A 72,089-nucleotide genomic window follows, 5' to 3' on the forward strand; every position below is an offset into this window, starting at 1 on the left:
GGCGGGGTACACCCTGGACTGGTCGCCAGCCAATCACAGGGCACATATAGACAAACAACCATTCACACTCACATTCATACCTATGGACAATTTGGAGTCACCAATTAACTTAGCATGTTTTTGGAATGTGAGAAAACCCACGCATGCACGGGGAGAACATGCAAACTCCACACAGAGATGGCCGAGGGTGGAATTGAACGCTGGTCTCCTAGCTGTGAGGTCTGCACGCTAACCACTAGACCGCCATGCCACCCAAATTCAAATGAATGCATTTTTCAAAATAAATATAACATATTCGCAGATACATGTGTGTGGCTTTACAAAGTATCCAAATATCAGAAAAGTTTGGACTCCATTGGTCTGGAAAAGCACTTCAAATATTAACATTTTTCATTTTGACCACAAATGAGTTTAAAGACATTATATTTGAATTCATGGCACTATTTTTCAACAAAATTCAAATTCAATTCATTATTTTCTGATTGTGAAAATGCTACTTTATTCTATTTTTTATTCTGAATTTGAGTGTCCCAGATGACATTCATGAGTATTAGAAGCAAAACGTCAGGCTTTTGAAGGTGGAGACAAAATATGTATATAGTGGGTTTTTTTACCCTAAAATGAATAGCTATATTTATAATAGCGTTATTTCACTTTATGTGCAGTCGTAAATGCAGCCACTAGAGGGCGGTTTAGACCTCTGAGCTCCACCAGGAGTAAAATATAGTCATGTTGGGCTCAGGGCTCCCATTAGGGACACTTGGTCATCATTCACAGTGTGCAACTCTCTGAAGAACGTTTTTCCATGTCCCAAGTCCCAAGAAGGTCATTGGGTACATTTACACAACAGCAAACTAAAAGAAAAACAGTATCTTATCTTTGGTTGTTCAAGTTTCATGTACAGATAATGTAAGGGTTCGGTTTGGGTTAAGGGTTAAGGGTTAGGGTTAGGATAACAATTCACATTCACACACCGCTGCAAAAAGGGCGGAAAAGATTGAAATGTCGATGCCAGGCCACAATCTGGCAATGTCACTTTGTAAAGACACTTCACACATGGAGCAATAACTGCTTGTGCCTGCGTGTCTTAACCAAAATCGTATATTTTAAATGCAATTAGTGGGGGAAAGGCATTTTTTGTCTGTGTCATACTTGCGTAATAAGGCTCCAAAACGTTGTCATCATGTAGCCAAATGGTCAAAAGAACACTGCTTTTATCGGTTTTTGGTTAAAAATGTGCTGTGGTTCAGTCACCTTTCATAACAACTTCTAACGAATCACATGCTTGTCCCGATAGTGTTTTTTTTTTAAGTGTTGCTGCTGGCTTCCGAATAGGCAGGAGACAAGAGAAGTTCTTTGAGAATAAGGGGGCAGTACAATTGAATAAAATATGCATGTTAAGGGATAAATCAATGCAAGCAGACAGAAAGAAAAGTCTAACTTCTATGGAAAGAGATGTCGCTAGAGCAGGGGTCTCAAACTCAATTTACTTGGGGGCCACTGGAGCTCGGGTCTGGGTGAGACTGGGCCGCATCAGGTTTCCCCCCAAAAAAAAGCATTTATTAAAAACAAAAAACTTTAAAAAACTTCGCTTTGGTTCCAATTTTCTACAAGAAAAGCTCTGATAAAACATTCCACTGTTCTCAAATATCTTACTTTTTATTTTTCTACACAAAATAAGATGAAAAATAAATAAACAAATCAAGAATAAAGAAAATCAATCAATCAGTAATAAATAAATAAATATAATAATAATAATAAAACGGCAAATAATAAAAACTTAAGAAACCACATATAGTTGGTGGGTAGACAAATTATTTTTTTCAGATTAGAATGAACAAAGCATTATTAGAGCCCTGTAGACATGACAAAACAAGACTATAGTCACATTTATACTCTTTTTATTTACAACATATTGCGCAACTGCAGGGTCTTGAGACACATGCTAACTCGCAAACTAGAGAGCTAGCGACCTAAACGGTAGCCTTCAAGTTATTTCCTTTAAACTTAAATAGCCAAAACCTTACCACTTCCACACGGATAGGGAGGATAACTATTAACAGTTATTTAACCTTTAACATGAACATTAATCAAAAGTAATATTTTTTTCTCTGTACATGATACCATACAGCATCCATATCAAACTTGCACGGGCCGCACTAACATTAAACTTTCATATCAAGGCGGGGGCCTCAAACTAGTGTCCTGCGGGCCACATTTGGCCCGCGGGCCGCGTATTTGAGACCCCTGCGCTAGAGTATACAGAAGGGGGGTCCAAACATTTTAACACAAGTTATATATACAGGGTCAGGCAAAATGATCTGACACATTTGTAGGTTAAATAAAAGGCAAATAAAGTAAAGAAACGAAAAAGTGTTTTTATTTTTGAAAAAGTACATATAATGCCATTTTTTTCAGATAATGCCATTTTGCTTTGTTTCTTTATAATGCCATTGTTTTTCGTTTCTTTTCTTTTTGCTGCCATGAATTGGACTGGTGAGCATCGCGCTTTCATTGTGGAAACGTTTATCAAAGCAAATGAATCTGTAACTGCAACACAACGAACGTTCCGTTTGCACTTCAATGTTGGTGGACATGATCCCGTACCAGCTCCAAACACCCTAACCCTAACACCATCTTGTTATGGGTTACCAACTTCAGAGCTACTGGATCTGCATTGAAACGGAAATCAACCGGCCGACCTGGCACCGCCAGAACTGATTTAATTGTTATAACATAATGAAACAGAATGGCATCATATGTACTTTTCTAAAATTAAAACACTTTTTGTTTTTTTTACTTTATTTGCCTTTTATTTAACCTACAAATGTATGCCTGACCTTTCATCTCAGCTTTCTAATATACAGATTAAAGAGTCTATTATTCGTATCAACTTGGTGGCACAGTGACCGTCGGGAGATCTGGGTTTGAATCTGGGTTCTCTGTGCATGTTCAGCTGGGATAGGTTTCAGCAACTTACTGAATCAAGTGCAAATACAGTAATCCCTCACCACTTTGCGCTTTGAATTTAGTTGGTTTAAAAATATATATATATTAATAAATGATTCTGCTGAGGGTGAATACAGCCTATTATCTGTCCAAAAATATGCATATTTAAGCAAATATGAAAGCAAATTTTACATATTCCCTTGCCTAAATTAAGCATTTCCATAATGACTAAATCAAGTAAAATATAAATATAAGACTTTGTGATGATATGTAGTATTCTACCTTGATCACTAGTGTCACTGCAATGTTGGTTGAAACACACAAGCACCAGACTTGATAGTCAGAACAATCGGGTTGTATTGCAGGTTTGAAGGTAGAATAATCCCTACTGTTGCAGCCTTAACCCATGCCAAGCCAAAAGTCAACTCGGAAGCCCCGAGGGGACTTCCTGCCCCCCACCACTGAAGCACATTTTACAGCAACACACACATGCATGAGTGTTAAACAGCTTGCTTTCTGTTATGCAATACAAGTGTAAAGGTGAGTAAGAGGTGTTATTTCATGTCTAGAGGGCTCTAATAATGTTAAAAAAAACATGTTTAGAAGGTCGTAAATAGGTTTTCTATGTTCAACCTATTAAAATTCACTTAACATGTTTAAATCTGGAGCCAATTAACCGTGATAAATGAGGGAACTGTGGAACACATTTTGCTAACACTGTGATAGCAACACATCATATTCTCCCCCTTGTCCATTCACGTCTACAGACAAGACAATGTCACCCCGCTCCAGCACACTTATCATTTATCCATCCAATCTGCTGCCAGCTCCAATGACACGGGACGTGAGGCCTTTTGTCCAAGCACTGGAGCGGGGTGACCGGGTTGAGGGGGATGGTGGTCCGTGAGAGCGAGGAGGGACAACACAAGCAAACACACAGGGTCGGGGTTTTGGTTTAGTTCCAGGGGTTACATTTTAGCCACCGGATTTCCATGACAAAGCCTCCTGTGCACGACCTTGAGGCCCGACCTTGAGGCCCCGTGCATGGATGAGATGAGGAAGTGGAGGCGCTCAAGCGGCGCACTTCTTCACATGCAGTACTAATAGGTTGCTGTCGATGAGGGCGGGCCCCCTCAGCGAGGCCCGAGCCGCTTTATCACGCTGATCTAATGACAACGGAGGCTAATCCACAAGACCTCCATTTGAATGAGGACGCTACGCTAACAACCAGCACTGGATGCAGCAGATGATCTCTTCATTTGGGAATTCATTACATAATCCTGTTACACGTTTGACACTATTGATCTCTCAGTGGGCGATCGCTCACAAACACAAAAGGCACAGTCAATAATAACAAAGTGCAGCTCAGGAAACCTGCCGCACAAAGATAGCATGTAAACAACCTCCTCAAGGGGCAACGTGTCTGCCTTTTAAGAGCAAATCAAACTTATGACAGCAGTGTTTGCCAACCTTAAAGCCCCGGTTGAACTAAGCACTAATCAAACAGAATCAGCTGGAATTAAGAGGTTTGAAAATTCTCAACACATTCAGGCGAGGATTTGAAATTAGCAAGCTTGGCTCCTTTTGTCATTGCTGGCATGGCGGGATGTGCCGACAGCCTGCGGTGGAGCTTGGCTCCTTTTTTCCTTGGCGGCATGAATTGGTGACTTGTCGATGGTGAGTGACCTCTCAGTGGGCTTCTTGGATTTCAGCACCACTACGCTGTCCACCCGGGTGGCTGCTGGTGGCTCCTTTTTTTCCTTGGTGTATGAAGTAATATTTTTGCATTCAGACTGTTTGGAATGCTGTTGGAATACTGTAAGAATGTTTAGAAGTGCTGTTAGAGTACCTTTTGATTGCCATTCGATATGTTTCCATTCCAAACAACCTCAAACGTTTTTTGCATGCTCATTCAGGCCACCCACAAGAATGGGCCCCAATAAATTGAATGCATTCAAAATGCAGTCATAATTTTTAGAGAGGAATAACCTACAATTTTTTATTCCAACGGTATTCTGGCTCATTATAGGTTATTATGGACGGCATGACACGTCACATATTTTACAAAATCTCTAAATCAGTGATTTCCAAAGTGGGGTACGTCGATTGCCATAGGGGGAATATGAATAACAATTAGCACCCAACACACAAAATTCCAAGTGGACCTGAACGCCTCACAGTATGAGGAGACCGCAGCTGGAAGGAGACAGCGCAGCAAGTTGTTCCTCGCTCTGTGTGCATCATATCAACAAATAAGCAAGCCTGAATGATTCTGCGTTCCAATTAATCCCCGCACGGCCCCAGCGGTGAAAACCTGTTACTGTGAGTGGGGATTCACCCAAAAATGTGGTTTTATTGATGGCTGTATGTATTTTTGTATTTCGGATACTATGAAGAAGGGGGTAGCGGTTCTTTTAGAGTTGGGACATCATGGCTAGATTCCAGTCATATTATGGACACTTCATAAAAGCCGGATAGAAACTAGCAAACTGCTGTCTTTCTACAAAAGGTGCATTCATGTGCATCACGTAACTCCTGGTGCTCAAGTTGCCGCTGCATTCAGAGACATTTGTAAATCACAGCGTTACTGAATCACACACCCACACATGCCACTTGTTGCTCATACAACAAGACAATGTTACAAAATAAAATGAATGAACCATTGAATTATGTTCAATATTTCAAGTCAATTGATATAATAAGGTTAATATTTTTTAAGTGTGCAGGAGTGTGGGGTACACGACTTCATGTTGAAAGTCTGAACGGGTACGTGACTGTAAAAAGTTTGGGAACTTGGGAACTGCGCTAAACATAAAACGCATATACAGTGGATCCCCGTACATTCACCATTCAATGCAAAATCTGCAAATTGTGGTCCTGTTTTCCTATAGAAATAGGCCTTTTTCTCTCAAAGAACACACATGTCATTCACTCAGTTGGTAATAATTTACCAATATGTGATAATACAGGTAAAATGTACAACTTGTACCTAACTTTTCTTTTTCTTATATATACTGTATATATAGTCACACAGTAACTTTTGCAGTACAATACTGTTCATCTGTTGCTCCCAAGGGTATAGTACCACAGTGTGCTCCAAACACTACTTTCATGCAGAACTCCATAAAAGTTGTAACATATGTAGGAATTAGTAGCACCAACTGTCACATGGTGACATTAAAGAGTTAACTGCTCTGACAGTTGCTACTCAAAACCGCAGTGTCTACTGAGGTGTAAATATAACCTTACGGACATGTCACCCCATTTTAATCTGTCAATGGCATTTCACACTGGACTGTTTTGTGAACATAGGCCAGTATGCAACTGGACTAGCCGACAAACTCGCTGAAACCTTACGCCTTTCCAACGTTACTTGGTTGTGTCAAAGAGTCAGAAGAGCAAGCAGTAAGTAACAATTGATCAGTGTCCTAACTGTGTTTATTTTGTGTAAGTCATGGAGCAAAAGGACTTGTCTGTGTAGAATTATAGAGTGTGCATACAGGAAGCGGGGTTGCCATTTCCCACCACAACTAGTAGTCCCGGAAAAACTATATGACTACTTACTATTGAGAGACATCTTGAAGTAACCTCTTTTCTTGAAAAACTTTGGACTGTCCAGTCTGTACTGAACAAATTCAGGATCCAATACATATGGCTGTATGTTAAAAGCGGAATCGCTGTTTATTATCAACTCCTATATCATTTATAGGAGTTGGGTTCCCCAGCTAGCGGCACAACAAGTCCTTCCAAGCACTGGGAAGTGTGACCAACCACAGCGGAGTGGGCCTGCCAGGTGGCGGGCTGTGGGTGGAATTAATTAAAACAGACCGTTTTCGAGGGAAGCTCTAAATCCCAAAAATCCAAAGACGTTCTAGAAGAACTAGAAAGTTTTCTTTGCTGGTTATTGTGTGTAGCTGCTCTGTAGGAGTCCACAACTCAATACAAAAGGCTGAAAAATTAGCATAATAGGTCCCTTTTAACATACTGGTAGCATTGTTATTATAAATCTGACTTTGTACAGAAAAGGGCCTCTGCACATAACACATAACACATTTTTTTTGAAACCATACTGGCTCATTGTAACAATAAGCGAGATTATGACAGACCTTAGTTCAGTGTGAGGATATATTGAGTATTGATTTCTTTGTCCGCTGCCCTGTGCAATGCAAGACATTGTATTTAGGATCATGGTCCTACAGCGCCCTCCATCACCACTAGTGTGACAGAATTTATCTCCCCAATGCCATCCAACATCCTGGAGGGAAATAAGACTTGGAGAGCATCTACGCCAAGGTGCTTGTAAAAATATGAATAAAGGCACATTTCATGAAAGCATCACATCACTTTTTCCAAGTGATTTCACTTCTGTGCACAAGCTCTCTGCTGGTATCTTATCTTTGCCAGCAAAACACACAGACAAGCTTTTATTCCCGGCAATAGTGGCAATAATATGCGGGTGCATGCTATGAATATTTGTCTTATCAGATGAGAGCTTTTCACTTGAAATCATTACGGGCACGGACATTTATTGGCCCCGGTCGTCATTCACTGAGACACAAATGTTATTAGTTTCCACATGTCACTTAAACACCCTTTACCGTGGTATGCAGGAATACAGTGGGGAAAGATAACTATTTGATCCCCTAACTACTGTATTTAGCCCCTTGCAAAGATATGGAAGTCCATCATTTTATGGTAGGTTTATAGCAACAGAGACAGAATGTAAAAAAAGTATTGTATTGTATTGGATTGTATTGGTAAAGTATTGGATCCCCTCTGCAAAACTGTGAGTGAGCCCGGGCCCTTGGCTGATAAGCAACTCCACTGAAGGATTTCAGCATGCTTTACTCTCGGCAAGACACCGTTTTTTTCTGGTTTAGAAAAGGGATCTGTAAGAGAAAATGGTTCTATTGAGGTTCTACTGTATGTGGATGAAAGACACCTGTCACAGACGCAGTTTCTTGAATTCAAATGTCTCCATCACCATGGGCAAGACCAAAGAGCTGTCAAAGGACCTAGGCAACGCAAATCTAAACCTGCATGGTTTTGGAATGTGTGAGGACGATGGAGTACCCAGAAAAAACCCACAGGGAGAACATTCACACTCTACACATCCCCCTTTTCCACTTAGTGAACATTGGTGTTGGTGCTGGATTCAGTTTGCAGCCGAGTGGAACCTGAACTGACTCCGACACCAATTTAATTTTCCATTGTCATGGAGAGGCGTGTCGTTACAGCAGGCTAGTACTTTCACCCAAAACTGTGCTGTGGACATTAAATTAAACAAATCCAAATTATGGAGAGTCCACGCAGGTCTCACTTGTGACTGGGTCTTCCTTTCTAATAGCCTCCTGGATGTCAGTGGAGTTGGGAGAACTACAGCATTGTGTTATTATACACATCAAGGCAAACTGACACGGTGGTGTCAGTAGCATAAAACTTTGTCGAGCTCCGCAATTAAGGCATTACTCTCCTCCGATCACTGCCACTCTTGCCTGAGTCATTCTATTGGTATCTGTAATCTTTCTTTAATTGCTAAGCTTTGTTATTTAAACACCGCTGCACCCATCTTGCCTCTTGATGCATCATAGCATCGGCAGCGTCCTTCCCCGTTACAAATTTCAAATGGACAAGAGACAGCGGGTTTCCTCCATGTTTTTATAGCGTTATCCATTGTTTCCTATTTATTGGTTGTATTGCAATGCGATATCATAACAATGGAGGTAATTTGCCTGAGCCTGAGTTAAACAAAAAAAGACCACGAAATTCAAACTGATTGTGGAGCCATGACAATGGAAAAGCAAAGCACAAAAGAAACAGCTCCAAAAATGTGAACCAATAACAGTGGAAAAAGGGGCAACAGAGATGCCCGAAAGCAGATTCAAACCCTGGAACTTGCACGGCGGTCGAGTGGTTAGCGCGCAGGCCACACAGCTAGGAGACCCGAGTTTGATTCCACCCTTGGACATCTCTGTGAGGAGTTTGCATGTTTTCCCTGTGCATGCGTGGGTTTTCTCCAGGGACTCCGGTTTCCTCCCACATTCCAAAAACATGCTAGGTTAATTGGTGACTCCAAATTGTCCATAGGTATGAATGTGAGTGTGAATGGTTGTTTGTCTATATGTGCCCTGTGATTGGCTGACGACCAGTCCAGGGTGTACCCCGCCTCTCGACTGAAGACGTCTGGGATAGGCTCCAGCACACCCGCGTCCCTCGTGAGAATAAGAGGTAGAAAATGAATGACTGAATGAATGACCCTGGATCTTCTGACTGTGCGGCCAACATGCTAACCACTTGACACCAAGGGAGTTGGGAGCAGTCTGCAAGAAAAGCATTGGTAAGACACTTGCCAAGGTCTTCCTACTGAAGAAGACACATGTATGGACCCGTCTGAACATTTGACAGTGAACACCTGAATGACTCAAACAAGGCTTGGGAGAATGTGGTTACAAGTCCAAAATTGAGCTCTTTGGCATGAAGAAGAATGGGTGTCTTTCAAAGCCATATAAGCCCAACACCACCACCCCGACTGCCAAACAGAGGTGGAAACATTCTGCTTTTTTGCTGACCAAATCCCCTCCTTGAATCCTGGCGCCCAACTACAAGAAACATCTGACCTCTGTGCTTGCCAACAAGGTTCCATTGCCTTTATTTAATGTTTTTAAATAATCCCCACTACAAATTCAGTGCATAGTGTAAAATAAATCATGAACAGCAGACAGAAATCCCAGACTTATATTGATGTGTTTTATTGACCAAAGCATGACAGCTTATTTATTATTTCGCCTTATTTAAGTGGCACTGAGAACAGGGCGCTGACGCAATTAACCAACACCCCACCCACAAGTCACACCAAGTTTTGGTATGAAGCCATTTATTGAGCAATTTATTCCTCACAGTTTTAAAGCACAGAGCTTCCCCTCAGGCGCTCCCACAGATCTCAGAGGATTTACTCTTAGGAAGGAAATCCTGGAGAGAGGAGGGGGAAACTGCATTTCCTCTGACTATGCGCTTATTAATCCCCACTATTTGGGCATCAGTTGGTGGCGGCCCACGGTTGACACTACCAGCATTGGTGCTTTAGCAAAAGTGGTGGAGTATTTTAAGTGAGTTTCACAACACCAACCACAGTGGTGGAGAAAAGAAGTCAAAGTGTGGTTATAAAGGAGACAAAATAACTGCTCAGTACCGTGACCATGTCAGTGTTTTTTCAACGTGTAATACTGTACTCCAACTCTTCTTCCTGTAGAACTGCAACAGTGAATCAATTAATCAATGATAAATCAATTATACAATGAAATAACTCCTTCAGTATTCAATAGTTTTTTTTATGTAAACTACCTCTGATATCCGACATTTTTGCTTGTTTATAGGTATGAATGTGAGTGTGAATGGTTGTTTGTCTATATGTGCCCTGTGATTGGCTGGCGACCAGTCCAGGGTGTACCCTTCTCACGCCCGAAGACAGCTGGGATAGGCTCCAGCATACCCACGACCCTAGTGAGGATAAGGGGTATAGAAAATGGATGGATGGACTATCATGGTTAATATTTTTTTCATTACTACTATTACCACTAATATGTATGACTGTAATTTCAGTAATATTACTGTTTAACATTTTGTCCTCTGCGTTATGATCTTTTTAGACATTTGCTGATGTAGTCCTGTTTGTTTCTGTTGTTCTGTTATTGTCATTGCATTTGTTGTTGCTGTTGTCCCCCTCTTGTCCCCACACACCCCCGTTTTCTTTTTTCTTCTTTTCTGTCATCCCGCCTGCTCTGGTCTGACCACTCCAAATTTGCATAACAACAAAATATCACATAAAGCCAAATAAGACTCCATGTAACAGGGAAGGTGTAGCTTACACTTTTCCCTGACAGAGCAAATCTGTTTAGCATGTGGGCATTTAGATCTTGGGGCATTTAGCCTCAATGGCTGGACAGGACAAAAAAAATGAAAAAAAAACTGTTTTTGAGTTTCACTACCAAAGTAGTGTCATTTTTTCGTGCTAGGTTAGTGCTGTTTCGTGGAGTTGAGCACAAATTTGTGCAATGCTTTGCTGCTTTGTTTTTGATGTACTACAGAGTTATTACAGTTTATTACATGGGTCAAACAAAGGTCACCCAGCCCCCCAACGCGCTCAATGCTGATTATGTAATAGGCCAAAACAATGTTACGATCAGACAGACAGGCAGTCAGCCAGTCTGTCTGTCTCACTCAGAAAAAATCATTCAATTCAGGAAATGTGTCAAGCTAGGACCAGGCAGAAAATGGCCACTCAAGCGGTGTCTTCATTAGTTGGGTCGGCGAGAGTCTGTGTTTCATTTACAGTAACATCTGAGTGTCTGCCTGTATGTGTCTACATGTGGATGCCCCCCACCTGTGTTTTCCCACTACCCCCACCTCAGAAATCAAAATTCCATCCATGGGCTGAATGTCTTGCACTTATAATATACTAAATATATCCAAAACGGCAGTCATATACTTGCAAGTATGTGCTATGACCTGCTTTGTATTAAACATAATCAGGGTCGTGTCACCTCAGTCGACCCTTCTCTGAGGCCTTTTCACAAGTGCCACAGTGGCGATTACAATTAAAATGTAAATGGGGGGGAGCGGATGTAAAAGTTGAAACGGGACACGTCCTCTGGTCCCCGTGGGGGAGGTTGCTGCAGCAGCAAACGGTGAGGAGTCAAGTGTTCAGGGTCACGTTTAATGTGATCCTCTCACACTGACACATTGGAGGAATGCCAGCCCATAGATGGAGGAAGGTACAGCAAAGAAAACTTGAAGTATATGCCTGCTTGTCAGCGTGTACAGCTCAAATAGAAAATCATGCAAATGCTAAGAAGGTCTTATGCCTGAAGCCAGTGTTCATAAATATTTATTCATATTTACAAAACCGCTTTCTTGTTTATTATGTATGTGTTCCAACTCATACACTAACACATGCAAATTAGGTATTAAGTCATATTTTATCATCTTTAATTCACCTGATATGGGGAACTCTGTGAATAATTTGTACCCCAAATTATTGCAGGACATTACATATGTATGTATCAGTGTAATATACTTTACTCTCATTACTGTGGACTCTCTATGAAGCTGATAGATATAGATTCTAATGTAAAAAAAAAATCTTTTCCAGGGTCTATCAATATATCAAAGAGAGAGCTGCCACAAACAATTATTTTCATAGTTGACTAATCACTGATTATTTTTTTTATTATAAATTTTTTTATAATTTTTTTTCAAACATACAGCTTATCGCACCAGTATGAAACTGCTCATATATACGTATATATGTATATATGTGTGTGTGTGTGCGGCAGTGGTAGATGCCGCACCATTCATTAATTCATTTTCTACCGCTTATCCTCACGAGGGTTGCGGGGGGTGCTGGAGCCTATCCCAGCTGTCTTCGGGCGAGAGGCGGGGTACACCTAGGAGAAAACCCATGCATGCACGGGGAGAACATGCAAACTCCACACAGAGATGGCCGAGGGTGGGATTGAACTCGGGTCTCTCTGCTAACCACTCGACCGCCGTGCAAGTGCCGCACCAGTTTTAAGGAAAAACTATTTTTTTAAAGGAAAATAAACAGGAAAATTGTCCTGTTGAAATTAGTTGTCGCCGATTTTAACAGTCAACATACGTAATTGTGACTAGTCAACTAATCGTGGCAACCCGATTGTCTACCAAGAAATCCGGAAGGAGAATGTCCAGTCATCTGTTTGTAACTCAAGCTGAAACAAACCTTGGTTCTGCAGCAAGACAATGATCCAAAACACACCAGCAAGTCCACCTCTGAATGGCTTTAGAAAAACCAAATGAAGACTTTGGAGTGGCCTGGTCAAAGTCCTGACCTGAATCCTATTGAGATGCTGTGGCATGCTGGAAAACCCTCCAATGTGGCTGGATTACAACAATTCTGCAAAGATAAGTGGGCCAAAACTTACCCATAGCGATCTAAGAGACTCACTGCAATTAGTTTGATGGTCTGAAACATGTCAATGTGACCAACTGTATAGACGTGCATATAAAGTATGTGTGTTTGTGTAATTGTCACTAACAATGTATGAAAGGTGAGGGACCGCCTCCTACCACCCAACATGCCCCATTTCACACAGCCAAGACAGGCCCCCCCATCACCAGCTGGCCCCCCCCAAAGCCACGACCAGAAACAGAGAGCCGGCAGGCCAACCACTCTCCAAGACCAGCGAGAGACCACACCCCATGGGGGCAGATGGGCATCAGGGGCAACACAGCAGTGGGCTCAGAGCGGCCCCCGCCAACAAGAAAGAGGCCCGCCATCCACCACCAAGGAGCAGGGCACAGCCCACCCCAGGAGACCCTACACCCGGCCCCCAACATGGGATCGCCCCGTCCAGGGACAGAGGAGGCATCAGCCTCCACCCCAAGAAGGCCCAGGCAGCAGAAGTGGAACACCCAGCACCCCCCCCTCCCTCATTAAAAAATGCATACATAAGTAAAATACTATAAATAAATAAAAGCACACACACTAACACCATGGTTGCTACCTCGACACCTGGAAGCCGCCTCATAACACCCTGCGCAGGGTGCACAAGGCACAGACAAGTTGGACCCTGGTGTCCTAAACCCACAACCCAGATCCCGAGCCGCAGAGAACACGGACCACTACGGAGCATGAAAACACCTGGCTAGCCCCCTCCCTCCACCACAACAGCAGGATGACCTCCAGCAATGCAGACAAAGGAGGAGGTAAGGAGGGACGCCAGAAAATGGGCAAGCGGGCAGACGAACGGACGAGCAGCAAGGCAATCCACCACACCACTCCGGCCGACACCCACTGGGTAGCAAATGCCCAGAGAGGGAGCACCAAGCTGAGAAGGTGACACCAGCCGCCGGGCCCCACTATCCACCGAATGACCCTCCTACCCCAAAAACTTCTTCTCTGCACGGTTGCACTAAATTTCCCAGTATGTGTTTATGTTTACCACGCTTATCACACCATTAAGAAATGCAGTTGAACAAGTAGCGTCGCTACAATGCACAGTGGTGATGAATAAGTATAAAGAATAATAGCCTCATGGACATTTATAGCGGTTTATGGCAGTTATTTCGCTATTAGCACTTCAATTCATTGGACACTCAGCGCTTCAATATTTCACCCCTCACCAATTATTGTCCCACATTTCAAAAGCTTTTCTTCTTCTCTTTGTTTTGTGAGTATTACAAATACTTATCTAATGGTTAGTTTTTTTTTTATTTTGCCTTTATGAGCCTGCCAAATCTGAAGATTGAAGACATGGCTTGAGGGCCAAAAACTCACACATTCAAGTCCAGCGACATAAGAATAATAAAAAAATCATATGAAGAAATTGTGACACGTCTCGAAAGCAAGACATGGACCCCTCAAACACAACACAAGAGCAAAAATGAAAAATGAATGAAATTCAATAAAAAATTCCACACAAAACTAAAACTACATAGACGGCCACAAGGTACCCTGATGGGCATTATACAATTGTTTGCGATACTGTGTTTGGTTAATTAGGTACAGTGGCCATCAGAGGCCTTCATCATGTCACCTAACCAAGTAAAAACTGCTTACCTGACAAACTAAGTCACAATTAGCAAAAAGCTAGCTCACTCGTTCTACGTAGCATACCTGTATCTTTAGCTAGCGCCATTGGACTTGAAGTTGGATTCTCATTGAATTATTTCTTCTTCACGTATTTCTTTCCAGGTTCTGCTATGCAGGATCATGTGACAATGAACTTTTTGGCTTTGTGGTTTGGAAATTAAACCATTTTTTTCCTAAGAGCCAAGTATGCAGACGGTGTGACGTAACAAGCTTTAGCTCAGCGGTCACTTGAGTCTCGAAAAGTAAGCGGAGGAGGCCTGGAGCACTTAGATGTTTTACAGCGAGACAGGCCTGCAAAACAGCGGCCACGCGAGTCTCGAAAAGTGAGCGGAGGAGGCCTGGGGCGCTTGAATGTTTTACGGCGAGAGACGGGCCTGCTGCATGTTCTGCATGTATTGCATGTGTGAGTGTCACTGTGCATGGATGGAGGAGGGCCACCATGCATTCACGCTGTGTGCACTGCAGCAAAGCAGCAGTACAAAAACAACGGCACACACAATCACATGCTTTGCTCAACGCTAACCTCCATGCATTAACCATTGCATAGCAACAACTCGGTAACTGGCATCAGGATGATGTCTTTTGTCGTCAGTGTTTTAACTGATTCATTAACGCGCGCGCGCCCGTGTGGCCTCCTCGTGCCGGCTGCCCTAGCCACAGGAGCGTGCGCAGACCTGTGTGCACGCGCCCGGGCAGAACGTGATCGGGAGCGCGCGCGGAGGCGGTCCGGGGCTACCTCGCTTCTGTCGGCTGTTTGCTGCCTCCGCGCTTTAAATATCCAGGACGCCGCCGTGTGAGGAGCCTCTTCTCTCGCCTAGCTTGGGATTAACCACGCCGCATCGCAGCATCGACGGCCGAGCGCCAGCAGGTAACATTCGGAGGCGAAAAAGTCAGCAAATGTCCGGTGAAAAGTGGCGTTTTTTTCTCCGTCCGACGCCGAGGAGGAGGCGAGAGGGGGGAGGTGGATGTGTGGGACTTGCCTCCCTTTGTGCCGAGGCAGGGTCACAATGTGGACACTGACTCAGGCGGCGAGGATCGACTCAGCCGGCCCTGCCGATCACCGTCCTCCCATCAGCCGCGCCGTCGGCTCCTTGGAAGAGGGTCCAAACATAAACGCCTTCTTTTGTGCGTCTTTTCGTTAAGTTTCCAACTCAGAGGCCCAATTTCCCCCCTTGTTGCCTTTAAACCCCCCAGCGGCGATGGAACGCACCCTACTTTTAGCGTCCTAACGCTAGCTAGCTCCCCGTGACGTTCATGGACTGCTCGGTTTCCTGTCCCCGGTCGACCCCCATTGTGTGCAGTACCCCCACAATGCAGCGGCTCCGCGCTTATGAGCGGCGTATGGCGACGCGCAGGCACCGTAACAAGCATCGGTGCTTGTTTTTGGGGAGGTGGGAGGTATCATAACCTCGACGTCCACTGATCAGGCTAACATTTATGTTTGAGTGGCGATGTCTCCCAACGCCATGAAACGCCCCCTCCGCTAACCCCGGGAAAGGCGAGCTGTTGTCCACTTTAGATTTATACGTCAGATAGCTTACACGAGTGTAAATATATACGGCAATGTTTTAATATGTATGCCCTCGGATATCCTTGTCATGGCAGACTCGTTTTTAATCGCCTGCCAAAGGGCTCAAATTGAGGTTCATGACGTCTTCACAGTTTGTCTGCTAATGTGTCACGAATGCTTTTTTACATGCTTTTACATTTAAACGAACCTAGCTACTCCCCCAAACACAACATCTCCTGCCAGATGTGACCATTCTTATAAATGGGGGGAAATGTGTACAAGTATGCATGATTATTGAGCACAATTGTATCCCGCTGGGCATCTTTTGGATCTTTACCATACATTCTTATACGCCACTGGATCAAAGCACAATTCAGATGGCTTCCACCCATGAAAATATATACATAAAAAACTGTGACCACCACCTCCATCTCGTCCATGTTTGCTTGTTTTTGTTCAGCTTTTGTTTTAGGAATAAGGAATATGACAACACAATGTTATAAACATCACAATCTCAATTTACACAAACATATGATCTAATTTATAAATATCAACAGTTCATATATTTCTTTACTTAACAAGGTGCATTTTACCCAAGGACACGCTACACTGTTTGCATGACGGCAGACGCTTCCTCCTCACTCTCTGTCCCCCAGCACACCTTGGCGCCCACGACAGCAGAGCCAACTCGCTCTGACCATTGCACAACTTAATTTACTTTTATACTTGATGGATTATTTTGTTTTCCTATTAAAAAAAGTCCCCCATCTACTGTTCTTCTGGAACTTCTTGTCAGACAGACCACTGGAAGTTTCTTAAAGCAGAACAACACAATGAGTACTATAATGATAATGATAATACAAACAAAAAACAGTGTGATTTCTTCCAAACACAAGCACGTGGCCCTGAAGATTAGTTCATGACATCCCAGACACAGCAAACCGTGCCAAATGTAATGAGGTCTTATTACAAGAGCTGCTTTTTGATGGGCAGTGATGACCCACTGGATGTCTTCTGGGTCTTTCCCATAAACACAAATGGATCGAAGCACATTTAGTGTTATTTCCGTAGCTAATGATGATGTTAAAAACAATCTTTCAGCTATAAATTAAGCGAAACTGAAGGACATATCAAGTAGTTATAAACCCACACTGTACTGCACTGCACATTTTGGCTCCATCGGCCACATAAAATAAACAGAATGTTGTAGACAGCTGACAGCTTAAATGATTGCCTCTCTGACGGTGTCAATCAAAACTGAGTTTTCATATTTTTGTAAAGCCAGGATTTTGGACACAGCTCTTGTGTTGGATTATATCTCATGAAGTGTTCGATGCGTTATTCTATTGTCTGTATGTTTTAACAAAGTCATTCGTTTGTTTCCAGCTGCTTCATCCAGCTGCACATCTGTTCAACTAATACGCTCCAATCTGTGGCTTCCCAGCTTTATTATGCTCCCAGATTTACCTGAATTGATCAAAACAGGGTGGATTTGGGCATTTTGTTTACAGGTCAATGGTATTTTGGAGACCAAGAAACGCAAGCATTGAAAAGGCATGTTTTTGAAAAGTAAATTATTGGTGGACCACAGCCCTGCATTGTTCCTACGACGCCACTTATTTCTCCAATTGAATCACAGGATTTAGCGGACTGTTTTCAACTACAGTACAATGTAATATAAATTGTCCATTGTTGTGTAGCTGCAGTGTTTCCCAAACATTTATTTGTGCCGGCCTTAAATATATTTGGGGCAATATGTTCACCCTCACTCATTAACACATTATAATGGGACTCTGGGATTAGTAGGTGGTGGTTTGCATTGTAGTTTAGTAACACCTTACAGGGCTCTACGTTAAAAACCAAAATGACTTGCCCATAGGGAATCCTTAAGGTGAGAACTACTTGCCCGAACTTGCCCCATGTAAAATGAAAAGACTGCCATAATGATATCATATATCAATATATGCTGATAATTCATCAGATAATAGTACTGATGCATTGTATTTGGAGGAATGTCTGAACATTTGTGGAGATGTATGTTAACATGGCAAGCCATGCTACCTTACACATGGTAGTCGTAGTAAGCAGTGATATTTATAAGTTGTGCACCACAATGAAACATTTGACACATTTGTGTACTAGTAAAGTGTTTTTAATCCAGAAAAAAATGCTCAATGGTCAAACAATAATTTGTGAAGCAAAGGTGAGAAAAATACACAGAGAAATTGAACCGCTAGATTTTGTAGCTTGTGCAAAATCAGCACTTGGTATTGGATCTAATGGGTGGTGTTTCATTGTGACCACTTCAAATTGTCACAGCAACGTGATTCACTCACCTTTGCCATCATTTGATTTGCTGCCGCTAATAAAATACTTGTTTAGGAGGCACTGGTTCATCACTTTTTGCTGTTTTCCTTCACAAGTTGTTGAAGAATTAGACGATGTTGGCAGGGACGCCATGATAGATGTTTTCCTAGTAAAACGATCGCTGATTGGTTGATCGCGAACAAGAACGGGTGTGGGTAAAACGCGGATGTGGATTACGGACCGCGGTCTAAATAAACGATTCTGATTGGTCCATTTCAAGATTTGCAAGGATTGGTTTGCAAATTACCACCGGAATTACGCAGTCCGTGTTTTACCAACACCCAACAAGAACCGCTTTAGAAAAAACTCTTGGCAGTACGGCATGCTAAAGTGCACTTGCCCGACGGGAATATTAATGATTGGATTTACTTGCCCGAATTTTGTTTTAACTTGCCCCGGGCCATCGGTACATCGTTATTGTCGAGCCCTGCCTTATATACACTTGGCTTGCCTGAGTATAAGAAGACATAGCACAAGGGATTCGTTTTGCCTATTTAGCGACTTTGGTGCTACATCTAGCGAGTAATGGACTCTTCTAGATACTCTTTTTCCAAACAAGGGGACTCGCGACAAATCTAGTGTAAGAGACTTTGGGAGACACTGACACAAAAGCAAGTTTCCCGCTTCTCCTAACCAACGTTTTAATAGTTCCCGTATTTTATTTTTCTTGAAAAACCAAAAGTTCAACTGGATAATATCTCGTACTTTCAAATGCAGATGTTGACTCTTGACATGAAAGCATGAGTTGCTCTCTCAGCAAGGAGCGAGTGGTGCTGTGGGCCTCTCCCCCCCCGAAAGCACCCAGGGGCGGCTCCGTCTTGTTTGACAATAAAACAAAAAGAAGCAACTGAAGAAAGATAATTTGTATTTCTAAACATATTTGTTTTGCTTATTATGCTTTTGAATCACTTGTTGTCATTACAATTACATGCAAATGCATGATGGCCAATTTGACAATGACATCATTATGCACTAATAGATCACAATGTTTTTGTGTTGGCTGTGATGGTGTGACATTTGTGACTTTGTTTTTTCCAGGGCCCACGATGTCCAGTGAAGTGCAGAGACCGGACGACAGCCCCAGCACCAGCGGGGGAAGCTCTGACATTGAACAAAGGGAGTCCGTCCCGCCGGAACAGGAGCGCGAGCAAGCACAGCCCAAAAAGAAGGAGACCAAGATTTCGAGTAAAACCGCTGCTAAACTTTCAACTAGTGCCAAGAGGTAAGATGGCCTCCCCCCCCGTAGTGTGTCGGGTACACAGGGTTGTTTGTTAAAATAAAAGGCCTCTCCCCCCCTCGGTGCCCTGAGGGTGTGGGGCTATATAAAAAGCACTGTAGTCCCAAAGGCATTGTCGTCTCAAACATGCCTGCTATTTAGTGGAACTGTAAAGCCGTTGGAAAGGAGGCAACAGTTTCATTGCCCTCATTGGAAAGATATTTCCAATCCAGGCTAATTGATAGAATGGGTGCGCTTCCTCCATGTCTTGCTGCGCCTCACTTTAAAGACAGACATGGCTTTTCATTCACAAGTTCTCCTTTTTGTGTGTATGTCTGCTGAGCTGAGTTTAGAGTGGCCTTCAGCCTTCAACAACATGGAGCTGTAATTCTTTTTATGTTTTTAATTCAACTCCGAGCAGTTGGCTTTCCTTTTCATGAATGATATCTTGATCAGTCGCAGAAAATGTCTGGATGCCATCCTTGGCATCTAGTGAAAATAAACCTCTGTTAAGATCACGCTGCAAGGACCAGGCAATGAGTTGAAACATTCCACGCAGTCATTGATGACTTTTGATATCTGTCTGTAAACCACATGAGAGTGGATGGACAGGTTTAATCGTGCAAATTGTCATTTGATGATGCCAAGAAGCGATAATGATCTGATTGATTTGCTCTCTTCAACAAAATCACCTAGCTATTTTGCACTGCATTAGGTACACCTGCACAACCCAGTGAGAACCACATGTGATACTTTTCTGTCCTATGTATATGTTTCAAATGCTGTACTCTTGTTTTACATGATGTAGAACTGCTCAGTACCATTGTTCGCTCTTTCTTGAATGTGAGAATTGAGTGTCTAAACCAGAATGAGGCAACAATGGGGAGATGTTCCATTACAGATTAACCAATATTCATCCAATTATACCCAATATCCAACTGTTCTTTATGGCTTGCATGTACCTGTTTGAGAGGGGCATGTCTATGCTGCTCTGAGTGTTGAGGGTTTGGTGCCGACCCTGGAACCTTGAGTAGGCGTGGTCAGGGGAGGAGGCTGCCGAATTGTGAGGGTTTTGACAAAGAGGAGCAGCAGCCAGCTTTACCCTTTAGGCAACCTTGAGGTTTTAAGCCATATTATGAAATACACTTGTCTCAAATTTATTACCAATACATTTATTTATTGGTAAGAAACTTGTAAACTTTTCTAATGGGATGTCTGTTTGGGACCCTGCACACATTGCTACAAAATCTTCAAGAAACGGTAATGCCCGTGCTTATCATTAAGGAAGATGTAGTCACCCATGCAATTCCAGCTGCATTATGGAAGATCTTTTTATGACAGTGAGCTTATTTTGAAGGACTGTCACGGAAGTGTGTTCCGTGTGTGTGGACAATGTGTATTTACGGTTAAGACAAGCTGCGTTCAAAAATAAACGTGCTTCTCATATTTTTTTCATTCAGAATCTGCGCGTCTTCATTGGACATTGTAAGACGTTCCCTACATTATAGCCTTAAAACACAACATGGTGAAAATATACTTGTTGAGCACACAACCACTTAGCTTGCTAAATTAAGCTAACCCCTGCTAGCTTCCATTCACGCTCTGTAAGAGGACATTCAGCGAACTTTCGCTGGCATTAATCGCCATTTCAAACTATTAAAGTCGGGGAGGTCCGCCGAGTAAATACTTTCCCACACAAACATTCCTTGGCCTCACGATGACAGCATTTCATTCATCTTATGTCTTCGACGTGGCACGCAGTCATAAACTCCAAATGTTTATCATTTATTCTGGTATTCTTATCTATTGGAAGAATCTATTCCGGTATGTAAAAAACGTATTACTCACTGAACTGAAGAGAGAGAGAGCGAGTCCGTCATGCCTCAGCAGGTAGTGTTGTCTGGACGTCAGTTGTTCCGTGTGTATTCCGCCATGACCGTTAAAAGGTTCCACTTGGGAACAGCCGGTGTTTGCCGTCCTGCTTTTAAAGCGTGCAGAGAGAGGTTTTTTGCCATGTTCAACACATCTGTGAAATAGTCTGTTTAAGGTTTTGACTGGCAGATAAACAAGCACAGATTACTGGTGGACACGACGTGGTGTAGCGGAGGTTTCAAAATAAAGACTCTTATGTTTCTGTGTGAACAAAGGGAGTAGCATCACATAACTCCAGCTACAAGTGTTTTTGAATGTGTACAGCAGAAAAATCAAATAACATGGTAACCCAATGCCGTCTACACAGTCTGTAAAACAGCATATTTATTGTGCCAGCCGTGTTTTTAAAGATGGTATTCACCGTGTTCATTCAGACCTTGACAGAGACCATTAAATACGTCTAAACGCTGATAATGTCTCTTTTCAGGATTCAGAAGGAGCTTGCTGAAATTACATTAGACCCCCCTCCAAACTGCAGGTAAGAAGCTCTTATCTGCTCCCTAATGTGTGTGTTGATGCGCTGGCCTGCACAATGCTGCTGTTTGTGTGTGATGATCTCAGCTGATTTAGACACACACACACGCAGCCTCTTTCGATTACAGTGTTATGGTTGCAGTGAGAGAGTAGTAAATGAGCTGCGGTGTCACTTTAAAGCCGGTTTCGATTCATGTAGCGTTCACCCCAACCCCCCTCTCCTTCCTTGCGCTAGCGGGGGATTTAGCACAGACAATGGTTATTGTGTGATGTCGCACCGCCTCTCGGGCCTTTTGAGGAAGAGAGATGTTGCTGGTGAGCGAGCGGCGGCGGCCACATGTGCATCCGTCTTCCCCTTGACGTGACAGCGGGAGCGGGCCTTGGGGAGGCTGTGGAGGAAGACGCTTTTTATCAGCTTCGATAACACAAAGTGACGCCGCCTTTTGTCGCTGGTACTCGAGATGAGAAACTCGTCTGCTTGGTGCAAGATTGTCTGAGACGATGATGTTAATGTTTTCCGACCGTCTTCGGCTTTGTTCTCGGGGCACCTGCTTCAAATGATTAAGACAAACAGTTTGTATGAGTCATCAGGCCATTTGGAATGGCTGCGCCCTCGACGGCCTTGTTTATTGCATGAATTAATCACCTCCGCCGGGTCTCGTCAGTCGGCCGCCATCATTAGTGGTAAACAGTGAGCTAACCTTTTCACTGCAGCCCAGTTTGTTATGGTACTCGAGGCAAAAGGCATGTTGTTTTCCTCGACGACTCTATTTCAGACCCCCAAATCCAAATGCACCCCTTTGAAAATAAAACTAGGTAGGCTCACATGAAGGATTTGGCTGGAGGACACAAGTAAGTAATTTGAAAGTAAAATAATCGCCAGAGGAGATTTCACAGTCATCACAGTCTTAGTGGAGGACGAGTTGCCTGGGAAACAATTAAGCTTTCTCAAGATAATCCCTTACAGCGTGTGTGTTCCCACACACTCCAAATTATACCTTCATATAATAATTGCTTTGCAGAGATATATACAAATAGATTACACCTTAACAACCATGTCGGGAAAGGCGCTATATTTATCGGGCAAATGGTGCTGGCACGCGGGAGACAGCCTCTCTTGTTTGTATGCCGTGCACCTCCCGCTCCCGGCCAGGCTCCCCTGAAAGGTTATTCATTTCAGCGGCTGCGACAAATGGAGTCACAGGCTGTTGGCCTTCTTCAGCAGGCAGGAGGAGAGTCGCGCTAAAGAGATCCACTTGGGAGCGTTACACAAACGCAGCACCAGGCGGGGGGCAGTTGATTTATGTCATTTCGTCTCGACAACCTCTCCACTTTGTCCTGGCTGCCTCAGCACAATGTCCTCATCATGCAGTTGAAATCTCTGGTCTGCTTTATCGTCTTATCAACATCTGTGATGTGGTGGAAAGTGGTGTTTTCCTCTGCACAATGGGGAGCTTCGGATTGTGCCGATGTGTCATCACTGAACAACTGCTGCCTACAGTTACCGAGCCACGCTTTTTCACTTCCGAATTTGGATATCTACCAATTGATACCAGAGCTCTGTTTGCTAATATGCAACCACGCCACAAGAATATCAGCCAGCGTGGCGGTCTCCACACACATGCAAGTGCTCTGTCTGATGCATTCAAGCCTGAACCGTTAACACAGAACTCTTATCATCGGACATAACTTCCTTGTTGCTACGTTATCACTAACTCCGGCAAGCGCGGTGCAAGTGTTTGTTTATGTTCAAAATAAGTTGAAAAGTTCTGGATTGGGATTACATTTTCAGGAATCAGTCCCCAGAAAATAGGGACTGATACAATTTTGAGGGTGATCCGAATCACCGTCTGGATCCACAAATTTTTAAAAAGTATTCTTTAACATTGTGAAATAGGGCCATTTTCAGGATTTTTGCATATAACTCTTGTGCATATAACAGCAGAAGTTTCCAACAGGTCCTAAAAAATATCAAATACTGATCCAAAAATCTGTAGGATTGTTATTTTTGGTGTGAATCTCAGGCTTATTGATTCAATATGGGGCTGTAATAAACTCCTCTTTTCAGGTAGACGTGATATTGATGACCCGGAGGTTTTCTGTCGTGTTAGATTCTGATGTCCTATTTGGTGTTTGCTGATGCTCTTTTGGTTGTCTTTGCTGATGTTCTTCTAGCTATGGTTGCCGATAACACAATAACACAGGCTTGACCCATTGATCAGAAATCTCTGCAGGGTTATTTCCGTTATGTGATTTACACAGGTATGGGCCCCATCGATACCTGCAGTATCTAATTCAATGTAACATCTGCACATTATGAGCATGTGAAGGAGACATTGGGTACCCCACCTGTCAGGGCTCGACAATAACGATGTACCGATGGCCCGGGGCAAGTTAAAACAAAATTCGGGCAAGTAAATCCAATCAGTGATATTCCCGTCGGGCAAGTGTACTTTGGAATGCCATACTGCCAAGAGTTTTTTTTAAAGCGGTTCTTGTTGGGTGTTGGTAAAACACGGACTGAGTAATTCCGGTGGTAATTTGCAAAGCAATCCTTGCAAATCTTGAAATGGACCAATCAGAATCGTTTATTTAGACCGCGGTCCGTAATCCACAGTCCGCGTTTTACCCACACCCGTTGTTCGCGATCAACCAATCAGCGATCGTTTGACTACGAAAACATCCGTCATGGCGGCGCTGCCAACATCATCTAATTCTGAAGGAAACAGCAAAAAGTGATGAACCAGTGCCTCCTAAACAAGTATTTTATTAGCGGCAGCAAATCAAATGATGGCACAGGTGAGTGAATCACATTGCTGTGACAATTTGAAGTGGTCACAATGAAACACCACCCATTAGATCCAATACCAAGTGCTGATTTTGCACAAGCTACAAATTCTAGAGCTTCCATTTCTCTGTGGATTTTTCTCACCTTTGCTTCACAAATTATTGTTTGACCATTGAGCTTTTTTTCTGGATTAAAAACACTTTACTAGTACACAAATGTGTCTATTCAATAATGTTTCATTGTGGTGCACAACTTATAAATATCACTGCTTACTACGACTACCATGTGTAAAGTATTATTTATTTCATTATTTTATTTATTTGAGATTCTCATGTGATGCCACAAAAAATTACATGATATCATTATGGCAGTCTTTTCATTTTACATGGGGCAAGTTCGGGCAAGTAGTTCTCACCTTAAGGATTCCCTATGGGCAAGTCATTTTGGTTTTTAATGTAGAGCCCTGCCTGTATTAAAATATAATGTAAGCCTGCGGGATAGATTAGGTCATTTTGTTTGGACTATCTTCACATTCCGTGTACGTCTTCAGTGTACAGTTCTTGAGAACTTCACATCTCCTTCCTCCATTTTGACACATTTATGGTATTTTTATGTTAATGACATTGTAATTAAACAACTCCCCTACAAAGTAGAGCAACAAGACCAATCGTCGCCCACTGAGCGTATGTGGCTGAACTGCTAACAGAAGTGGGAGAATAGTCATTTATGGTTTGTTGAATTAGTTTGTTAGTTAACAGTGTCCTTCCTTCTTCAGAGGTCTCCTTCTTCATAGTCACCACGCACAGCCATAAAATTGTACGTCCGGTTATGACCGAAGCTTTAGTTTGTCTCCCGGTTGGTGGAAACATTGCCCCCCTTCCTCTGGCCCTTGCCTCTTCTTCTCTTGTTAAATGAGTGCTGCAATGACAAAAAGCTTGTACTTGAAGATGGCTTGATCATAAGTACCGGTAAATCATGTGACAGAGATTGTTTTGAGTGTAGCAGATCAACAAATTACATCCTTAGAACATGACAACAGAGCAACGAGCGCACAGTTTCCACTGGGCGACCCACTCACCCGTTTTTTACTAAATACATGACAAATTCAGGAAGATGTCCCAGTGGGATACATTGTGGACATCTGCATTCATGCTTGTTGATTGAATCTCATTAGGAAATGTACCAAAGTGGATTCTATAACATGCCCATTGTTAATGTTTTGTATTCCAGTCGACATGTATTCTCACATCATGCACCTCCGTTTATGCCCCACACCCCATGCATACACACACACACACGCATCCCAGTAAACGCTGCTCTTTATTTTTGTGGTTGTCTATAGATGCGTGTATCAGGACGCGCTGCGGCTTTAGGTCGTTAGTCTTTCCGGTTTGTTAAGTCTATCCACTCGTGCAAAGGCTTTAAGCTTCCGCAAAGTAAGACAGACGCATTCGGAGCTCTGCACTGCTTCCATCCAAACAGACAGTCGTGTCGTGTTCCAGAAGCAAAGTGGGTTTTCAGAGAAAGGCCTTTAAAAATCTAGGCAGCAGATGAATCCACACAAGACAAGGTGGATCAGTGTATTTTTACTCTCATCCACCTGTTTCTATGTACTTTTTCAATTGGCACCTGAAACACCTTCAGTGGGAAATTGAGGACAAACCTTGAAACGTTCCTAAAAGGGGGAAGTGTAAAATCTGGCAGCTCAGTAAAAAGTAAATGTGACTGTATGAAGCGGGGAAACAGATCAGCTTTTGGTGATGTGGACTTTACCATCACTTCATTTACATTTGGGTTAAGGTCAATATTCCGGCTTCTGGAACATTTGGAATAACCTGTTTAAATGTGTGATGTGACAAAAAAAAAAAGCACCGACAACGTCATTTCCGCAATGTGCGTCATTTCCGCTTCTTCTTCCTGTATCCAAAAACAACAAAACGATCACAGCAGCTCATAAACGTCTTTGGGGCTGGTACTGACCCACCATCAATGCTTGACACTATTCTGTCTGACTTTTTTCATTGCAAGTCGAGCCAGAGCTGTGCCATTTAGTATATCCATGCAACACCCACCAGAGCCCCCCGGACACTTTGGGTGAAAGTGTGTGTGTGTGTATACAAACCTTGCTTTGCGTAATTTCTCACTCACCTTCTGATTGATTTCGCTAACTCTGTACTTTCCATCGTCTATAAAAGCTTCCTGTATTTCACCACACTAGCGAGGTTGCTTGTTTTGTCCTCACTCCAAAAGTGTGGAGTTTTGTGTGTCGCCATGTTTACAAGTCGTTCCTGCCAAAGACACAGGGTTCCTTTCAAATAGAACATGAACAGAACACAAATTAATGTTGCTTTCGATCGGGATATGCTGATAGACATATATGTATATGACCTAATACTTGAGTACCCAGCAGTTATAGTCGGATTATTGTCGTTAACATGGCCATGTGGAACTGGGTTGTTGATAATATTCCAGTTATGATAGGGTTATCTGACTGCATGTAAACATAGTCCATGTGTCATGATATGACGATCTAATTAAATTCAGCAGAGTCTTGTTTAAAAACCTACAAACCTTAATCCATATAATTCAATGAAAAGTAAGCTTACCTGTGGCACTGTGTAGAGTGTCCAAAGCAAGCCCATCTATTCCTGTTGTTCAGGGCAGCAACTTTTGCAACATTAGAGCTGTTTCTTCTCATCTAAGTCCCATTCCTGGACAAATTCCCCTAACTCACTTACAATGTTTTCACCTATGTGTTCCTCCAGAAAAAAAACAGTTGTTTGCTCTGATGTCTCCGCAACCGCTGTACCATGCTTGTGGGGCGCCAATACAGTGTGCCATGGTGCACAGTCGCCGAAAACACATCACCTCTCACCACCTTGTGTTTGAAATGATCATTTCTACCGGTAGAAGTAATTTTCTTACCATTGGACAAATTTATACCGGGATACAAGTCTATAAACAAATATCACCCAACACTAACACCAATTGATGATCATAATTGATGACATGCCAGAAACTCTTTGATTTTCCTTGCTGGACTTTTTAGAAACATTTTGTTGTCTTTGTGTTGAGCATCAAATATCAGCGTTTTTCCATTTTCCCAAACATGAATGCAAGATTAATGCTAATCATCATCCACTGTTCTCCTGTCCTCTAACTTATCCCCTGTTGACGGATCATCTACATGCCTGTGGCGGCTCCATGTTGGTTTCGGGTGCGAGGAGATGATGCGAGTGACACAGCCAGCATCACTCCTCACAGCAGCGCCATTAAGCACAGCAGGCACGGTTATCAATATTCATGACAGGGAGGAGAGGGGGGGATGAAGACCGGAGGAAACTGGGCTCAGGGTGGATGGTGGGGGGTGTCTCTTTCAGGAAATCCTCCTGGGTATTCACCGGTGTTCAACCAACCGTGCCGTCCCACTGTAGTGATTTTTGGGTCGGATTTGTAAGATGCGATGAGGCAGGAAAACAAGGGAAAGGGAATTCTGTTGGGTTTCAGCAGCTTTTGACCTGGGATGATTGATTGGTGTTCCACACAGACACCATTTCCTTATGAATATTGATGAATCTCAGCCACCCCTCGGCGCGTGTGATCCTGATGTGACCTTGACCTTTTTAGCGGAGCTTTTATCCTTTTGAATGCAAAATCATAGGGAATCACTTGCTTCCCAACAGGGAATAACAGAAAAGGCTGGCTTTTGGCAAAATAACGGCCCATGGTCCACATCCCCATGCCTGTCCCTGACTGGCCTGCGTGAGGAAAATAAAATTCAAATAAGTTCATGCATGGATGAAAACGACAATGCTTTTACAGTGGAACCTTATTTAGTGTCATTAATCTCTTCCAAAAGGTCCGACTCCAACCGAAACGTACATCGACCAAATCAATTTTTCCAGTTTCCAATCGATGCGATTAATCCTGTACGGACACCTAAAAATGGTAACACAAAACATGTGTTTATAGTTTTACATGCAGAAAACAATTGTATTTGAGTGAGGAATGAGAGGGATAAATTAACATTTATCACCACTTCTACCTTGATTGATGACGAAGACGACGATGAGACGGCAAGATCCACACAGACAACACCTTCGTGCTTCGTGTTTTTCACTTCCTTTGGTTCCATTGTGGGTTACTTTGCAGCCGTGACAAATAAGAAAAGCAACGGCTGCTGATGACATCATAGATGGACGCTCCCCTCGGATGTTACAGCACAAGACGTGTGGTCCAGTCCTCAGATAAAAAAATGCTGACGGCAAACAAGCATCTTGTTGAGCCTTTGTAGCGGAATTGAGAGCTAGGTATCCACTCTTCCGTCTGTGAATGACGCTGAGACGAGCGGCTAGCGAGGCCTCATGTTAGTCCGCCAGATAATTATAATTTTTCATGCTACTACAATAATAATATGCTGTAACTTATTAGCTGTAACTTGGTTAATATAGAAGTCAGTTATGTAAATGAAACAATGTTGCCATTTGTTTTTGTGAGGGCTTTAGCGTCAAAATAGGTATGTATTTCCCATGACGTCCGTTCTTAGATCATATTAACTTGTTTTCTTGCGCTAGAATTCACAGAAAAGGGGAAAAATTGTGATTGTTAGCTGTGAATGATGGGAAAAATTGCAAAAAAGCACATTAAATAATAATTAAGTAATTTTGTTATTTTACTCTACTTTTGTTTGTTCGTTTGTTTAAAACACAATTTTCACATATTTTTATTTTGTCCTGTTTGTATCCCAGCTTGGCTACAACTAAGCAAGTTACCTGATGTATTGTATTTTTAATGCTAATTGTGCTATCATTTCAAATATACTGCTTTCAAAAATGTTCCCAAAGTATTGATATCTGGTCAGTATCGTTGATACCAGCCTGTATTTTAAGGCACATCGGATCGGATAGGAAATCAGGGGTATCCTACATCACAACTGCCGGTCTCAGTTTTCCGTTTAGATCAGGCTCCTAACAAAGGCGTTTGGTGATGAAAAAATAAATTTCGAACACAGTTGGACACGTGTAGTAATAACATGACAGGACGCCGTATTGTACGCTAAGCGGGTCTGTTGCCAACCTACTGGCTCGCGACCTCAACCCTCAAGTCATTGGGGATGTGTCGTCGCTGGATGGAGCCCAGGCTACTTATATGAGGCATGTTAGGAGTCAGTTACGATGCTATTTACAAAGTTGTAACGACAAGCTACAAGGACAGTCACATTATAATGTGCTGTGTTTGTGTGTGGGCTTTTTATTCTGTGGCGGTCCAGATGTATTTGTGGCAGGCAGGAATGTATGGTAAACACAGGACAGCTGAACCAGTGCGAGCTAAGTGAATGAAACTGAATGAAAATAAATTTTGCTCTGCTTTTTTAAAGAGGGAGAAATAAGTATCATTTACTTCATCTTGTTGGTCTTTTGTGGCTCCTTGGACTCATAATTGCCCAGCCCTACCGTAGAACCTTTCACTTTTTTTCTGTGTACATGTTCTGCTAAAAGTACCAAAAAGTATTTTATAGATCACACCAGATGCTGTTATCTGATTCTGAAAGCACACACAGCTGCTGCAGTATCCTACTCCACTGAGTTCTGTGTGAAACGCAAAGGTGAAGAAATGCAGAATTCTCTGTTAGGACTCTGATGCTGCATTTTTGCTGGAGGTGTGTGTGAAAGAAGTTCTTGAAAGGCGCATCGACAGAGAGGTGGAAACATGGCGTGAAATGTATTTTAGTACTCATAGAACTCAGCACATCATACAGAGGTGCAGTGTCTTCTGCTAAGTCGTCCTGGTCACCATTTTTTCCACACGCCTCCAGGAAAATCATTTTCTCCCCGACCAGAATCCCTCCCGCCCCCAGCCCATCATTTTCTTCCCTGCACAAGGTTTAGAGCGGAAAAGAAAACATCAGCTCACGTTGAAAGACGGCACGGTGCTCTTCCCCTGACACCAGCCAGACTTTAATTTATCCTTAATGTTTTCCACTGCGGCACTCGTGCGACAGCGCACACGGCCTGTTCTGATTCATGTGTGTCATTGAATCCTCAGTGTTCCCATTCTGGAGGTAGTTTTCTGGTAAACATTTGTCTCGGCCGTTATTAATGGGCTTGCAGGGCGCCCGAGCATGAAACATTGAGTGTTGTGGACATTTTTGCCTTTTACACCCACAGTAGCGGGCGAGGTCATTTTAGAAGTCTTTTTGTGGCTGCCACACTGGCAAGCGGAATACATTTTTTGTCAGGTGAATAAGCACAATAGCTTACAAGTGAGTGATCGTTTTGAGATCCTATCGGTCTTTGTCTGCCGTTTCGCAGCACAATGCAGGGGACAAATCACACAAGTGTTGCATCTGCAGTGTTCAGTGTTTCCAACAGGACCGCAATCTATGGGGGCGGGTCTAGATGACGCCTCTTTGCATAATTGGCCACTGCGCATGTGCATATCATATTTATGGATGCCATAGTCGACAGCAAGTTAGCAAAAAATATGGAAAGCAACACAAATATGTGTATAACCGTGAATGAACCGTGTTCTGTTGCTTCTTTTTGGAGGGGTTTTTAAATCACAAGCAAGATGGAGCCACCTATGAGTGCTCTTAGATGGGCAGGCATTGGGTTGAGGAGAGTGATATGTGCCTTCAGGATAGTCTCCAAAACTGTCCAATAAGCCCAGAAAAAGTCACAAGATTTGTTCATAGTAGCTTTTTTGAAAAAAAAAAAAAAAAAAAAACCTTCATGAGTACCGATAGTCCTGCCGTTATAACAAAATTTGCTGGACAATAATTGTCCTACAAATTATTGTTGATGATTGATATTATTGACAACATTTTTTGAGACCAGTATTTCAGTGGCTTGGCTAACTTCTCTAATGGGGTGTCAGCTTCTGCAAAAATTTCCACCAAATTCTCAACAAATTGTAATGCCCGTGCTTGTGGTTAAGGAATATGTATTTGCCATTGTGATTCCAATTGTCGTGTAAGATGTTTCTTATGACACCCTAATTTTGTTTGCACAATTAAACTGGATATCGCGAACAGTGCTCTTGTTTTGAAGACGGAAGTGTACGCGTGTATTAAGTGACGGTTCAGACAATCTTCGGATTAAGAATAAAGAATAAACGTGCCCCTCGCCTTGTTTCACTCGGAACTTGCACAGCGTCAGCGGCACGTAAAATGCTGGCTTACAATAACAAGCGGTAAAAGACAACACAGTGTAAACACTCATGCAGCCCGAGTCCCACACACACAGCCACACTAGCATCCTCTGCTAAACACTAAGCTAACCCAGCTAGCTGCCACAATTGAGCAGTGTGGGAAATACTTTCCACACAAATGTTCCTTCTCCTCAAGATGACGGCATTTAATTCACACAATGTCAATTTCCACAGGACTTCTCGTTTAACAGAAAATTCTGTTTTGAATTGGCCAATTCCGTGATTCTGTTAACATGGAAATCATAGGGCCCCGTTCAGCTAATAACTAAAAATAAAAGAATAATATTTCAAATTCTTATAGAGAAAAGCTATAAACCTGGAGTGGTGCAAGTGTGCCACCATTTTCAGCCTGCAACTTGTCCTTTGTTAGGCCGCAGCTCATTCTAAAAATGAAATTGGTTGTTATGTTATTTAGATCAGATCAAATGGCGGATGTTGAGACGGATCCGGACCCATGGATGGCCCTGGGTCTCCTTGATCGATAAAACCGAACATTTAAAAGTGAAAGGCCGGACCAATATGGAGGCCTGTCATGATAATGGATAAATTGACTTACCAAATGATTAAAGAAAAAACAGCTAGATAATTAAGATCTGGGTGAATCGACAGAGTGGGCTCTCATCTCCTTCAGTCTGTTTTTGGAGGCGGGGCCACTAGCTGCAGTTGGCCAGCATACGCTAACATCAATGACAACACAATGCCACAAGCACAGTGTGGGAATATTTTGGTTTTAAACAGAATGAACATGTTGAGCACATTAACTCCGACGACAGACATGGACCGTTTTCTCAACGTGAGGGAAAAAAAGTACTGATGGAGGTTCTCGGGCGGCGGCACCTTGGTTCGGATTGCTGAGGTGTTTGGTCGGCAAATATAAACAAAAGTGCAAAATGGTGCGCACCCACCAAGTAGACGGTGTCTCTGGTGCCACAATAAATGTGTTGTAGTGGTTCTCACTTATTTTGTGTCGTGCCCCCACAGGTGGACAGAAAAATTTTTGTACCCCCCACACCCCATTTGAAATACTATTGAGAAACTGATCATATCTATTTATACTGTACAGACCAGCGAAATATTTTTTACATCAATATTTTAATTCTGTATTTTCAAATTATATTAATTGTAGAGCTACCTGCCAGCAGATTGCAGGTTTTTTTGTTTTTTCATGCGGGCTGCTGCAAATTCATGAATGTACGGGAAACACTGGTGGGTAGCTAATACCTCTAATTTATCTCTGTGGCACTTATCAATGTCACCGACATCAGATGTGCAAATAAAGAAAATTAACGTTCTTCCTCTCCCCCCACGGTCTGTAGTCGAATGAGCATATCAGATTTCTTGTTGGCGTGATACAAACGTGTGGTGTTTGTATAAAGTGTTTAGGATGTTTGTGTTTAGGGTGTTTGTATAAGACACACATGCACACGCTTGTAGTGTTTGTTTACATTACCATCTTCGGGCTGTTTTGTCAATGTTATCGTCCCTTCTTCCTGTTTTTTTTAAATCAGGTCGTTGTCTATTAGACATACCCTTAGTCCAGCCGATAAAAATTCCAGCCTGTGGGTGCAGGGGTGCAGATATATTGCTTTCAGTTCCTTAAACGGCAAACCAGTCTGGCCTGAATGAATTCCTACAAACCCCACTCCCCCAGCCCCCCACCTGTCTTGTTTGCTACCAAGTAGTTTAGTCCACAGTATCGAGACAAAGCTACAAAACATATCCTTTGTGACATGAACGATCAACATTATTCTTAGGGATTACTTAATGGATAGTCAATAAATCAGCCTCACCCCATGTGTTGACATTTAATCGGTGAGGAATATACACAAAGAGTGGCCTTTTCCTTCTGCTTTTTTCTAAATCATGTTCTGGGTAATCAAGATCGAAAGGAAGAGACAAAGGCATTCAGCCTCCTTGTCGGACATCCCCACATCCCCGCATCGTGTCACCTTCAAAAAGGCAACGCAAGCTGACAGACCTGTGATTCTAGCCAAACAGATACCAGTGTGTTGTTGTTAAAAATTGAGGACTATTAATATGACACTGCTGGCTGGTTTCAATCATTTCCATTACCTTTTTGTCTGAGAGGTGAATCTGTTTTGGTAGATGATTCCCACGTTACGCCCTCGCCTGGCGAACCCACGTGCGTGTCATCCCAAAGCAAAGCAAATGTTTATAATTAAGCGCTCAGAGACTGTGAGCGTTTCCAGGAATTATCTGGAAAAGCACATCAGAGGAGCGGGGCTGGTGTTGTGTTGCCAGATTATGCAAGCCTGCTTTGTGGAGGGTCACCGGGTGTTTATTCATGAAACAGAAGCTTTTTGCTCTTGTCTGCTGCAGTTTGTATGAGTCATGATGCGCTGATGCCAGTGCATGGTAATGATAGATGCTGTGCATTATTCAGCTTTAGCCAGAGGCTGACATTCAGACGTCTGCTTCATGCAGCAGCCCAGATGCCGAGGAGAAAAATGCTTAGTACGCTGGAATCTTTGCAGTGCCTCAGTAGTAGCTGGCTGAGTTAGAAAAAGACGACAAGGGGCTAATAAACACACCCCGTGCTCTATTTACTGCTTTGTGAACTATAAACCGACACATAGGCTGCTTCTTCAGTCCATTCAAGAGTTCCTCCAAGCTTCCATGTCAAACCAGAGAGATCCTTGTGTTGCCCCCACAGCTGGATGGACCGTCTGGTCAGTAATTGCAGTCTTCATTTTAGAGATGGACAATAAAAGGCTGGAGTAAAAAAAACAAACCATGTAATTTGTGACAATAAGACAAGCGTGCGGCAAAAGGTGTCACCTCGGCCTCCGAGCTGCACAGTAATTGGTCTTGGGGCTCTTTCACGGTCAGCGGGAAAGAAGATTGCTTCATTAAAGCTCCTCTTCTGTTAACGGCAACGGCGGGCGCGCCAATAGAAAACGAGATGTGAAGTGAGCGGCAGCGCCATTAGGAGAAGGAGCACCCACGGGGAATGAGCCGGAATAGTAAATAATGCAGATAATGGCTTTATTTGTGCACGGATGTACTCCAAAAGCGCCACATGTACTGGTTCACATTCAATTACAACTACTGATGCTGCTGCTCAGGGGGTTAAAGGGGTGGAAATTTGCTTTAATTCCCAGAAAAATGAATTATTTCATAACACAGAAGTGTTGCTGTGTCTGAGATCACATGGCATCCTTGAGTTATTGGGTGGGTGGGGGCACAGGGCAGTTTAAAGGGGACCTATTATGCTTTTTTTCACTTTTCTGACTAGTTAGACTGTTGTATTCTCGTGCACTTTAGTGCCACGCTGTCAGGGAGAACATTCAAGTTTTTTCATGCACGTTTTAGAGAGTATATTGCAGTGTTTTAATGTCGTGTAAGGTGCATCTCTGTGAGCCAAAGATGAAACTGTTAATTGACATGTCCACCATTATCTAAGACTAGTCAGTGCTTTAAAGTGAAAGATACGTATATGCATTGTTCATTGTTCTGTGTGCACTCTATGAACAATCAACACACACAATAAAGGTGATTAAAAGATTCCCTGAGACTTCACAGAGACTGAGTCACCAACACGTGGATTTAGGCACTAGATCTTGCGGACTAGTCAGTAAGTCATACTGTTTGGCCATATGCTATCAATGTTTTTTTTTGGTCAAAAAACAAATTCTATGACAACTGAGACATACAAAAACTGTAGCCATTATCTTATTTACATTATAGCATAGTATTTCTGTTTTTTCGCGTAGTTTCATGTTTACTATTTCTCATCTGTTCTCTGTATTGCATTATTTAAATGACATGTCTTCAGTTTGATTTGGTGGGTTATTTTCTACTGATTTCTCTTATCAATATTTTTGAATGCGGCACAGTGGACAAGTGGGTTACTTGTCGGCTACAGAGTTTTTCTCCAGGTACTTGGGTGTCCTCCCACATTCCAGTAGCAACTCCAAATTGTCAATAGGTATGTATGCGAATGTTAATGTTTGTTTGGCTATATTTGCCCTGCAATTGGCTGGTGACCAGTCCAGAGTGTACCCCACCTCTTGCCTGAAGTCAGCTGCGATAGGCTCCAGCATACCCCCGCAACCCTAATGAGGATAAGCGAAAATGGATGGAATATCTTTGAAATTGAACTGTACACTGAAATTAGTGTGCTTTGAAAAAGCTGCATTTCCACTCCAGAGTCGTACAAACCCAACAACAACATGTCTTCTATCCTCCACCAGTGATGACGGCAGGAATGATCTCAAGGTGGCCATAAACTGCGACAGATGTGTGCCGAGGTTCGCTCGTCTTTCGCATTGCCACATGCCATTTATCTTTTGACATTTGCGTCAATCGAGCACATTTGAGCGCAGATGAAATAAGTCAGCGGTCGTGATTAAACGGGCAAAAGGATGCCCTGTCTCGCATACTTCACTGCATCCCGAGAGGGAAAAGGTCATCCCATATATATGGAAATCATTGCCACCGCGGCTTCTGAGAAACTTTGGCATAAAAATGATGAAGTGTTTCCGTGTTTTGCTTCACATTCCACAAAAGAAAACATTTTCCCAAGCCTCCCGCTCGTGTCCCCTCTGAGTCCCTGTGTTTTTAGCGCCTTCCTATTTCATTGCACTCCTGTTGAATAACGAGCCACCCTGGAGGGGAACAAGGTCAGAGTGAGACGGGGTTACGAGTTGTATGGCAGGTGCCGCAAACACCAATTTATGAACCAGTCCTGCTGAGGTGCGCAAGTGACGGTTGATGGCACGTTTAGCGCAGAGCAGAACTGTTGCTTGTTTTAATGGCAGGTTGTATTGGAAAAAAAAGACACACTTGCTATTTTTAATGACAGGCTATATCACACCAGGATGACAGCCAGATGACATGTCCAATTACCAACATTGGTCAAAACGCAACACAAAAACCAAAGTGCATGTTTGAAGAACACTTCTGGCAGGCAGTGAAGGCACTTAACAATACTTACCAACACACGTGACTGGATACAGTATGTATGCTAAAAAGTCAACAAGTGGGTTTTATCAGAGTTTATCAGTGGCATATACAGGTGGTCCACAGTTTGCACCCTGTGTGCTCATTTTATGGTGATGTATACACTCCTATAAATTAATTAAAAACTAGATTTTGACGTGAACGGAAGAATACACTATATACAGCTCACAGCTACAGGACTGTCACTACCTTCATTAAGGATAAAGATGGTACTTATAGGTTATCACATGGTTTGTCTGGTATCAGGCCAGGTATCATGCCCCGTCGAGGGCTGATACTAGCACGCGGTGGCATGATACTGGGCCTGATACCAGACAAACCATGTGATGATCTTATTATCACATACTATTTAATCATGAGCTTATTATCACATACTATTTAATCAAAAGACCATTTTGTTTCCAGAAAATGTTCAGTTTATTACATGTATTATATCTAAACAGTGTAAACACAACAATTGCAAAAATATTTCAACAATAATATTTTATCAACAGTCTTATCTTATCAATGTCTGACAATTAAAGTTCCATTAATCAACACATGTCACGTTGAAAGACATTTTAAAATCAATGTCAAACAAAACAGTATTGTTAAGCCTGTTAAAGAATTTGCTCTTATGAACGCGACAGTAATAGTAGGCCATATTCAACCACAAAGCAGCCATGTTTTATTTATTACCTTGTGGAAAAACCACAATGTAGCGAGGGACCAGTGTATTACTGTGCTATATTTTATATCCTTGACGTTTTCTTTTGGCGTACATACACCAAATTTTTACTTGCACCAAAGTCTGGGGATCGAAACTTGTACATAATTTGTTATTAAAAAAACATTGACCCAATTTCATTCATTCATTCATTCATTTTCTACCGCTTATCCTCACGAGTGTCGCGGGGGTGCTGGAGCCTATCCCAGCTGTCTTCAGGCGAGAGGCGGGGTACACCCTGGACTGGTCGCCAGCCAATCACAAACAACCATTCACACTCACATTCATACCTATGGACAATTTGGAGTCGCCAATTAACCTAGCATGTTTTTGGAATGTGGGAGGAAACCAGAGTCCCCGGAGAAAACCGCATGCACGGGGAGAACATGCAAACTACAGAGATGCCCGAGGGTGGAATTGAACTCAGGTCTCCTTGCTGTGAGGCCTGCACACTAACCACTCGGTCGCCATGCAGCCCTGACCCAATTTACACAATATTTATTTAGTAAAAGCAATGGAGAATTCCAAAAGTTACAAGTACTGTTATGTTATGATGTCATCAAGCTTAGTGGGTCGCTGTGGAACATGAACAAGATCTTTTCCATATGAAAATCGCACACAGTGAGGTCTGGGGATCTTGGAAGCCAAGCACAAAAAGAAAGGTCTTGGACCCCCCCCCCCCGACCCCCCCCCCCCCCCCCCCCCCCCCCTTCTGACTAATCCATCGCTGGGGCTCAAACCATCAGTTGCCAATGGGGCAGTGCACCATCTTGTTGAAAAATGAAGTCACACGAATCAGCTTGAAGTGAAGAGCCGGTTTTGGAGCTTATCCAGAGAGGTTTGTCCTGTACGTTGCCAGAGGAACCAAGTGTGCACATGTGGTGTACCTTGTCCAGCATGTTTGAAAGAAATAAAACACAACCAATGGGCAGTTTGTTTTCATGACAAGTGTTGTAACACAAAGACGCCCTGGTCGCAGTAAGCCTGCCGTGTGAGTGTTTTGTCGAAAAAAGGCTTTGTTGGTGGTCCAAGGTGGGAGGAAGCGGCCCAGCTGTCAAAAGCGGCTTCCCGCGTGAGCGTAATTGCGGAGGACAGTGCTGCGGCAAGAATCTCGCGCACTAATGTCTCCCAGACCCTTGAAACAAATGACCCAAATAGTCAGTGAATCAAGGCATTTGGCTGACAGCAGCACTGCAGATGCAGCTCCGCTTACGCAGAGCTTCTTACAGCCTTCCTTAGAGGCCGCCAACAGCCGTGTGTGCGGACGACTTACACTCACCTGACACTTCATTAGGTACAGCTGCCGTTGCAAAGATAATAATGCTTGCTTAAGACAATGAGGTATTAATTTAACAATATGTTGGTTGTTGTGGTCAGCTAATCATCACACCTGGCCATGCATTTTGTTACCTGTCAGCTATGTTCTGCTGACATTAGCAGCACGTCCGGGGCCCAATCCCCGGTTCTAAAGCTGCAGCAACAAAGCGCCACATGAATACCCCCAGGCAGCATGGGCCTTTGGTGAAGGGGAGGTGTGGTTTTTGGGGTAGGGAGGCGGGGACTTGTTCCGGGGGTCTCCAAGCAACAGCCAGCGGCGGCATGCACATATTAGCTATAGACTTAGTCCTTGCGCACAGTCCTTGTGTGCTTGTCAGATCCCCTGCAGCCATCTCACCACAGAGCAACAACCTCTTGTTTCGCTAGCTAGCTCATTTCTGGACCTCCATCATGGGCTACTAATATAGGTAGTCTATACGCTCAGCGAGGCCTGCTCAGTCTGAGGTGATGTTTTACTGCATTCATAGCATGTGGCGCATGAAGCATCGCCACCTCTTCCCAACAGTAAAAGTAGTACAATAAAAGCAGTATCATAATAAATTCATTCCTACTGAGGCGTTCCGTTTAAACCAACACTTTAGTTTAGGAGCAAACGTAACAATAATGGCAGATTTTTAAGTTCTGCAACAAGGATTTTTAGGCCTGCAACGATTATTCCAATAATTCAAGTACCTTGATTACAAAAAATATTTGAATATCTTATGTCACCAACACTCGTACATCACCCATGCAGAGGAGGAGGAGGAAGCAGGTTTTTGAAGACGTGGGAATATTGAAGAGGTGAGAGAAAGCTACAAGAGAACGAAAGAGAAGATATATAAAAATATAATAAAAAAAAGACAGGAAATGAAGCTGTCTTTGGGTGAGAGGTGGGGTACACCCTGGACTGTCACCAGCCAATCACAGGGCACATTTCGACAAACAACCATTCACACCACACTCACGTTCATACCTATGGACAATTTGGAATCACCATTTAACCGAGCATGCATGTTTTTGGGATGTGGGAGGAAACCTGGAGTCCTGCAGGTGCTGGATTTGGGATGCCCACTGCATAGGGCTGGGCAAAGTTATTTATTAAAATGCAATATTATAGAACAGTAGCCGCTTAAATAAAATAGTATATTATCTTAAAATACAAATAGAATAAGTTAATCTAATGTTCAATCTTCAGTGCACTCATGATGCACTCACAGTCGTCCCTCTGCAGCAGGGTTTGCGCCATTAGTGCATCCATCTCACGTTCCCCATGATGACACAGTTGATACCGTCTTTATACAGCAATATAATTTATACTTCTCCCTGTTCACCCCCGCTATGCAGCCTCTCCTCCTGCGTATCTCCGCAGGGATCTCAGATCGCTTGGGGTGGCGAAGAGGTCCTCCATGCTAACAGCTGCTCCGGATTGTAAACAATGAAGCAAGAAGCAAGCTACGAATGTAACAAGATGAACATCCATAGCTACACACTTGCTTAAAGGGTCGGTATGGCACCAAAAAAAAAAAGTAATAAATAAAGCACTATTAAACACTAAAAACAGAAGATATAGAAGACGCTACAGAAGATACGAAGCTGCCGCAACAAGCTTTCTTGGGTGGCGCTATCTTGAAACATGATACCTCCGCATCAAATCCAGTCTGCAGTTTATATCGATAAGAACAATATGTTTGTTGTTGATATCGTGCTAAAAAGAAGCAAGTGCACTGTAACAACACAAGCTAACATGAATTGTTGTGTGGTGACTTTTCACCATTTTCCACCATCATTCCCTCCAAATTTGATCCAAAGTGCTCTGGTAGTTTTTACGTAATGCTGCAAACATGAATTTCTTGATTGAAACCTCCTGCCTCTGTGCGTTTGTGATCCACAGTGGTAATAATGCTCATTATTGATTGACGCTGTCTAAGAGGCATTCATTAAAACGCATGTTTATTATTGCGGTTGCGCACTGCTTCATACTGAGTGGTTGCTTGCATCATTTGGGAAGGTCAAAAGCGTGAAAACGTTCAACCCTGGTGATGAATGCTGTAATATGATCACCTCTACTCTATTTTTATCTTCTCCCTCTGAGGAAAGAAAATCCAACATTTGCTTTGTGGAAGAAACAAAGCGAATCCCAGCCAGGAACATTTCTCTTGGACGCTATCCCCCAGAGACGAGGCAGCCGTAATGAGCTAATTAAGAAAGGCTTAGGAGCAGACCAGTGTGAAGAGGTGGCAAAGTAGATTAAGCACACATTTGCATGTGTTGACACCGGAAGAGGACGGAAGCAATTTTCTATTTGTGGAGAACGATCTTATTGTCAAGAGCAGTTGGCTGCTCAGACGCGCTCAGGAAGTCTGACCGTTTGGTTTTTGTCCAAAGAAAAGCAAGGGACGATATCACAGCCCAGAGGGGAGGTGCGGGCTCAGTGTGTCAGCAGGGAGGGGTTGGCATCAATCACACTTCCTCGTAATGACTTGTAATCTCAGGTATTGTTCATTGTTCCCTGCTTTGTGATGTGGACATTGTCCTGGGGTCTCATCTGTAAAGCTTGCCTATGCACAAAACGGTCAGAAATTTTCACGCATTTTCCACGCAGGTTATACATTTTATATCTATAAAAATTAGGGATGTCCTGATCCACATTTTTTGGCTTCCGATACGATTTTTTTGTAGTCTTGCCAATCCGATCCAGGTCCTTTTTTTTTTTTTAATAATAATAAGCTTTTGTTACAAACATAAATTTGTGGAATTGAATATGGTTATGAAAATAGCTCTTCAAAGCATTAAAAATAATGCAACCAAAGTAGTGCTGAACTTTATTACACAAACCTCTGTGAATTAGGTGCCTCATCCAATAAAAAATCTAATTGGAAAAAATAGCCTTGCAAAAGTACTTTTAGGGTAGGAGTAATCATTTAACATGTTTATAGATCAATTTGTGGTGTGATCATATAATATATCACTTTTTTTTAACAAACTACCCCGTGACCCTATCTCTCGCCTGAAGTCAGCTGGGTATAGTCACACCGGCCCCACCTCCACCCACTGAGACAGACTGTATGATTGACAAAAGAGCTTCACACCGTTCATGTCATTGTTGGAACAAATGCACCAAGGTGCTGAAACCAATGCACAGAGCTTCTTGTTGCCTGTTTGGCAGCATGGCTGCCTGCTTCTTGCTGCCTGTTTGGAGGCGATAGACGAGGAAAACGGACCCCCACACACATGGCAATATATTAAGGCTGGCAAAGTTGAGTTCATTCATTCATTAATTTTCTATACCGCGTATTCTCACGAAGGTCACGGGCATGCTGGAGCCTATCCCAGCTATTTTCAGACAAGAGGCGAGGGGTACTTAATTTTCATTTATTGTGTGTAGGGCTGCAGCTATCAAATATTTTAGTAATCAAGTATTCGACTGAAAAATCGAGTAATTGGATAAAACTTTTTTTTTCTTGTTTCAAGAGAAATAATAAATTCACAAGAAAAGACAAAACATTTGTCTAAGTAATGAAGGAGCAATTGGTTGAATTATTTAGATAATGGAGTGTTTTATGACTTAAGTGCACATAGTACATAGTGTAAGTGGTGGTTATATTTAGGGCTATATATACTATATGTCTTAAATGGACATAGTACATAGTGTAAATGGTGGTTATGTTTAGGGCTATATATGCTATATGCAATCTCACTGCACACGGAAGGAAGACTTCTAGAGGGAGTTGAACTGGGGTGAATGAACCAGGCAAACAAAGATGAAGTTGGAATAAAATGCTGTATTACAAATGTTTTGGAAAAGATGTATATGGAACAAAATATAACAATGAAACATCCAGTAAAAAAATATTTAACTAACATAAAACCACAGCTTTTCACTTTCATGTTGTAGAGCAGGGGTGCTCATTAAGTCGATCGCGAGCTACTGGTCGATCGCGGAGGTGGTACTGGTCGATCGCTGGTCGATCGCGGCGTGACATTAAAAAAATATCCCAGCATCAATGCCGTCACTTGATTGATATACAGGGCAGCCATTCAGATGACAACTGAATGTTGCCCTTCGGGTGACCAATCAAATCAAACAACGTCTCTAAGTGCAGCAGAACTTACGATGTCAGCCTATCATCCATCCCCGTTACTTGATTGACATACAGGACAACCAATCAGATGACAACTGAATTTTGACCTTTAGGTCACCGCTCATGCGTAAACAACGATGCAAAGTGCTAAGCTAGTCGGCGAATTGCGAGATTTTAAGCCCTCGCTAAAGTTTATGGTCACTAAAATGAGTGAAGGAGCTGGACCAAGTAAAAAGGCAAAAACTGGACCAAGTAAAAAGGCAAAAAAACATATCACTTCCATACGGATATGGAATATTATACGGATATTGTGATACGGATATTATCCATGACTGATAAACATTTGGAAGTGTGCTTGAGGCTGGCTATCAGCAGCTACTGTCCGGACTATGCATCCCTGGCTGGTTCAATTCAGTGCAAGTCATCAAAGTAAACTCAGGTAATTACAAAAAATTTTAATAGTTAATTATGTGTGTTTTGCAATATTGGCTCATTTGGTTATGTAAGGTACATCAACATACATTGTACGTACAAATAATCCTCAATACATTTGAAAATAAATAGATGTTTTGCATTTTTGTAGTGGGTAGATCATTTTGACTCGGTCATTTTAAAAGTAGCTCGCATGCTGAAAAAGTGTGAGCACCCCTGTTGTAGAGTATAGGGTGTTTTGGGTTTTTTTTAAAAGGTTAACAATAATAATAACAATACTTTGATGGAGGTTGAGAGTTCCCCGAGTCTCACTAATAAAAGATAATTCATGAGTTCAGTTCAGGGCTGAGCAACCATTAAAGATACAACAAATAGAGACAATTATTTAAAAATCATAGGGGAAATGAAGGTAACACAATAAAACCTTAAGCCAATTACACCACTAGTCACTCAGTCAAGCAATAATAATACTACTACTACTAATAATAATAATAATACACGTCATGGTGTTATTTTCTAATGCTGTTTAGCCACATTTTCTGTCTGATTTTTACATTTAATTTTCCTTGTCCGTTGTTGTCTTGCCACTTTTTCTAGCTGCTTCAATCTTCCCGCATCTTCAAACACCCACTTCCTTTTTCATATTCTGCGTGGGTGACATAGGCACGTTGGTGACGTAAGCGATTATTCGAAAAGGTGGAAAACCCCCTCGACTACTTTTTGTAATCCGAGGTATTTGAATTATACAAATAATTGTTGCAGCCCTAATTGCATGATTTTATTTACTTATTATGATCTCTGTCCAAGAGCCCACAAGACATGTTTTTATTGACGCCCAAACTGGAAGGTGTTGCTCTATTGCATGTTCATCAATCAAATCTAATATCCTTTATTGTATAACCAGTAAGCATTTGATTGGCTAGTGTAAATTGACAGTTGTGATAGCAGTGGCTGACAAAAACGAAATCCACTGTTAAACACGCAATCTCGCAGATATTGACTTAATGTGAATGAAATCCTGTCATCATGAAGAGAAGGAACGTTTGTGCGGCTAAGTATTTGTATTTGTGGGCCGCTCAATCACGGTGGAATTTTACCACAAACACGAACCCGCCACCTCCTCAACTAAAAATGTTGAAATGGCGGCCCGAGACACCAGCGAAAGGTGGCGAAAAACGAATCTCTTACAGAGCATGAATGGAAGCTAGTTTAGCAGAGCATGCCAGAAGGGCTGTGTCTGTGCAACTCGGGCTGCATGAGTGTTTACACCATGTTGTGATTCACCACTTGTTAATGCTAATGATGCCCGCTGATGTCATGCAGCTTCTGAGTAGAATCCAAAACGTGACATCAATCGGAAGAAAATATTAAATACATGCTCGCTAACATGAAAATGTGTGCCAAGTTCCACATAGGCTGATGACTGCAGACATGCTGTCACTCAATTATCTTTCTTTTATTGATTATGCCACTGTTTGCCCTCCAAATATGATACATATTTTCACCTACAGTTCATTGAAATTCCACTTTTTCATTCTCGTCGTTTTCTCACCAGCTGCGATTCCGAATGACAGCGGCCACTGTAAACGATGCAATGAACGGTCTTGAAATACTGTATGAATGCCACATTCAAGAGTCACTTTGCATTAACCTTCTATGGTGACGTGAGGGCGTGATGTGAGGCAGAGTTTGGTACGTTGACTTCTACTCAAGGTGGAATCTATAAACCATTAATTGCGCGAAAGTGTCTGTGCACCACTTTTTGTAAGTGGGAATGATTTTTAGTGTGAATTTAAGCTCACTTTTGTAGATGAAACCCCTAGTGTCTCAGTTTAGCCAGTCCAGCTCAGTGTCTTGTTGCAAACAACAGCGGGGGAAGGGATGTCCCAATATGGAAATGGTATTAATTGGAACAGATGTGACCCTCGGTCTCCATGCAGCATCTTGTTTGCATTAAACCAGGCTGAGAGCTGGAGTTATTTCTTTGTGGCTGTTTGATACTCTATGATATCAGTGTTTCCCCAACCTAATACCCCCCCCTCACCTCAACCAAGAAGGTTTTTATTAAAAAAATTTATAAAGTCATTTAAGAATTCATTCATTCATTCATTCATTTTCTACCGCTTTTCCTCAAGGGTCGCGGGGGTGCTGGAGCCTATCCCAGCTGTCTATGGGCGAGAGGCGGGGTACACCCTGGACTGGTCGCCAGCCAATCACAGGGCATATATAGACAAACAACCATTCACACTCACATTCATACCTATGGACAATTTGGAGTCGCCAATTAACCTAGCATGTTTTTGGAATGTGGGAGGAAACCGGAGTACCCGGAGAAAACCCACGCATGCACGGGAGAACATGCAAACTCCACACAGAGATGGCCGAGGGTGGAATCGAACCCTGGTCTCCTAGCTGTGAGGTCTATGCGCTAACCACTCGACCGCCGTGCAGCCCTGACCCAATTTACGCAATATTTATTTAGTAAAAGCAATGGAGAATTCCAAAAGTTACAATATAATTTTATAATATATGCAATATTGTTAATATTATATATATACATATATACATTTACACATATATACATATACACACACACACACACACACATATATATATACACATATACATATATACACATATATATATATATATATATATATATATATATATATATATATATATATATATATATATATATATATATATATATATATATATATATATATACATATATATATATATATATAGTATGGTTGTGTTCTAGATGGTGATGTTGGGAATTTCTGGTGTTCATAAATGCACCTTGGCATGAGTGTGATTGATGGATATAAAGCTAGTGCTGTTGTTGCTGCAAGCTTGCGAAATATGACACTGGAACAGAAAACTGCTGTTGGGACCCTTTAATATAATTCTGGTAGAATTATCAATTCTCTTGTCTGTGTGTTCTTGATACAACAATATGTTGTCCTTTTCCAATCAAACAGATTAATGCATGTCTTGTTTTGACGTTCCAGCGCCGGCCCCAAAGGAGACAACATTTATGAGTGGAGGTCCACCATCTTGGGACCGCCGGGCTCCGTGTACGAGGGTGGCGTCTTCTTCCTGGACATCGCCTTCACACCTGACTACCCCTTCAAACCCCCCAAGGTAGGCCAGCGCACTAGAGGCATCACATGCATTAATTTGTGGCGGGACGCGTAGACACGTAGCTACATCGAGGAAGGACAACGGTGAGTGGGGGTGACCCTACTCACTGTCACCAACCCACCGCCCTTCATCCCACGCACAAGGCAGACAACCCCTGATGGTAGTGAGTAAAAGAAAAGGAAAGCCATAGCCATGGAAGTGAGTAAAAGAAAAGGAAAGCCATAGCCATGGAAGTGAGTAAAAGAAAAGGAAAGCCATAGCCATGGAAGTGAAACCAGACATTACAAAAATGCTCAAAGGGAAGAAATGCCAAATCAACATTGACCGCCAAAGATTCGTTCATATGAAATCGACAGTGATAACTAATGACTTACATTAAAAATCGTCTTTGTTGAAGGAATGGAACTTGCCCACCTGCAACAAAATCTTCCTATAGTCATGGAAATGTAATGTAGTTCCGATTCGGTACCTGATTTTCTTTTTACTGCAGTGCACCCGATCACCCCGCTGACGCTCGCCTCTCTTTCAGTCTTTGTGCTGCGCTGGGCTCGCCTGTTTGACAGCACGCTCAAACAAATCCACAGGCCCGGCCCACATTGCACTAGCCAGAGGGGCTCGAGTGTGTTTCCGCCTCCCCTCAAAACCTCCCCCCGCCCCGCTCGCCCCTCTGACTCGCTGTGATCTGCAGCCAAAGCCCACTTTCTCACACATTCGCCTCCTCTTCAGCCCACAGCTGCTCAACACTCCCATCGCTTATGGAAATTCTCGTGTGACGCTCCACACGTCGAGTCCGTTTCACATGACTCCTACCTCCAGACCTCGTCCAAGAAGGTGGAGAGGAAGGTTATTTATAACGTCCTGTCTCGTGGGAGGGTTTTTTCAGAATGCCAAGGCCCATTAGTGGGGGAGGTGGGGTGGGGTCAGGAGGACCAGATGTTGGTGGTGGGGAGCCGATGAGGCAAACAGTGGTTGCTGTGTTGGATCCACTCAGGTTGGACATGTTTTTGGCCCATGATGGTGGGCGGGTAGTAAGCTCTCATTGGCTGTGACCAGTACAGCAAGTCCACAAAGTCATTTGTGGACACTTTGGTGTGGGACAATGAGACAAATATCCAGAGTTATTTCCTGTTTGCCATTGCACCTCGCTGCCCCCTGCTGGCCATTCTAGTTTAGTTCACTAAAACGCTGCATTAAAACGTCATGTTAAATGGTGCCTCAGAAGAGCCATCACACACCCTGTCCCTCCCCCTCGTCCTTCAGGTGCCTGCCTGGTTGAGACTCTTAAAGGATATTTACAGCCGCGGGGAGTGTGCTTTGTTAATGTGAGGGGTCGTTTGCAGGTGACTTTCCGTACGAGGATCTATCACTGCAACATCAACAGCCAGGGCGTGATCTGTCTGGACATCCTGAAGGACAACTGGAGCCCCGCCCTCACCATCTCCAAGGTGCTGCTGTCCATCTGCTCCCTGCTCACAGACTGCAACCCAGGTGAGGCACTCTCGGGAAGCGGAGTGATGACGTGGTCATTCGGCTTCGCGCTAACCAGCCGTTGTCCCACCCACACCCTCACACCCCCCCTTGCAGCTGACCCCCTGGTGGGAAGCATCGCCACACAGTACCTGACCAACAGAACAGAGCATGACAGGATAGCCAAGCAGTGGACCAAGAGATACGCCACATAGACCACACCCTCTTTGCTGCGAACCACACCCCCTTTGCATCCCGCTCCTCCCCCACTGTACCACTCTCTACCTCTTTCTCGCCCTTCGTCTGTCAAAGCACACTCACTAAGTGCATCAGAATACCTGAACCCCCCCCCTCCTTTTCTTCTTCCCGCTCTTCTCCCTCCTCCACATTTTATCCAACTTTTCTGTGTTAAAAAAAAGATAAGAATAAACAACACAAAAAATGTCCTTTTTTGTTCCTTGTTGACTTGAAAGCTTCTTTTTTATACAAAGAGTAGATTGGGATTTTTATTTTCCAATATGTGAATGTTGGAAGTATTGTATTGGAAAAAAAACACACACTAAGATAAGGATGATAACATTGTGTTCCTGCTTATATAGACACACACTATGTATTCTCATTTTCTATGTGGCATCTGGAACAAACATGCAGACTTTCACGTTTCTCCTTTTTTGTTTGTTTGTTGTCATTTGAGTATGTTACCTGCATGGAACAGGAAGGTTTGCGTCCATGGACCCTTCATGCTTTTTAACTTCCTCTCATTTTGTTTGTACTGTATGTATTTTTTCAACGGCTTTTGAGGCAGACCACAAACAAAAAGTGGAGGTCTGCCTGTGAAAGAGGCAGGACTTGTATATTTACTGGCTACCCGCCACCCTTGCAAATTGCAGAGTGGTTTGTTGTGCACTTGTATTACTGAAACACCCAATAAAACACACTGTGGTTGGCTTGTGAGATGTCTGCTCTGTTATCACTGTTGGACCGCAACGCTGCGATAACATTGCCTCACAGAACTGACTGTCATCTTTTGTCAGGTAAGAAGGCTCGTCAAGCTGCAGAATATATAGAAAATATAGAAACATCAATAGATCAATAGAGGAATCACTCGTTTATCGCTGTTAATTGGTTCCAGGCAGCCATGATTTCGTAGTTAACAGACAACCTGTTTACCATCTTCTAAATAGGTTTTATTTTACTATTATTAGAGCCCTCTAGCCTTGAAATGACACTTTTCACTCGTATTATCCAATATAGTGGGCAGAATAGTAAGATAATAAGACTTGTGCTCATGTGTATTGGTGTAAATTTGTTCTTGTGCTGGGGTCACTGAGTGGGGGTTGGAGTTGAGTTTTAGCTTGGCATGTGTTTCAGCCGCAACAGTGTAGCCCATGTTCAGGATTATTGTGCCTGTTGTTACGGTGATCAAGTTTGGTGCTTGTGTGTCTCACCCAATATTACATTAACATTACCGACACATAGTGATCAGTATAGAATACTATGTCTTTGAATGCAACTTCTGAATGAATGCCTTGTATTTTACTTCATTTAGCCACTTGAAAATACTTAATGTAGGCAAGATATGAAATATGCATTTTACTAATAATGACCATGAAACAGCATAGTTTTGAAAAACCATGAGTGAATCCATTAGATTCGAAGCAGTAGAGGTGAGGATTAGTGTATGAAATAGTTTCATGAAATACTGTATCTTACCAGTCCAGGGTGTACCCAGCCTCTTGCCTGAAGTCAGCTGGGATAGGCTCCATCATACCCCCACGACCCTATTGAGGATAAGCAGCATAGAAAATGGATGGATGTATCGCTGGAAATATCCAACATGCTTTTTAATATAAGAAAAATAGAGTGGGATGTTTGTTTCTTTAAATAACTTCTTTGCATATGCACGATGCATTGCTTTTTGCTGGATTAAAGATACCAAATTGTACGCTGCATCTTTTGATGTTTCAATACATAGCCTCAATGGGAAATGTTTGGATACCATTAGGGCTTAATTTACTTGTTTTGATTTAAAGAGAGCTATATAACATAAAACTGGTTGGCTATAAATGCTTTCCATTTCACATTGCAGCATTTGCTTGAAAGAAAATATGTTCTAAAGTAAGCTTGCTCTCTGGTAAAAGAAAAAAAATCCTGGAGTCTCTTTTGCAGTGGTAATATTTGATTTCTTCCCAAAAAGGTTCATGCAAAATTAACCATTCCTTCAACTCCACTCTTGAGTGTTCTGCACAGAGAGCGAGCAGGCATCAAAGTGCTGAATAAGACTTTTTCCACAGCCTTTTGTTCTCTTTCTGAGGGCTTCTGTCAGTGACTTTCACTGCCGCTAGATGTCCTCGTTGAATACAAAACAAATATTGGGTCAATAATGACGTCATTGCGCAGCATGAATTAAAAACAACATTGAAGATGGCATTAAAACACTCCACTACAGCATGTTTGTGCGTCGTGGGACTAATTCAACAGCTTTTATACAGTTATTTGTGCGGCAATCACGACCAATAAATAGTCTTGGGTGTATATTATAACTGTGCTATTGAGAAACTCATTTTATTATTCATTCATTCAAATACTTAAGTAGCCAAACTTATTGTAATGCCAAACTGCTGTAAAGTCAGTAGGGAGAATGTTAAAGCTATGTAGGGCGACGAACATATAAAATACATAGTAGTAATGAGAAAAAAGCAATGGGTGCATCCAACAAAAATGAGTAAAATAACAACTGTAAAAGAGATTTAATGAATGACAAAGTTTAACCATAACACTCATATACTGTGGGTTTATTTAGGCATTATACATGTTTTATCAGTTTTCACTTATGTGAACTACTTTTATTCTTTATTAGGATTTCATAGTAGTATTTATTATATAGTGTGGGTTTATTTATTCATTACACGTGTTGCTGTCAGTTTTTACCTCCGGCATTTATTCTTTATTATTTAACTCCGGTAATAAACTAGACCGCCATCACGCTGCGGGATGCATAACATAGCAACCCCCAGGTGTCCCCTAGTGGCTGTGAGCAACATAGGTGATGACGTCAACAAAGCTGATTGGACGCTTGCTGATTGTGTTGATGCCAAGTGTCTTTGATGTTGTGGTTAAAAAAGTGCAATATTTTAGTAAATGTTTGAACTGAATAATGTGATAATGTCACCCTTGGTGAAATGTTTTGTTACTTAATTGAATACCTATACACTGATTTAAATGCGAATAAAAATGAAAATAGTTAAAGTAAACTAATTGACTTTAACGTCATGAGACGTGACAAAAAGGTTGCAGCGTTCCCACAGCTGGAGCGACTCAGTCCAGCCCACTGCGGCCGAGGACAGCTTACTTCCGGTCCGCAGAGGGCGACAAGCAGGCAGCAGCCAACCGAGACTGTGGCGGAGGTCCAGACACAAAAGACTGGGTGAGTGGAATGAGGGGACACCCTGACGCCGACATGTTGCTGTGTAGCTTTCTTCACGGGCGTCATGCTGTTGACGGTTAGGGTTCAGACGTTATCTCGGTGTTTGTTTGCTCGCCATCATTAAAGACAAAACATAATAGACGACTGGAAAAGCGGCTACGACTATGTGCTGGCGCGGCCTCGTTTCTTCCTGCAATGTCGGACTCTAGAAATGTCTCGCTGTCGTCTCTGAGCACACGGCTGTTCCAACTTCGCTACCATCAATTTGACAAATCTGAATTGTGTTTAAATGTACAATACCTGACATTTTTAAGGTGCGTCGCAGGCAGGTTTCACCCACGCCGTTTCAGGAAGTAGCCATGCCCCCCCAACGTTGGGCCTGAATTAGTGTAGAGGGAGCGGAGGCGGGGGCGTCAGCCTTTAAGGTGGTGGTTTGCTGTATTTGTATGATCCAAAGTTTTATAGCTCACACAGCTAAGACACGTGTATATAAATATAGCACCACTTTGTGTTGTTAAAATAGAATAGTGCTGGCGTGAGAGAGAGAGCACTGTTAGCATGCCGGCTAACGGACGTGTTCGGTAGCTTGCGAACATGCCATCAATTACCCTCCAAGCGTTTTAATATTATTGACCTAACTTAGTATCACATTATCTCAACCACAATCAATATCATATGTGTTTTAATACGGGAAGTCAACTTTCTAGTTCTCCATTAAACAGCAACACCGGCATTCATGTTATGACGTTTAAAGAGCTGCGTGATGATGATAATGCTCATCAATTATGAGCCATTGTACAGTAAGTTCATTCAAAGTAATCTGCAAACATGAAAATCATTCATTCATTTTCTATTCTGATAATTTGAAGAATATTTCAGTAAATACTACAGGATGCTTGTAAATCGTTTTGCTTGTATTTTGCTGCCATTTCTCCCATAGGAAGTAATTGAGTGAATCCAAGACCAAGCTGTGGATGTCTCATTGAACCTTTTAACTGTTCAAGCACATGGAAACAAGTGTAAAAACAAATGAAGCATCGTTAAGAGTTTATGTGCCAAAAAGTGAGGATGCGCACGGTGCTTGAGTATTGCTTTGACTGCAAGTCTGCTTGTTTCACCAATCAAATTCAACCTTATTTGTGAAATTATTTATTAAAACCAATGTCCCGATAATGATGGTAGGACCCGCTGCTTGTTGAGAATAGCGATGCGTGTGTTTGTGTTGGTCTCCAAAAGTGTTCAAGACCAGAACAAGTAACTTGATTGTCGCGAGGCGCTTTAGTGGAAAAACATCGGGCGATGAGCAGCAGATCTATTGGTGGCGGTCCACGTATATGAATGTATGACAAACGGTGATATATTTCATTAGTAACATTGGTCACCCCTGCTGTAATGGATTTTTAACGCAGCTCGATAAATTACAATGTTGATTGTCAACATAAGGCTCGTTTCCTGCTACTGTGATGATGATGATGGATCTGAGCCATGCAAGTCCCAGGAAGAAAGTGACACTGACAACCCAACCCCCCGGCTCAGTGTCACTCAACCATCTTGCATCACGATAAATTTGATTATGTTCAAGGTTAAAGCCGACAACGTCTACTACAACTAGAGGGCAGACTGCTGTCATGTGCGCTCATGAAGTCTCAAGTTGAGTGTTTAAATGCTGTGCCCACTTGCCGCCTCAGGTCCTGGTTCTTCTCCAACTCCAAAGCGGTATGTCGGATGAGGATTCCCGTGCCAGCACCAGCTCTTCCTCATCACCACCTTCGTCCAGCCAAACCAGACAGAGGGACACATCTTGCAAGAAGAAGCGCGAGAGCAAAGCCAGCATGAGCAAGACCTCCAAGCTGCTTTCCACCAGCGCCAAAAGGTAATGGGAAACACAATCCCAGCTCCAGCCGTGATGGGATGTAGCTCATTATTATTCCATTTGTTTTAGCCAGTAGCATGCTGTTCATGTCAACTTGTTGATTTGAACTGTCAGGCTGTTTGTACATCAAGCAAATCAATGTGTTTGTTATAGTCAATGCATGTCTTCCTTTGGTGTTTATCATTAGTTTTTGCACTGTATATGTTAGGGTTACACTGCTCTCCAAAAAAATGCAAAATCACCATTATTGTGCTTGGAATGCAACTCTGGAACAATTTTTTTCCACACACACCATGTTCTTTCTTTTTATTTAAATTACACATTGAATTATACTTTTAAAAAAATGGTCCAGAAGGACAGTTGCGATGGAAATGAATAGAAAGATTGAAAATATTATCAAGTCAAAAACTTTCGCCGCTCACTCTGCAAAACATTCATGCACATGAGAAAGACAAGACAATTCATGCGATCGCTCCTCCTGCAAGCTAATGAATGATGGCCAGCAACACTCGCTGGCTATCAGCAGGTAGAACCAGGCCAGTGGGGCCAACTCCCCCTAGACAGTGAGACTCACAAGGGGACGGGGAGAGTGAGGAAGAAGTGGTAGCCGCCATGCTAATACATGCTAGCAGCGCCTCAAGTAAAATAAATATTACATTGTTGACATTTGGAGATCAGATGGTGTCAGACAATAAAGAAGCAGGCTGCTCGGCGGAGGAGTGGTTAGCGCGCAGGCAGCTAGGAGACCCGTGTTCAATTCCACTCTCGACCATCTCTGTGTAGAGTTTGCATGTTCTCGCCGTGCACGCGTGGGTTTTCTCCGGGAACTACGGCTTGCTCCCACATTTCAAACAAATGCTAGTTTGATTGACGGCTCCAAATTGTCCATAGGTATGAGCGTCAGTGTGAATGGTTGTTTGTCTATGTGCCTTGCGATTGGCTGGCGACCCCGCCTCTCGCCTGAAGTCAGTTGGGATAGGCTCCAGCATATCCACAACCCTCATGAGGATAAGCGGTAGAAAATGAATGAATAAATAAAGCTTATTCATGTCTGTAGTAGTCGCTGCTTTTATCAGGCTTGGAAAGCTTTAAAAATCCAGAATTTGTCCTTTAACATGACTGTTGCTTTTGTTTTGACAAAAGGCAAAGCTATAAATGTGAGGTACACAAATATTGTGATCTGAAGTGGGCGGTGGGCCACGCTGATAACAAGTGCATCTGGGTTAAGTCATGTTTGGTCTTTTTTTGTGTGTGTGTGTAGGATTCAGAAAGAGCTGGCTGACATTACACTGGACCCACCGCCAAACTGCAGGTGAGCTTCACAGACCTCCATAATGGCCAACATCATAGAGACTGATGCTGCGTCTAACTTGGTGCACTTGCGTACTTAAAGTTAAGTCTTTTGAGCGTTCACAGAGATGTACAGCAAAATGCAATGCACTGCCAGTACCCGCATGTTGCACACAACACTCAAAGTGGGTGAGTGTCAGTGATGGACACTTGGCACCCTCAATAGTTGCCATCTTGGCTGTGTAGCAGAATGGGAGGGATGACCAATCATTAAAAGGAGAGAAGTAAAAGCTGATAAATGCAGTGCCTGACAAAAGTCTTGTCGATTACCCAGGTTGTAGGAACAATAAGTAACTTTTAAGTGCTCATTTCTGGAATCAGAAATTGTTTAAATGAAAGGCAAAAGCCTGTAGATTTTATTTCCTTATTTCTCCCATGAGCTTGGAGGACTCCATCTGTACATCTCAGCAATGACGCTAATAACTGATAAAATCATCTGGAATGCCAAAGAAAGCAGTCTTACACGACTCCCCAGACTTGATAAAGATTGTTTGGTTTCATCTTCCAAGCCTCCTCCTCCACCTAACCCCAAATAGGTAAAATTATGTTAGGTCTGATGCATGGGCTGGCCATTCGTGGAGCATCTTGACCTTCTTCACTATCTGAACTTTGATGTGGAGACTGACGTGTGAAAAGGAGCGCCATCCTGCTGAATTTGCCCTCTCTTGTAATTTGGAATGGAAAGTAATTGGAAGACTTTAGAATAGATGTGGAAGAATTTAGAGAGAACTAAACAGCGGTGTAGCATTTGCAAAGGCCCACAGCTTGCAGAAAGGATGGACATGGAAAAGTGGCAGAAGGTTGATTTTTTTTTCTCCCTGATAATTACTCCTTAAACTGCTTCCCAATCACCACAATTACTGCAAAAAACCTGTTGGAAACCGCTTGAACCCAACATTCACCCAGAAAACAGTTTGGTGGAGGAATATCACCGGCGGTTACATCCAGTATGGGGGGTGAGCAAGAGATCTGCAGAGTGGATGGTACATCAACAGCCTGAAGTATCGCAAAATACACACTGACCATTTCATTACCGTTTTTAAAAGTAGAAGAGAGGGCAAATTCTTCAGCAGGATGGTGCTCCTTCTAACACTTCAGCCTCCACATCAAAGTTCCTGACCGCGAAGAAGGTCAAGATACTCCAGGATTGACCAGCCCAGACATGAACATAATTGAGCACGTATGTTTTACCGAGATGTTGAAAATCTTGTCCTAGCTAGTTTGATGATAAATTACTAATGATAAAAATAGGAAGGTGGTGCATATTTCATTGCTAGTTTACTTTCGCTTTCAAAGAGGATGCCCTCCTGCTGTGAAAGCGCTTACAAATGAAAAATAACCCTAGAGCATAATTACACTAACATAATTGTCACCATTTAAAGATGGGGAGGCAGTTTGAAGAATGCACTTTTGACACATGCTAAGACAATTATGTGTGGCTGTGTTTCTATTGAATAGAAACTAAATATTTACAATAGTTTCTGCGTTTGAGCAGCAGTGGTCACATGCATTTGTCACGGTCTGTCTTTTCCCCCCAAAATGTAAACAAATGAACGCACACAACTATAACTGTGTAAAAGAAAAAAATAATCATTTCCTAGATATTGATTCACCAATGTGATCAGCATGTTTTGATACCAACATGGTTGCTTCTCATAGCCTTAGAATGAGAATCTAAATGCACCTTTTATAGCTACTGTATTTATGTACTATGAAATGCTGTTGAAAGGTAGACAATGAGTCTTCAGTGCCAGGATGTGGTTAGAGCATGTGAAGTAAAAGTCGTACCTCGCTGCATCCTCTCATCACTTTGCTCTTGTGCGTGTTTTTGGGCCCCGCAGTGCCGGCCCCAAAGGTGACAACATCTATGAGTGGAGGTCCACCATATTGGGACCGCCGGGCTCCGTCTACGAGGGAGGCGTCTTCTTCCTGGACATTGCCTTCACACCCGACTACCCCTTCAAACCCCCCAAGGTCAGTCAGCATCAGTCGGGCTTTATTTAGTGACTTATTGACGTAACGCTCTAAATGAGTACGCGTCTGTATGAAGTGTGTGGATGGTTCCCTTTTTAGCCATCAATGTTTCTTTGTTTTCCTTTTTACTCTTTCATGGCTTTTCTAGATTGTGTGAATGAAATGACTCAGCTGTTCATTCATTCGACTGCAGTCTTGTCATAAAGTCGGTGCAAGGTCCCATTGGGACACGTGAGCCCTTAGATGGCTCTGTAACAACTCTTCATGCTCACATATCTTTTTCTGTTTGTTTCAACATTCAACACTGCCCATGCAGAGCTTGGCACGTTACTCTTTACTCTACTGGCCCACCACAAATGCAACAAGTTCATAAACACATCATCAGAGAATAGGAAGATGTAGCAGGGACAGATCAGTGTTGACAATTTAGCCACTTTGTTCTAAAACTTGACAAGCGACAAATCTAGCGAGTTTTTCTGGTCTTAGTGGGCACTTATGGAGATTAACGTGAAAGCGTGTACTGCTCTTCACAACAAGCAGCCGCTCACCCCATCTTAAAACACCATTTTGTCTCCAACAGCATCCATAAACATTCTAGACACGTGTCATGGCTAATTATGCAAATAAGAGAATTATGTCATCTGCCGAACCAACCAACCCATGCCACAGATAGATTTATTGTGCTTAATTGGTTCCAGACACAACGTGATATGATCATTTCAGGAAAGTAGGATTCCTTATTCATAAATTGAATATTTTCATAGAGCAACGAAAACCTGTTTACGGCATTCTAAATGTATTTTTTACATTATTAGAGCCCTCTAGATACCTTTCCACTTCTATTGCCCAATATAGTGGACATAAAAGACAATAAGTCATCCATCTATCTATTATCCTCACAAGGGTCGCAGGGGCATGCTGGAGCCTATCCCAGCTGTCTTTGGGTGAGAGGCGGGGCGAGACACGTTCAAAGACATTTGAAAATCAATGTCAAACAAAACAGTATTGTTAAGCATGTTAAAGGATCTGCTCTTATGAACGCGACAGTAATAGTAGGCCATATTCAACCACAAAGCAGCCATCTTTTATTTATTACTTTGTGGAAAAACCACAATGTATTAGGGACCAGTGTATTACTGTGCTATATTTTATATCCTTCACGTGTTCTTTTGGCGTACATACACCAAATTTTTACTTGCACCAAAGTCTGGGGATCGAAACTCGTACGTAATTTTTTATAAAAAACATTGACCCAATTTCATTCATTCATTAATTTTCTACCGCTTATCCTCACGAGTGTCGCGGGGGTGCTGGAGCCTATCCCAGCTGTCTTCAGGCGAGAGGCGGGATACACCCTGGACTGGTCGCCAGCCAATCACAAACTACCATTCACACTCACATTCATACCTATGGACAATTTGGAGTCACCAATTAACCTAGCATGTTTTTGGAATGTGGGAGGAAACCGGAGTACTTTTAATTTAGGCAAAAAATAAATTTGCTTAAATATGCATTATTAACAATCGGCCATATTCCAATCACAAAACAGCCTTTATTAATATATCTTTGAACAAGTTGCAAAATCTGAAGTGCAAGGAAGTGGCGAGGGATTTCTCTATTCTATTTTTCAGAATATATACTTATCTACTTGTACTTATCTATAGTATCTATAGAAAGTAAAGGTTCAAACATTTTTATGAATATTGTTTTCCCTAAATAATCAATAATAAATCATCCTTAACCAGATGATTTTAAAGGTAATGAAAAGATAAGTCGGTAAATGAAAGTTCATTTATTTTCATAGACTCATTTCCTGCAGCACAGGTGTTTCTCTTTTCGTCCACCGGGGGGCGTCCAAGTATTTTCTAAAGCACACTGCATTCTGTTCAATGAGATACCTTTTGTATGTTTGCTAGTTTACATCTTCCTTATTGTTGCCAGTATTTACTTTAGTGTTGCCAGTATTTACTTAAATGACACAATTACGTGCTTTCAAGTACTCGTCGACAGGCCAAAGGAATTGAATATCGTAGTATGCTAATGTGTGGGTCGTTTGCAGGTGACTTTCCGTACGAGGATCTATCACTGCAACATCAACAGCCAGGGCGTGATCTGTCTGGACATCCTGAAGGACAACTGGAGCCCCGCCCTCACCATCTCCAAGGTGCTGCTATCCATCTGCTCCCTGCTCACAGACTGTAACCCAGGTCAGGCACACACACCTCAGGTTCTTTGTTCAGTCACTGCTTGTGCACACACTTTTAACCCGTTTCCTCCCTGCAGCCGACCCTCTGGTGGGAAGCATCGCCACCCAGTACACGACTAACAGAGCCGAACATGACCGAACAGCCAAACAGTGGACGAAGCGATACGCCACATGAACCTGCAGGGGGGTGACTGCAGCGAGAACAGAAGGAAGGAGGAGGAGGTGGGGTGGGAGTTCCTGGTGGTTTGTGTTGGGGAGGGGGGGGGGTTGTTTCTATCTCAGATTTTTAGTACTTTATTGTCTGGTATATTTTTTGCTTCCTGATTAAGTTATCTGCGCAGATATGGAAATAAAAGAACATGATGGAAAGGCTGATGTGCTTATTCTTCATTGCAGTAATTGAATGATGTGTAGCCCCCTCTTTACACCTTGTTGGCAAAGGAAGTTGCAAGTCACCCTTTGACAGCTGTTGTTTCCAAACATGTTCAAATAATCTCAGCAACAGTAGGTGAAGTTAATGCTCCACTCGTTTTGGGTACATACTGTACAGTATGTGCAAACACTTGGTCAACTTGACACATGGAAATGGGCTGCAGTTAGCAGGGGTAAATGTTCATTATCTTACTATATTAAAAGTACATGTGACTATTACTGCCTTTTACAATCACCTGCCTTATAACACCTCGGTACTTTTTTTAACAATATTTTCGGGCACTGTGCTCCTCTGAGCAAATAACTAGTGATCCCCAGGTCCAAATACAAGAAATGGGGAGATAACTCATTTTCTCATTTTCTGCTCTAACTGGGTTACGCGCCATCAATTTTAACTAAAATCACACTTTTTTAAGCTAGTTAAAAACACACCTTTTGTGTTTTTAACATTGTGTTGTCTCTGCTCTGTGCTGTGTATTTGTTTTCTGCTTCTGTTATTATGTTTTGTAAACTATGGGACGTCCATTGACAAAACAAATAGTGACATTTGCAGGTAACTCCCAATAACGCAAAAATATCCACATTTTGTTTCTTCACACACACAACTCTTGCCCATAAACCACCCAAAAACGTGTGTGTAACATGCCACTTAGACAAATCCACATAAAATGAAGTTGGAATTGCCAGTAAGATGACATGCTTCTAGTTTCCACATCACACTTGTTGGATCAAAACTTGTTGAATCAATGTGATGACATCAGAAGTCAGTCTCTTAGTCCCACCTTTAATTCTGCACTGCACTGGTGAAGAAAGCCCAAAAATAATACCTGCATGTGTCATTCATCCTCATTTTGTGTTCGCTCCAAATACCACAACACTGAATATACCAGCACCGGAAAAGCCAAATCATAATGACTTGTGTCTAGGTAACTATTTGTATCATTATGACTTGATGGCTATTTAAAAATCCAATGTTAAGTGTCAGGAGGCATGTGCCGCTCCCTCACGTGCAAACAGTCAGCTGTTGTGTGGACACGATGTTCCCACTGGAAACCTCTGTGGAAAGCTAACTTTTCCCCCCACCATCTCTGCAGCGTATTGTGGCCTGCCACAGTGGTGTTATATTTAGCCTTATGTACCAGCTGTGTTTGGAGGAAAAAACAACTTAGCTAGGGAAAACATTCTTCTTTAAATTCCCTTTTCTCATCCAACGTCTTCTCATGTGGGATCATAACACCCATTGGTTATTTGTTTTTATACAAATGAAGTACTCATCAGCATTATGTAGAAATCGCATATTGGAAAGACACCACTAAAGGATGCGGGACAGGCCACTTTGATACATTTTGTTTATTATAAACATTAAAAGAAAACCAATCCGGGTCAGTATAAAGTATGCTTAGCTTTAGCTTTGTGTTATAGCTGACAAAGCAAATTAGTGTAATATATCATAATATAAGGCTACATGTCGGATAAGTGGTTAGCATGCAGGCCTCACAGCGAGGAGACCTGAGTTCAAGTCCACCCTCGGCCATCTCTGTGTGGAGTTTGCGTGTTCTCCCCGTGCATGCGTGGGTTTTCTCCAGGTACTCCGGTTTCCTCCCACATTCCAAAAACATGCTAGGTTAATTGGCCACTCCAAATTGTCCATAGGTATGAATGTGAGTGTGAATGGTTGTTTGTCTATATGTGCCCTGTGATTGGCTGGCGACCAGTCCAGGGTGTACCCCGCCTCTGGCCCGAAGACAGCTGGGATAGGCTCCAGCACCCCCGCGACCCTGGTGAGGAAAAAGCGGTGGAAAATGAACGAATGAATGAATGAATATCATAATATAAGGCTACATGTCAGATCAGTGGTTAGCATGCAGGCCTCACAGCTAGGAGACCTGAGTTCAAGTCCACCCTCGGCCATCTCTGTGTGGAGTTTGCATGTTCTCCCCGTGCATGCGTGGGTTTTCTCCGGGTACTCCGGTTTCCTCCCACATTCCAAAAACATGCTAGGTTAATTGGTGACTCCAAATTGTCCATAGGTATGAATGTGAGTGTGAATGGTTGTTTGTCTATATGTGCCCTGTGATTGGCTGGCCACCAGTCCAGGGTGTACCCCACCTCTCGCCCGAAGACAGCTGGGCTCCAGCACCCCCGCGACCCTGGTGAGATTAAGCGGTAGAAAATGAATGAATGAATGAATATAATAATATATACTCTGATCCAAATTTTAAGACAAGTGGTGAGGATGGCATCACAGAGGGCATCTACTGTCTGGTACTGATGTCCATTTTTGCAAAATCTTCATTTTCGCCATCCATCCCCAAATGTTGTCGGTTGGATTTGAAAAAGCCAATCATTACCACACTGACGAGGGCCTTCAGTCATGAGGGATGTCCCCAACATCTCCACATATCCACCTGCCGTTTGATGCCCCTGCACAACCGGAAGCTCTGTTGTTCCATTGAAGAAAAAAAACCAGCCCAGATCATGATAGTACTCCCTCCACTGTGCCGTGTGGAAAACATGTTTGGTACTCTCGTGCAAATTCCAAATGGGCAATTTTCACCCAGAATGATCCCGTGTCTTGATGGATAACAACATTGAATCCTCCTTTTGGGGTCTACCACTTGACTTTTTGTTCCATAACCCTTACCCTGAATTCACACCAGACTCATACCGTTGCTTGGGTGTAGCAGAGGGTCGTACGCTTTCTAATTGCTTCCATTTTAATCAGCCTGGCAATTCACACCAGCCGACACACTTCCTTATGGGCGTGGCTGTAGGCCAGATAAACTCTCTGTCCTCCCCCAAGCTCTGCTTCTGTGTTTACGTTGCAAGCAATGGCTTGCAAAAAGTGTTTCTTTAGGTGTAAGGGAAAGCCACATTTGTTTACAATTCCTAAAGACGCCACCATCAGGCACAAGTGGTTGGAGTCCCCGATTCCCTACCAGCAAAAGAAATGTATTTTAATCTCATAATGGCATTCCACACTGGACTGTTTTGTGAACGTGGGCCACTATGCAGCTGGACTAGCCGACAATCTGCTGCAAAAAACACAACATGTTACCGATGCTGTAGAAAACACTAAAATGCTAAAGCTACTTACCATTGAGAGACGTCTTGAAGACTTCTTTTCTTGAGAAACTTCAGACTGTCCAGTCTCTACTTCGGATCGGATTCGGGTTCCAACACATGTGGCTGTATGTTAAAAGCAGACATTTTAAAAAGATAAATCTCAGTTTATCATCAAATCCTATAAAGTTTGCATCAAGCGGCACAACACCAGAAGTCCTTCTTAGCAGATTCTGGAAGAACGTTAAAGCTTTGTTTGCCGGTTATTGTGTGTAGCTGCTCTATAGGAGTCCACAATTCAATACAAAGGGTTGAAAAATGAGCAAAATAGGTCCCCTTTAATTGATTTTGTTTTTAGACTATGCCAAAGGCCAATAAAAAATGAGCTGCAGCCAACACTTTGGTCTTAGGTGATTCTAGAAGATTTAGGAACGCAGGAAGTTGCTATGCAGTCTCACTTTCACAAAGGAATTGTTTTACATATGAGAAACATAGTTGTGACTTTTACTTCATCACTATGTACTCTCATTATAGTTGGATATGGACATTTATTTATGTCAAGAATTTTGGGTAAATTGAACTTAATTAATGAATCAAACTTTCTGCCTTTTTTGTGGGATTATATTTTTTATTAAAATAGTGTTTAAAAGAAAACTGCACTTTAATGCTTTATTTACATTTTCACAATGGTTACTGCACTGTGTTCTTGCCTTAAAAACTAGAGGCTTTTTTTATTATTTAAATCGGGACGGTTTAAACATTTGTTACTGTACTGTAATTGTCTTTAACCAAGACATACAGTATCTTTAGCTTTTGAAAAAAATGTTTTTTTTTGCTTTCTAATGATGTCTTTTATGTAGAAATAATGGTGCTTTTTAATGCACACTTTTACTTACAGAATCTTTGAGAAAAATGCATGTTTTTCTTTGCATTCCCCAAGAAAATACAATCTATTATACAAGATTCATTTGCATTTTCAACCATTAACTATTATTATTAATACTAACTGCAGTAGATACTGTTTCATTTGTTTGTTAAGTAACGTTGACATTTGTCCGTGTCTGTGTATTTGTACACATTTGTACACTTAACATTGATTCCATTACTTTGGTTTATGTCGAATGAATGACACCGAAATTCCATTCCAAGAAGATTCCATTTGATTATATAAGCTTGTTTAGCTGCACGTGTACTTGAACTGTATTAAATTGTAAGTACAGTATACGATCACCACAGTTGGATACATATCAAAGTGTATATTAAGTAAATAAAACGTCATTATTATTATGATGATTATTATTACAAGTATACTTTTAGTAAAGTGAAACTGTTGCTTGGGGTGGAGGCTGAAGCGAGACTGTGCATGTGCGCGCGCACCAGGTTTCACGCAGCACGTCGGCGGCTGCAACGTGACCGCCTCGTGTGTTACGTCCCCTCAGCCAGCTAAGCCCCGCCCCCTCGGCCCTGCTGAAACTGTGTCACTGGGTTAAAGTGGCTCGGGAGCCAGGCCGGAGGGGCGTGGCCTCGGCCGCAGCTCGCTCACATGGGCGAGCCCATGAGCGCGGAGGAACATTCAGTTCTAGTCCGCACGCACAGCAAAGGGGGAGTTCCTCCAAAGATTATTTCCCACCCTCTTTCTCTCTTTCCACCCAGCTAGCTCGATCTAGAACAAGTCGTGAGTCACCGAACCGGACCTACGACGACCCACAAACACACTCCTGATGTTGTGAGCTGCCCTGTCGTCTCTCTTGCTCGGTGCTTGTCAACTTGTTCGGTCGCCATCTTCTTCCGCCACAAGTCGACAGTTGATTTTTCAACACTTTTCACTTGATTGTCTTTTTCCCTCGATTGGAGATGCCCGAGGACGTCGGACCAGCTAAACCTGGTAAGTAGATGATATTTGATAACAGAAATAAAACACCTAAATATGAATGAATGCTACAATATTACAATAACGAAAAGGTTGTAGTTGTGTTATAGTTTACAATTGCATTCAGACGAGATAGATCATGAAACTACCTTCTTATCTTGACTAAAATGATCATTTTCATCCTGTTTCGTGAAAGGAAATGTCCCCAAAGGATTATTGTGATAGTTAAACTAGATTAAGCTGTCATGAAGAAGGCACAGCTCGAATGAATGGCGACCTCAAATGCTGCTTTTAAAGCTACCACACCGACAAGGGTGCTTTAAACTCTTTAACATGTAGCCCACCTGGGCTCGGACGCTGACAACAGTGGCCGATAACCCATTTTGAAGTTTTAAATCAGGGTTAAGAGTGTCATATTGTCGTTGTTGTCGTCCACTTTGACACAACAACCGTGTTCCACTTCCTAGCCAGGGCTCACATGGACATCGTAGCCTAGCCATGTGCCACTGTGTACACGCTTCTGCCAACTCGCGTCTGATTGGCCGGGGGGCGGAGCTATGCGCGCACGAGTCCCGGCTGTCTCTCACCCGGATTGGCTGACAGCGTGTCGGTGACGTCACGCATTGCATAATCCACAACCGTACACAGTGGCGAGGTACACGTGAGTCTGGCTTGACCCAGATTGTAGTCCTGCTTGGCGTCCTCAGTCCTCCATGACACATCCACATGGCTGTGTTAGGTAATCACTTACATAGGTGTGGAGGACAAAAACACGCCTTTTGCAGGACAATTGCCTATTAAGGTCTATTATACTTGGGAGGTTTCAAGAGAATCAAAACTTCAAAAATCAAAACCAGACTTGCAATAGGCATTTGTCTCATTTTCTTTGATTGATCAATTGCTTTTGACATTTTCTCCCATGTGAATTTTAGCAGATAATGCGCATTCCTGTTTGCAATGCAGGCTCGTATTGATCTGTAAGCTGTTGCCGTCATGACACTTAAGCTACCTTTTAATGCACAGTATCACATCTCTACCATGTCTCTGCACCCTAAAATGGCTGCAGGCTTTTTTTTTTTTTTTTTTTTTGAAAGATTTCATTGAGTATTCTTGGTGCCAAAGCTGTCACTACAGTTGCCAAGCTCACTCTTGTGTAACCCTCCGGTGTGTGTGTGTGTGTGTGTTTTTTTTTTTAATAGCCACCCTCCGACATATTTTGTTTCACACAAGTGTTTGCGTTGCTCCACTGCTTCAGTGACCTCGTCTGTGAGAGTCCGTCAGCATCCCATGTTCACAGTCTTGTTATGTAACACATGTTATCCAACCAGCGAGCCTGGAGGTGATAAAGCAGGTCAATCATGGCAGCTGAGGCACACACACACACACACACACACAATGGAGGTGTGTTCTTCCTGTGAGGCAGTACGTGAACTGTATTTGTAGCTCTTAAGATCTTTCGTATTAAGCAGCGTCAGAAAAAACAACCAACAAAAATGCACCATGCCCAAATAAATTCTCAACCCCATCCTCTTCTGTCTTTAGGCGGAGTCATCGCCTACATCTCCTCAGGCTCCGCCTCCAGCCCAGAGTCCTGCATGAGTACCAGCCCAAGCGCCAGCGGTGGCGGCTTCATGTCCACGTCTCCCACCCCACCCCGCTCCTCGTTGCCCAGCAGGGCAGTGGGCATGGTGGTAGACATCGCCCCGCCGACCAAAAGTGGACCCAGAGCCGGAAGTGGCGTGGAGAAAGCGGGCCGCTCCTCTGCATCCACCAAGAGCAGCATCACCAGTAGGCAGACTCTATAATTAATAACACACTGATGGAATGGTGTGCGTTAGCTTAACATCTGTGTTTCTTTTAGAAATCAATGGCATGGTGCTGCTGTGTAAGGTGTGCGGAGACGTGGCCTCAGGATTCCATTATGGCGTCCACGCGTGCGAAGGTTGCAAGGTGAGACTTAACGTCACTCTTGTTGACAAAGTTTTCACACACACACGCACAAATTGATGCTAACCCCCGCATCATCGCTCTTTTAGGGATTCTTCCGAAGGAGCATCCAGCAGAACATCCAGTACAAGAAGTGTCTCAAGATGGAGAACTGCACCATCATGAGAATCAACAGGAACCGCTGCCAGCAGTGCCGCTTCAAGAAGTGTCTGGCTGTCGGGATGTCCCGAGATGGTGAGTCCTCGCTCCATATTTGCTTTTTTGTTATGACTGTTATTGGCATTATAGCATACGAATGCAGAAAAATCTTACATAAATATTTTTTCTGCTCCAAATTGTAAATATTTTTTGCCCAGCAAACATAAAGCCCTCTGCTGGTGGAGATCATAATTGCAGCCCAACGTGCCAACACTGTAATAACATGAGTTGGCCACTAGACGGAGTATAATTTCATTTGATTTAACTCGCACATGAAACATTTATCCACAGGATAATTTGGGGAAAAAAAGTATTTCCATCTTCAGATTATTCTACTTACAGCTGAATGTGAAATAAGGTGAGACAGAGTGTAATGTTGTTGTGTTGTGTCCTCAGCTGTCAGATTCGGGCGCATTCCAAAGCGGGAGAAGCAGAGGATGCTGCTGGAAATGCAGAACGCCATGAACAACATGATGAGCAGCAACAGTCAGCTGCACAACATGCTGCATGGCCACCAGAGCCCCCCACTGCCCAGCGACACCAGTCCCTCGCTGTCCTCCTCATCCTCCTCCTCGTCCTCCTCCCTGTCTTCAGACTCCCCGTCCTGCTCCAACCCGTCCTCCCCTCAGTGCCCCCAGGACGCAGAGTCGGTGGTCTCAATGGACACCAACTCCAGCTCCGCCTCTTCCTGCTCGTCGGACAGCGGCGAGGATGAGGGGGGCATGGGCAGGCAGCACCACAATGCCTTTGAGAGGACCCAGCACCAGGAACGCCAGGCCTCCCCATCGCCTGTCGTCACAGAGACAGCGACTGGCTCAGACAGCTGCATGGATGCGTCTCAGCAGCAGCAGCAGCAGCAGCAGAGCTGGAACTGCTGGAACAATGATGTGGTGATGAGAGGCTACCAGGACAGCTCGTACAGCAACAACCAACACGTCAGCAACGTCGCCTTCAATGACGAGAGGCGAGAGTGCCCGCAGCAGCTTGGCGGCGGCCCCAGCTGTCCAATGGACGCCCACCGACAGCGGGCTTACCACAACGGACCAAGCAACAGCAGAGCACACCTGGTGAGTCATTATGACAGGAGGGAGACCTTACAAAATGGCAGCCGCATGACCACTTAAATGTAATTATTTTTGCAAATGCTCACTCACCTCCTCCCTCTCAGGTGTGTCCCATGAACACCTCCCCCTACGTGGACCCCAGCAAGCCCAGCCAGGAGATCTGGGAGGAGTTTTCCATGAGCTTCACCCCTGCTGTGCGGGAGGTGGTGGAATTCGCCAAGAGGATCCCAGGCTTTCGTGACCTCCCAGAGCATGACCAAGTGGGCTTGTTGAAGGCGGGAACCTTTGAGGTAGGAGGCCACGGTTGCCCCTCATTGATGACATTATGACCACCACAGCACAGCAAGCCAACTCTCCTCTGATTGGTCCCCTCAGGTGCTGATGGTCAGGTTTGCCTCTCTCTTCAACATGGCCGAACGCACGGTGACCTTCCTGAGCGGCAAGCACTACAGCCTGGACACGCTCAGGTCACTCGGCGCCGGCGAGCTGCTCACTTCCATGTGTGAGTTCAGCGAAAAGCTAATGGCGCTGAGACTGGACCAGGAAGAGATGAGCCTATTCACCGCTGTGGTACTCGTCTCCGCCGGTAAGAACACCAATCATGAAAGGGAATATAAAAACTCTCACCCCCCCACGAAGACAACATGCTCACCTCTGTTCCTCCTTCTCAGACCGCTCGGGCATCCAGGACCTGAATGCCGTGGAGGCCCTGCAGGACAAACTGATTCGGGCCCTGCGGAACCTGGTGATGCAAAACCACGGCGAGGAGGCTGCCACCACCTTCACTAAGCTGCTGCTCAAACTCCCCGAACTGCGTTCCCTCAACAACATGCACTCTGAGGAGCTCCTCTCCTTCAAGGTGCATCCGTGATGACTTCCTAGGCCATGCCCGCCCAGCCCGGGCTCCACCCCTTACCACACCAACCCACCCACCTCTCTGCATCTGACCAACCCCGTTGTGTGTTTATTTTGCGGAATGTATTACAAGTTGTTTTGTACTCTATTTTTGTGTGAAGTGGACCGCGCGGGGTCCAGAGAGAAGAACAGTACTGTATTTATGGAGACAAGCTGACGTTGTTGCAAACATGGAGGCACTTTTCTACTTTCAGCAGGAAGAAGAAACTCATCTTTGCTGTATGCAATGATTGAAAGTATCTGCAACGTTTTATTTAGTTTCTTTTCATTTCCTCCAGAAGCCATTTAATGTAAAAAAAATGCGAGTGAATGTGAAACGCAAAACTTGCATGTTTATTTGCTCTTCGAGAGGCTTGCTAGCTAGCCAGGAAGCTAACGGCTAATGTGACGAATGTGCTGCTAATGCATGGCTAAACTTCTCCTCTCGCCTCACCACGCACCATCTTCCTTTGTGTGCGTGTGTGTGTGTGTGTGTAGTGTTGTACTCTTTTTACTTTAGTGTTTTTTTTGTAGCCTCTGCGCCACCTTGCTCGCGCTTGGCCTGATTTCTGGAACACTACATTCGCACAAATTCACGTTAAATCCACCACCAGTGTCAGGGCGAGGTTCCACGGAGGTGAAGCATAATCATAAGTATATTTTGTGTTTTCTAACTTTCCACTTTGTATGATTTTTTTTTTTTTAAATTGAACGTTGTGCTTTCTGCCGGGCACTGAACATGAAGCGTGTCATCCATGATGTTTGTTGTACTTGGCAACACTGTCACATGTAAATAACTATATATATAAATATATATAAATATCTCTTGAACATAGACAAATATGTATAGTATAAATGAATAAATATGGGAGAAGAATATTGTTTAATGTGTCTTTTTTTACATATATATGTATATATATATGTATATATATGTATATATATATATATATATATGTATATATATATATGTATATATATATGTATATATATATGTATATATATATGTGTATATATATGTGTATATATGTGTATATATATGTGTATATATGTGTATATATATGTATATATATATATATATATATATATATATATATATATATATATATATATATATATATACACACACACATATATTTTACATATTAATGAGGGAAGCTCATCGATCGGCCATTGATCAATATCGGCTAACTTCCGTGAAAAGGCACGTGGGCGAGCGTCACGCCCGCTTCACAGTGCGCAGGCGTACCAAACCCAAACCGTACGTGTCTACAGAGTGGAACTTCCCTGCCCTTGGTGAGAGTTTCCAGCAACACATTAATATCTCGCTGGGGTAGCATGTAAATAAACAAACAAACAAATAAATAAATAAATGTGTGTGTGTGTGTGTATATAGTATAGTACGACATTTGAAGAACAAACTTGACGGAGTATGGTGAGTGACTCACAATGTGATCATCAGTCATTAGTCAAACGCGACAGTCGGAAGTCTGAAGCAAATAATCCGAAAAACAATTTTACGGACTCGATCACCAAAGTCTCTCGAACTCTCTTTCACTCGCAGCCCCGCTTCATGATACCCGGAAGTCCTGCCAGAACACATCGTATGTAAATTTCACGAGTGGTACATGTTCTCTTGTCACATATGTCACATATTTGTCTATATAAAGGTGATTTTATTGTTCCCTTTATCATATCATATAGCCAATAGCAGGGGTGCAACCAGAAATTATGGGCCCCATGAAAAAAATCAAGTTGTGCGCCCCCACTTTCTATTTTTTAATAATGAGCTCTTATTTGGGCCCTCTGGCAATCAGAGGACATTGGGATTGTCATAACTTTTCTCTCTTATACGGCACCCCTGGCCAATAGCACTCATGATAAATACATTTAAAAAATGTACACTTAATTAGTGTGATGGCCCTATTAAAACATTAGGGAGCTTTTCTCCACAAGATGGCGCCGTTGGACAAAGGGTTTAGCATTAAACGCATCACATACAGTACATCATAATAAGAGTTGCAGTGACCTTTAAGATAATGTAATTTAATACGTGGGGGTTGTTCTTTCCAAACAGGAAGTGGAGCAAACAAGGAACAATTTAATGAGCCCAATTCATCATAAACGCAAACAATTTTTGAGAAGTATTCATTAAACCGCTCATCTTTGTCCACTACTGCATCGTGCTGATAGCTTTTGCTAACAAAATGGTTATCTAGCCAAGTATATACAGATGAGTGGTGGATGGAGAGAAAGTGCATGAGGATGGAATGTTCTGGAATGGAAGTGAGGCCCGGTGGCAGAGGAGGAATGTTTGAATGTTTCACATGGTTGTCCTCTGGATGACCCCCCCTCCACCCCTCCACCACCAACACACCCCCAACTCCTCCCTCTCTAATGGTGTGGGAGATAGTGGGAGTAATTAGCCTCCTTAGAGCAAGAGCTTCAGCATCCCATGCGTTTATGCTCCCAGTGCACTTCTTGTAAAACAATGCGGCTTCAACGTGCCGCCTTTATTTTCCTTACCCCCCCCCCCCCCTGCAGGTGAGCAGCTTGGTCTTGGGGCAGATTTAATTACGGTCGTCCAGAGTGCAAATATCTCTCACTCAAAGTCAGGCATGAGGAAGTGGAGTGGTCGTGGATGAAGACAAACGGGGCCTGAAAAGTATTGATTTTCCTTGAAAGGCCACATGATAACAAATATGGCCGCCACCTCATCTATGTTTCAGTATGTTCTATTTATAGAAGTCGAGGGAACATAGTCGTCACAATTCACACGTTTTTGCGTTTTACTTTTAAACATTGCATTACAGTATTTCCATTAATGAGGGAGAGGGTAAGCCAATACTGCCAACAAATGGAGACTTTCTTGTCTTTCTTGAGGTGAACAAATATATATATTTTTGGAATGAGCACATTAATTGTTATGTGCAGCGTTAATAACTGCCCGAGGCCTTGCATGGCTTTCAAGGGTAACTATTTGGCTATATTTATACTTTATACTTTTATACTTTGTTTTTTGCTGAAAGGTAATCCTTTGCATTCTATGTTGGATGTTTTGATTCAAAGTTATCAGATGGGTTCATAAAATCTACATTTTCTCTACTTGGATTTTTAGTTTTTTGGCCTGTTTGAAAGAAAACAAATATCCCAATGGCACCGTAAGTCATAATTATGAGATGGAAAGCGGAAATTCTGAAATAAAAAGTCATAATTATGAGTTAAAGTCATAATTCAAGGACAGGAAAATGGCAATTATGAAATAAAAAAAGTCAAAATTACAAGATAAAAAGTCATAATTTAGAGATATTGTTGAGATTTTAAAAAACAAACCACGCATATGCTGGCTTGGTCACATGGCACTTGTATTTCATAATTTTGACTCATAGTAACGACTTTTATATCCATAATCTTTACCTTCTACTTCATAATAATGACCATATCTCATTATTTTGACCATCTAACTCATAATAATGAATTACCATTTGGATATTTTTTTCTTTCAGTGGAGGTAAGAGCTGATGTGTCTAAACAATCTTGTTTTAGATTGTTTTTAGCGCATTTGTTAGTTTATATGTACAAACCA

At 42.8% G+C, this 72,089-nt stretch overlaps 3 protein-coding genes across 5 annotated transcripts; all 3 read left to right on the forward strand.

The window, feature by feature from the left end:
* Positions 1-15,280: 15,280 nt before the first annotated feature.
* On the forward strand, positions 15,281-48,654 carry LOC131105167 (ubiquitin-conjugating enzyme E2 E2). Its single transcript, XM_058053018.1, has 6 exons — positions 15,281-15,446; positions 19,494-19,677; positions 22,031-22,081; positions 46,609-46,741; positions 48,082-48,229; positions 48,326-48,654. Exons 2-6 carry the CDS (start codon positions 19,502-19,504, stop codon positions 48,421-48,423), a joined length of 606 nt encoding a protein of 201 aa, XP_057909001.1. The 5' UTR covers positions 15,281-15,446; positions 19,494-19,501; the 3' UTR covers positions 48,424-48,654.
* Positions 48,655-51,472: 2,818 nt separating this feature from the next.
* LOC131105166 (ubiquitin-conjugating enzyme E2 E1) lies at positions 51,473-59,282 on the forward strand. 3 transcript variants are annotated; one of them, XM_058053016.1, is made up of 6 exons: positions 51,473-51,635; positions 53,324-53,508; positions 54,770-54,820; positions 56,700-56,832; positions 58,892-59,039; positions 59,116-59,282. In XM_058053016.1, exons 2-6 carry the CDS (start codon positions 53,354-53,356, stop codon positions 59,211-59,213), a joined length of 585 nt encoding a protein of 194 aa, XP_057908999.1. In that variant the 5' UTR covers positions 51,473-51,635; positions 53,324-53,353; the 3' UTR covers positions 59,214-59,282. The 3 variants fall into 3 exon arrangements, with proteins under 3 accessions (XP_057908999.1, XP_057909000.1, XP_057908998.1); XM_058053017.1 differs by lacking the exon at positions 51,473-51,635 and adding an exon at positions 51,793-51,949; XM_058053015.1 differs by lacking the exon at positions 51,473-51,635 and adding an exon at positions 52,406-52,435.
* Positions 59,283-64,095: 4,813 nt separating this feature from the next.
* Positions 64,096-69,383, forward strand: nr1d2a (nuclear receptor subfamily 1, group D, member 2a). Its single transcript, XM_058054061.1, has 8 exons — positions 64,096-64,418; positions 65,946-66,191; positions 66,265-66,353; positions 66,440-66,584; positions 66,945-67,615; positions 67,717-67,902; positions 67,988-68,198; positions 68,284-69,383. The coding sequence occupies exons 1-8, from the start codon at positions 64,388-64,390 to the stop codon at positions 68,481-68,483; spliced, it is 1,779 nt and encodes a 592-aa protein (XP_057910044.1). The 5' UTR covers positions 64,096-64,387; the 3' UTR covers positions 68,484-69,383.
* The last annotated feature ends 2,706 nt before the right edge of the window (positions 69,384-72,089 follow it).

Source organism: Doryrhamphus excisus, chromosome 17 (genome assembly GCF_030265055.1).
Source record: "Doryrhamphus excisus isolate RoL2022-K1 chromosome 17, RoL_Dexc_1.0, whole genome shotgun sequence".
NCBI classification, from domain to species: domain Eukaryota; kingdom Metazoa; phylum Chordata; class Actinopteri; order Syngnathiformes; family Syngnathidae; genus Doryrhamphus; species Doryrhamphus excisus.

Excerpts from the sequence above, each read along its gene's own strand:
- LOC131105166 (XM_058053015.1), top strand. Across the intron at positions 54,821-56,699 it reads GACCCACCGCCAAACTGCAG|TGCCGGCCCCAAAGGTGACA; the intron begins GTGAGCTTCACA and ends TGGGCCCCGCAG. Across the intron at positions 56,833-58,891 it reads ACCCCTTCAAACCCCCCAAG|GTGACTTTCCGTACGAGGAT; the intron begins GTCAGTCAGCAT and ends GGTCGTTTGCAG.
- LOC131105167 (XM_058053018.1), top strand. The coding sequence starts at position 19,502 with ATGTCCAGTGAAGTGCAGAGACCGGACGACAGCCCCAGCACCAGCGGG. Across the intron at positions 22,082-46,608 it reads GACCCCCCTCCAAACTGCAG|CGCCGGCCCCAAAGGAGACA; the intron begins GTAAGAAGCTCT and ends TTGACGTTCCAG. Across the intron at positions 46,742-48,081 it reads ACCCCTTCAAACCCCCCAAG|GTGACTTTCCGTACGAGGAT; the intron begins GTAGGCCAGCGC and ends GGTCGTTTGCAG.
- nr1d2a (XM_058054061.1), top strand. The coding sequence starts at position 64,388 with ATGCCCGAGGACGTCGGACCAGCTAAACCTG. Across the intron at positions 64,419-65,945 it reads CGTCGGACCAGCTAAACCTG|GCGGAGTCATCGCCTACATC; the intron begins GTAAGTAGATGA and ends TTCTGTCTTTAG. Across the intron at positions 68,199-68,283 it reads TGTGGTACTCGTCTCCGCCG|ACCGCTCGGGCATCCAGGAC; the intron begins GTAAGAACACCA and ends CCTCCTTCTCAG.